Here is a 72,089-nt window from a genome sequence, read left to right as displayed (position 1 = left end):
TTGTTGTTAAACACTAAACACCAAGTTCTTTTCCATTTATCTAATTTGCATACAGTTCTTTGCACAATCTCAATTAATGGATTCTCCTGTAAGCTTCATCTGCCCCTTGTATGTGTTTGGAATGACATGTAATAACACACATTTTCTTTTCACTTTCAGGGTTCAAATATTCATAAAAAGATAACAATAATTTACATGCAGCATTAAACTAGTTGTTTTTCCATGAAATAACCTATCTACACTCTGACATTTTTCCATAAACCACTGCATGCCTGAATTCCATATATGGAATGTTTCAATTCCTGATAGTACAGGGACATGTTTATACTTCTGAGCTTGAGATGTTAACCATTCCATTTTATCTGCTTATATACACAAACACACTCACCCTTTTTAAAAATTATAGTCCCTTAAGAAAAACAAGAGATGAGTAGTGTCTTTTTTCTTTTGCCTTTTGTTCTTTCTTTTGTCCTTGGACTTCCGTCTTCAATATTCAGAATCCGACTTCCAAATATGCCTCATCCAAAGGGAACATCTGCCTGGTTACCTGCAATGGTGGGCTTTTAAAAATAACATGAAGTCTTAGTCCCTTTTACAGCACTATCCTCAGGCCTCCGACCCAATATCCTGTGAGAAAGTCTTACGTGTCCTGGCTACCAGCTTCCTTTGGCAGGGACTATGACCTTGGCAGAAATCTTCACATACATAAAGTCCCGCTTTTACTTTACTGGAAATCCTCCTGGATCCAAAAAACACTTGGAGAACACTGTCCAAATGGTAAATGTCAATCAGCCTCATACAAGCTAGGTCTTTTGTTTTTTTGTTCTCCTTGCTGAACCGCAAGCTGTCAAGAGGTGAGAAACAAAGACAAAAAACTCACTCCTGGTAGAAGGATCGTTAACTGGAGTCAAAGAGTAATATACTTCAGTCAGGTCCGCATTCTTCCCCAAAATGTTCGAAATAGACTTCTCAGCTGTCACGATACTTCAGGAAAGTTGTTTATTTTCTTAAAGTAAAGCAAAACATACATAACAGAACAAAACAGAAAGGTTTCACGCGTCAAAAGGAGAGAGAGAGAGGTGTTACGTGTCTTCAGAGTGTAGGATGTTCTTTTCTCCTTTCTGCTTGATCTGTAGATATAGTTGTCTTTTATACTATATGTAAAGACGATGTCAGTAAAAAGTGTGTCCCAATAAGGTAGTAATTCTTAATATAAAAGTAACACCCACTCTTGCATATATGGTTTGAGTCTATAGTAAGACACATAACTTCACCCAACATACTGACATATGGTTCAAAAATAAATATACATACATAGCAAAATGGCTTCTCTGTCCTTCACAAAGACATATTGAAGTAACCTTCAAAACTAACAAATTAAATTCTAACATTCATATGTATTTCAGAGACTTTTATAATTTAAAATAATATTAAACTCTGAATCTCTAACACTGTACCCTCCTATCAGAAGAGGAGCAACCAGGTACCCATAAGATATATATATATATATATATATATATATATATATATATATATATATATATATATATATGTGGCACAATCTAAAAAGACCAGTAAACAACCTCTTCGCCAGAAGTGAAGCTCTTTGCTGACTTCTTGGTTGAGGACTCTCTTTCTCTCTTCAATTATTTTTTGGACTCCAAGCCGAAACCAAGCAAACCTCTTTGGAGTTATACTCTTGAACTACAGTCTTCTTTCATTCAGCAGACATTTACTTTGAGGCAGGAGGCCAATCTAAACGCAATTCCAGCTCTTTGCTATCAAATGAAGGGGACTATTTAGACTTGCAATGCAGACAAGATTGTCCCATTTGTAGAATTGTTTCCAGCTCTTTGCTATAGCAAATTTGTCCCACTTGTCAGAATTATTCTTTAGGATAGAATTAATATTCTTTATCACAACTTCCATTGCATTGGAAGAGAGGCAATGAAGGTTCCCAGGCTGCAACTGCAGACATATATACCCACTAAGCACAAGACCAACACATAAAGTTACCATCAGAAGACACTACACCCCCCAAGGACACACCCAATCATCATGATTGAGTATACCCCTGAAGGACACAGCATCCTCCAATGGCAACTCCATGCATACGGCTAAGCTCATGAAGGCCACGCCAACCAAATAGGTAGAAGTGCCCTGGTGGGGATTTGAACTGAGCAACCCAGTGCTTCAATGTGCTGACCACTAACATATTTTGCTGCTCTGTCCTTCTGTTTAATTTGCAGCCCTCTTCTAGAATGAGCTTCTAGTCTAAACATCATTAAAAAAGCAACACACTCCTTTGGACATGCTAAAAATACTTGCATTGCAGGTACCTCTGCATATAGATTATCCTCATCCACATCTTCCTTTTAGGAATTGTTTGAAGAGGGTTAAATTGGCCAATTTCCTGCAAGGAGAAAGTTTTGCATTGAGAGTTGAGAATAGATAGGGAGAGTTGTAACAGACTCCTTTAGAGTGTTTGACCATCTGTGGCAACCTCCTGGTTGCTGCCATCTTCTTCACTTTTCTGAACAAAACACAAAATTCATACAGGGTTTTGCTTGCCAAGATACAAGCAGCAAGGGCCCAGTTCATGGTTTGAATAATACATGCAGATCTGGAAAGGCTTAATAGCAAGTGTCCATTAGTTGGCTACCCATACAGCAGCTTTAAGAGGCCTACAGAAGGGAATCCAGGAAACAGTACCAGTAGGGAAGACACTGTCCCGCTCCAGATATAACCTGCACAGAGCAGCCACAGCATAGAGAGGTTAGACTGCCGGCTGCGCAAGGATTTGTCATAGTAGAAATAAATCCCTGCTACACAGAGACACTGCGCAAGGGAGAACTCCACATTGTTAAGAAAAAAATATTATAACATGTACTATTGCTCCTCAAGCCATGTAGTAATTTATAAAATAACTTTCTCAATTCAAACTGTAGCTGCTGAAGTTTTCTAAGCTGTCAAAAAAGACAATGTAACAGTTGTTTCTGTTTTCTAGGTGAGCAAAACCCCAAAGGGGTTAATTACTGCTAAAAGAATACTGACACTACAGCTTCTCACATCAGATCCCCACTCTAGCAGGTGATTAATAAAACAGAAAGCAAGGCTTGCTTAAACAAACAGTTATCTGATCAGGGCAGAAAAAAGACAAAGGTAGGCAACCGCACCAAACTTTGATAAAATGCTACAATGCACATCGATCACCTAGAGCATAGTCATCTCAATATGTTTTCGGTTCGGTTATTTTTCTTTTTAACATTAGGGGAGTTACTACCTAACAGCCCGTTAGAATAAAATTTCGGAAATTATGTTATGTATTTGTATTGTAAATCGTACGATCTGGTATCGTACAAGAAAAACTTTCATGCTTGTACTTTTAGAAAATTTCGGAGGAAAGCTGTGTACTAACGATCAGATTATTATGTATGATATTCTGATGGTGTGTACGGGGCTTAAAGTGGATGTAGACCCCATTCATGAAATTTGACCTGGGCACATATATCTGTAGTGTTTACAAAGTACTTATCTCTCTCCAAAGCCCTAAGTCCCGTGTCTTTCTGCTCCATTCCTCTGTTATCAGCATGATAACTTCTGACAAGTTCTCTCCAACAAAGGAGATAAAAGCCACTGGAAATTTGTGTTGGGTGGGTGCATAGAGATAGATTAGTAGAGAGCTGGTCTATTCACAGCATAGCTCTGCATGTTTTTCCTTCCTCTGCCTATGTGGAGAGGGGGTGTGTGCCTTTCCTCCAATCAGCTGTCACACAGTGTATGCCAAGACTCCACACCCAGTGCCAGAACAGGAAGAATTAATTCAAACACAATGTTAACTTTCTAAACAGTGTAGAAAGCTGAAGACAGCAGATTGTAATGTTCCGGTACCTTTGGTACCCTAAATTACACTTTCCACAAGTGTATGCGCCCTACCATTTACTTTTGGAAAGGTGCGCATACACCTTTAAGACTGGAGCTGTCATCACTCAGCGCCGGACTAGATGGCTATTTAAGGCGTCGGCTCTCACTCACATGTGTTCGTTCAAACACCCTTATCTGGATGCTAACCTTGCTTGAAGCTTCCATGCTTGCAAGCTTACTTCGCTGACGGAACCTCGCTGCGCTGATCCCTGTATCCCGCTACTGGATCATCCGCCTCTCCTGAACCACCCTTCGGCTGTATCGCTAATAGTGCTAAGTACCCCGCAGGGGAATTCTCTATAAACTTATACTAAGCTTACACTATCTAGCTCTGCATAGTAGAGACTGTTTATCACATCTGCATAAACTAGATTGCTAGCTCTTGAGACTACTGCTACTTTTCTGCACTGGGTTGATCTCTTTTGTATGTCCACCTGCTATTCTATCATCTGCTATCATACAACATTGTTAAACCTTCCTGCATCCATCTGCTACTGTCTCACCTTCAAGTGTCTATCACCTACCACCTCCACTCAACCTATCCCTCAAACCTTCATCATTGTGTTACCACATATATAAAGTCACTCTAGGAACCAGCTTGCTAATTGTGTGTATTTACTGGCTGAAATAAGACCTTCCACACATGATGAGTCATTGAGGTTGGGAATGGTATCTCAGCATATCTCTTACATGACAACTGACGTGGAACTATTTCTGCAGCTGAAAATCCACACCATATAAGAAACGCAGGAGCGTTACACAGATACACAAATAAAACTTATTTAGGGAGATTTGTTTAATCTCTGTGTATAATCTGAGGCTGTTCACTTCACTGGGTATATGTGAGGGTTTACATCCACTTTAAGTTTCTGAAAGTGGCTAAAACGGATGTTCATTTTCCACTGTGGGTGGTAGCAACTCTGATGCAACTAGGAGTTGCCAGAGGTTTTTTTACTGGGTTTTGGAAATTACATTACCTGCCCCATAAGAAGATGATATTGGGTCAAAGATTACCAGGGATTGCGTGTCTGCCACGTATGTAAAGGGAATATAGTATGAATTCACACAAGCAAGGTAGATGGAAGACCCCCCATGGAGTATTTTTCCCCCACAAAATAGTTGTAGTTTAATGGTTGGCTGTTGGTGTACAGAACACCCACAGAAATGTAAATCTGCACTATGACACAAGTTCAACTATATACATCCCCTTAAATGCCTCTAAAGAGATGCAGACCCAGAAGCTTTTTTTAACCAGTTCCTTCCCAGCCGGGCAGGATGTTCATCCATTCGGGTGGATGTCATATGATGTCCTCCCAGGTTGCACCACGCTGTGGCGTGATCTGTCACTGGCTGTGTCCATCCGACACGGCGGATGACTGATCAGTGTATTGGCCCTCTGCCGGTAGCATGTAATCACTGTGACCGAATCACAGCAGATCACATCTCAATTCTAAACAATGGAGGGCTTCCTTTAATGTCATCCATTGTGAACAATTGTATTGCTGGCTGTGATTGGTGACAGTGATCACATGGTACAGACAGGGCCAATCACAGCCAATCTGTACCATGTGATTAGGTATGACAAATCACAGCTAATCACATCAAAACACACTGAATAAATCAGTTTCATTCAGTAAAAATGGTTGCTTATACCAGTGAAATTCACTGGTATAAATGATCATCATGTGAAAAAAAAAAAATCTGGATCACTTTCCCAGAGTAGTACACTGTTAACTATGGCAGCACTGTATTGCTCTGGTCAGAGCGTGTAGATAAAAAACAATCATTAAAAAAAGAAAAAAATTATAACATCAGTCAGTATCACTGATCACCACCACACCCGTTATATGATAACGCTGCACTGCATTGTTGACAATATGTATTTTTTTTAACCACTTGCCTACAGGGCACTTTTCCCCCATTCCTGCCCAGGCCAATTGTCAGCTTTCAGCGCTGTCGCACTTTGAACTTTTGCATTTTTTTCCCCACAAATAGAGCTTTCTTTTGGTGGTATTTAGATTTCAATATGCTTATAAATTTTTCGTGAGAAAAGAAAAAATACACAAAGATGCTTACAGTTAACATCTGCAATGAAAGATAACATATAACAATGCTAAACAGTCAACATGGTCCACAGAGGAGCTCATGGCAATGGCATACATCGCTAAAGAACACCACTCCGGTAGTCTCCATGGGCAATGTAATCCGGGTCTGGTCCCAGTCCCCCCCTCCGCCGCCCCCAGGGGAACACACTGTGCACAAGGGGGAAGCGGCCACCCAGCCCCCCAGTCCACCGTACCACCGCTGGCATTGGAAAACCTCACCGTCAGCATTGGTATACCAGAGCCACCCATACATCAAAATAAGGCAAAAGGCCGCTGCAGGCGACAACGAAGGGTCAACAATGACCCTAAGAGAACCACGTCTTCATAAATCCCTTCGCGGTAAAGAGAAGAAGAGAGCATGTAGGAGAGAGAGATGAGGATAGAAAAGAGAGAAGAAGAAATGGATAGGGAGCAAAAAGAATAGAGTAAGGAATAGAAGCAGTAAGAGGTTGGTGTCCAGGTCCGTGAGATAGGGGCCCAGGCGGCTCTTGAAAGCCGTCCGATCCCGGCATATGGAGGGAGCACCCTCCTGTTTACGGGGAGCCCGCCAGGTATCTCACCCAGGGGTCCCAAGTCTTCTCAAAAAGGTGTAATTTATCTTGGAGGATGGCCACCATCCTCTCGTTGACCATGATCCAGGTCAGCTTAGCTTTAAGCAGCTCCATCGGTATCACCGGAGATCTCCAGGAACGGGCTATAGTTATTTTGGCTGCTGTGAAAATAAAATTAACCAAGCGTTTGGTGTGTTTAGAAGCCTTCTCAATAGGTTTACCCAAGAGCGCCTATAGAGGCGACTTGACCAAGCTGATGTGAGTGAGAGAATATCTAAAATTATATATGCGGATCCAGAATTGTCGGACCTTAGGACAGGTCCACCAGACATGCAGAACTGTGCCCGTTTGGCCACAGCCTCTAAAGCACAGTGGAGAGGACTCTCGAACCGCTGCCGCCAGTCTGACCGGGACCATGTACCACCTCAAGAATACTTTATAGTTGGCTTCTATCAGAGATGTCTTAATCAGGGATTTTGAGTTTAGCTGTGCCAACGTATTCCACTCAGCCCTGTCTAGTTCCTCACCCAAATCTGCCTCCCAACATTCCATATAAGGCAATTTAGTGCTGTCATCATTCAGTATGTTATAAATCATAGATATGAAGCCCGTCTGTTTATCAATTGTGTTGCAGAGATGCTCCATGGGAGTCGAGGTTGTTAGATCACAAAGAGTTCACATAATGGGAGATCTGAGTGTAGCGAAAATATTCCTTTACTGGAAGAGAATACTTTCCCTGTAATGTAGCTCTAGGGAGCAGACCCTTCCTATCACAAAGGTCCGCCAAGCATAGAAATCCCTTGTTCGTCCACCATTCAAAAGCAGGAGGACAGAGGCCAGGAGGGAACCATGGAATGCCCAACAAGGGAGCGAATGGAGCGTGGGTTGGACTTGAAGCCATGTCGTTTCGACAATCTGTCCCATATTCGCAAGAACAGGGACAAGGTGGGGCACAGGATCGCCGGACGATCCCTGGGCCACAGCCACATCAAGTGATTAATTGGGCTAGTGGGTAAATGGGTGGCCTCAAGCTGCATCCATATCGGGTGGGATCCCTTGGAGTGGAATCTAATCAGGTGGGTGAGTTGAGCAGCATAGTAATATTTGACTAAATCAGGGACCCCTAGACCCCCTCGTAATTTTGGTGTAAACAGGGTTCGCCTGTTCACTCTAGGCCTCTTGTCCCCCCCATACAAATTGCACAAGCTTATTTTGAAACGCTTTAAGATCTGGCATATTGATTGAGATCGCTAAAGTTCGAAATAGATAGATCAACCGAGGCAAAACATTCATCTTCACCGAGTGCAACCTGCCGAACCACGACGGGGGGCTAACTGTCCATCTTGTGAGATCTGCCCGCAGAATTTTATACAGGGGTGGGTAATTGGACGCGTAGAGCGTGTCCACCGAGGCAGTGAGATGGATACCTAGGTACGTCAGTGACTTGTCTTGCCATTTAAAGGGAAAATTAGTTTTAAGAGCGGACACCGCGGCGTCATCCAGTGTCAAGTTCAGGGCCTGGGATTTGGAGTGGTTAACCCGCAATCCAGAGATTACTGTAAACGACCCCAAGCAAATTAGGGACAGAGACAAATGGGGTAGACAGATACAGTAGGATATACTCAGCGAAGAGAGCGCACTTATGCACTCTGTCTCCACAGGGAATAACCTGGATATTTGGATTCTGGCGTATTTTAATAGCTAATGGTTCCAGAGCTAAGATAAATAAGAGGGGAGACACTGGGCACCCCTGATGCGTTCCTCTACGAATGTCCAGGTACTCTGAGCTATAACCTTTGATAGATAATTTTGCTATAGGTTCCCTGTATAGGGTTTGTAGCAGTGTGAGGAAAGTATTCCCGGAGCCATATCTCTCAAGTGTTTGCCATAAGTATTCCCAGGATAAGGAGTCAAACGACTTATGAAGGTCAAGAGACAACAGCATGCCTCGTCTCTGTCCTCCCCCATGCCAATTCGATTTCAGGGTGGAAATAATGTCAATGGCCCGTCTGGTCTGGTCAGAGGCCTATCTGTAAGGGACAAAGCCCACTTGGTCTGGGTGAATGTAGTCTTCTAAGAAGGAATTCAGTCTTGTGGCCAGGATTTTCGCCATTATTTTCATGTCTAAATTAGATAGAGAGATCCGGCGATAGTTTAAGCAGTCGCCGCGGTCCTTGCCAGGTTTGGGTATTACGTGTATAAAAGCGTTATTTTCATATTTAGGGATGGGAGTGCCTGCTCTAATCGAGTTGAAATATGAGCAGAGGATGGGGGTGAGAGTCTCCTTGAACTTCTTATAGTAATGGCTAGAGAAGCCATCCGGGCCTGGGGCTTTGGTGGAATTTAGGCATTTGATGGCTAATAATATTTCTGATTCAGAGAATTCTCTATCCATAGCAGTGACCTGCTCCGTGGATAGCTGCAGGAGGGGGATGTCTCGGAAGAACGCTTCGAACAGGGGGCGTTGGAGAGGATTCGGTTGGGAGTACAATTTAGTGTAGAAGTGATAAAATGTATTGATTATTAGTTGAGGGTTCTGTGATCTGTTACCGTTTCGTAGCCTCAATTTCGGAAGTGCTGGGCCAGCATTGTGTGTGGCTTATCGCCTAATTCATTGGAACGCATCTCCGCCGGAAGTGGGGAGATGACGTTCATTGGAACGCATCTCCGCCGGAAGTGGGGAAAGTCGGGCGGAAGTGACAGATGCTCACCAGCAACCCGGATGGGGTGGGTCATCGCCGCCCTGTCACATCCGCAAAAGACATCCCCATCAGCGGCAACTCCCTAATGTTTGTAGCGATGGGGACACAGTGCCTGCATATCAAGAGGAGGTTCCTGCATTATATTTCGAAAAAAACAATTACATAGAAAAGACATTGCAGCATATGTCTGCAGATTTACCACTGTAGTCTGCAGGCATACAAATACATGTTATCTATATACTTTGCCTGAACATATACAACAATAATCATTTTATATCTTATATTATTGCAAAAAAAGTAGCAACATTTTACCAATAAACACTCAGATATATGAGTATTTTTGTTTTTTACAGACGGATATCTTCCCCTGGGAAGTAATATAGATGTTTGTGTGCAGAAGAAACAAAGAGAAAGAAAAAGGAGACAATGGGGCAGATGTATATACGTCTCAATGAGAGAGAGGGGAGGGAAGGTTATTTGAATAAGAGGGTTTTGAAGGAGGAGAAAGAGGGTTTTTATACCCTCATATATTCTGTAGGTGTATATTGATGGATTTTATGAGCAACGGGACATACAGGATCTATTTACTTTGCAAGTTCTCCAAACCAGAACAGTCCTAAAATTACTTGATTTCGATTTTTTCTCTATCGGGGGAGGGGCGGGGGGCATTAAAGGGAGCGAACCTCATGATGTTTATTTTGGGTATCAGTGATATATGTTCTCATACCTAGCTCTATACCAGAGGAGTTGATTAAAGAAATAGTACCTCTTTATTGCCTAATTATAAAAGAATGATGGACTCCCGAGTATTTAGTTATGACAGTCTGCTAGAGGAACTGTTTTAAGCTTAAGGCTTCATTTAGGCCTGGACTAAAGGTGGCGCGAAGAGTGTAAATCCAGCATGCTTTGCGTTGGAGTATGATCTTGTCAAACTCGCCGCCTCTGGGATCTTCTAAGATCCGTTCCAGTGCTGCGAATTTGACCACTTTGGTGTCGTTTTTATGGTACAGACCCAAATGTCTGCCAATTGGCGTTGAAAGCAGATTGTTTTTTTCCATAACCTATGTGGTCTTTAATGCAACGTCAAAATTGTCGCTTTGTCTTGCCTAAATAATAGGCACCGCACTCACAAAACATAATGTATACGATACCTATTGTTTGGCAATCTACATAGTACTTAATTGTCCATTTGGTAAATAGAGTGAATGGTTCACGTATATCCACTCACAGAATTTACAACCCCCGCAACGCCAAGTACCTGCTACATCTCCATCCTCCGTGTCCTTTTTATCATCAAAGTGACTTTTAATGATGTTATCTCTAATTGATTTGGCCTTTTTAAAGGTTATTTCTGGGAAATCTTTTAGGTATTTGCTCAATATGTTATCATTTTTGAGTAGATACCAGTGTTGTTGCAAGATGTTTCGAGTGGGATGATGTTGTCTATGATACGGAGTAATAATACGAACACTGTCTTCATGTTTTTTCTCTTTTTTTGTGAAAAAGGATCTCCTCCCTAGTTTTTTGACAGGCCCTATTATATGCTTTGCGTAGCGTCGTTGTTGTATAACCTCTAGCAAGAAGTCGAGTACGTAGATGACTGGCTTCAATGGAAAATTGTTCCTGGTTAGAACAAATGCGTCGCAACCGTAAATATTGCGAATATGGTATGCTTTGGACTAGCGGTTTGGGGTGGAAACTATGTGCGTGAAGCACGGTGTTCCCTGTACCTTTTATCATCAGGCGCTAACTCGGTCCCTGCTGATTCAAGGTGTCATCCGTTGCCCCGCCGCCCTCTATGTGAGACTAATTGGAACCATAGGTAACTATGGAACAAACTATTACCTGGTATATTGCTCTCAATTAGAGTAATGTTTAAAGCTTATACATTACCTCATAACATAGGTGGGTGTTTATTTCCCTCTTTGCTCCCCATTGGCCGATGATCTGCTATGTATGACTTAGTGTATTGCATTACAGGAGGTTGGTCTATGCATTGTTTTTGAAACCTTTAATATCATATTAAGTAAATGAAAGATGTAAAACATATGATAATGTTTATCTGTTATTAATTACATATTTTGTTTATTCTGTTAAGAGAGTACCTAATCGTCTGTGGTCCTGAAGAAGCGTAATGCGAAACGCGTTGACATTTCAAGACCAGTACAACACATGTACCTCTTGTAACAAATCATGCACAATATTTGCATAGCCACTTGGAACCTGTATGGAGGTTTTCCCCATTAAGAGTTCGTTTTTTATTGTATATATGCACACAAGCATTTTTTGCTCCATATTCTGTTTTTTTAAACAATGTGTTAAATAAAATATTAATGTTTTTAATCAAACAAATTTTTGCCTGATCAGTATGTGCCTTTAAAGTCCGCTAATTTCCTGTTGGACAACTAAGTTGTACCAACTTTTTCTTGTTTTTGCTTACAATTAGGATTATGGCACACAAGGGTTAGCTCAATTGTCCCCCTCTATTTTTCTAGTATATATCTACCTTCTTTATATCGAATTATACCACTAGGTGTGAATGGGACCCTCTTAGCTATACATATTGCTACTCCCTTTTTTTATCAGAGCTGTTGGACAGATAACAGGTGGGGTATTTAGCGCTAAGAAATTTAGGTGAGGAGGAATGTGCAAAATGAGTCTCCTGTAATAGGAGAATATCTATGCCCTGCTTAGAATAGTACTGGAAAGCCTTTGTGCGCTTTACAGGATGCACTCGCCTGAATATGTTGGGGGCTACCGCCCGCTTGAACTGTAGACCTGGATAAACATCAACGACTCCATCAAGATCCGGAGGACCTGCACACCAAAGCAGCACTAGAGCAGGGAAGGAAGAAGAAAAAAGAGTGAAAGGAAGATGAGGAGAGAGAGCTCTCACCCCGTCCTTCCCCCCCATCGCAAGCAAGGGGGGGGGGGAGTCATGGAAACTCTCAATATTACATTATGTGTATCTGAACAAGGCTGGTTGTGGAGTCTAGCTCCCCCTAAAGTATTGCAAAGTTGCTCACCGTAATCAGCCATGAGCAAGGTCGCAAAAGAAAAGTGGCATGTGGAAACATCCCGAACCGTTTCGCTCCAAGCCGTTTCAGCAATGCACTGAGTGGAATGAGGCAAGACAGTTCTGGAGGCTCAGAAACCTGCGAGTATATGCAAGGGCTCCCTGAACTAGGCCCCATGAGGGGCATTATAGTCCAAGCAGTATATCCCCTAAAAAAAAAAAGGGGGGGGGGAGTAGGGGGGGACGTTTTTCAGTAGCAAATGTCTCATGGTGGGGACAGGCACAAAGATAATGAAAAGGGCAGTTTCACATGGGGTGTGTGGGCGGGCATGGGCCTTCTGTTGCGGTTGGGACCATAGAGGTGACAGTGGTTGGGCCGAGGCTGTAGGAGACTCCGACTGGGATCTAGGCGGGGGGCCTTCTCTGGTGATGATGCCTAGGCCCAGTAGAACATCTTTGCCATCATGAAAGGTAGAGAAGGAATGTGTTTTCCCTTTGTAGGTGAATGAGAGGCGGAATGGATATGACCATCTGTATTTGATCTGGCGATTGATGAGGTGAGTCAGCAGTGGTTTCGAGGATCTCTTCTTCTGGATAGTCATTTGGGATATGTCAGCAAAAATTTGGATCGGGTGACCAAGATGATGTCTTGCTTGAAGCGAGCCGCCACCATTAGTTTCTCTTTCATCCTGTAGAAATGCGGTTTAACAATGATATCCCTGGGTAGGCCATCTTGCCTTGGAGACGTCAGGGCTCGATGGAAGCGGTCCAGTTCCAGGTGATGGGAAGTGATATCAGGAATGAGGTCTGACATAAGGGTATGAATAGCAGGTTCCAGGTCGGTAATGGACTCAGGGAGCCCCCTGATTCTGAAGTTGTATCGGCGGGACCTATTCTCTAAGTCCTTAATTTTGTCCTGATCCAATTGATCTAGCAGAGAGACAATCAGCTTGTGATTCTGGTTAACTCTTTTCACTGTGCCATCAACTTTAGATTCTATAGAATCCAGCCTGCTACCTATCTCTTGAAAATCTCCTTTCAGATCCGCTGTGATGATTGCACAGTTCTTGTTGTAAAACTGTCCAGTTTGGACAGTTCTTGTTGTAAAAGAGCCGAGAATCTAGCTATTAATACTGAATTCCCTGAATATGGTCCCTGGGGGAGAGGGGGGGGGGGAGTGGATGAGGATGCAGAGCCCCCCTGACTCAGGGCAAGTTCAGCTATGTCCGCCATCTGCCTGTCTAAGGATGACGCTGGTGAGGCTGCCCCCTCTGATGAGGCCTGGTAGGGGGAGAAGTGCAGCGCTTCAGCCTGTGAGGGCTGGGAGTTGTCTGATTCTGATTGGGAGGAGAAGGGATCCCTTACCTCCTCCATGTATGCGGCTGTAGGTACCTGTGACCCCAAGTGGAGAGGTGCTGATTGAGAAGAAGGGGAGCCTTGTGCAGTTGAGCTGCAGGTAGCCGCCATCTTGACTGCCTGTGGCTGTGTCCTGGGAGGAGAGGGGCGCGCCGTTGGAGAAGGCTGGAGAGATGTCTGCTGCTTCTTTTTAGCTGGACCGGACGTCTTAGGGGGCAGCATTGCCTCCCCTCGCTGATGTGGCCCTTCCGAAGTGTCTTTCCTCACGCTTGCCGCTGATTATTGCGATAAAACGGCCGGGATGTGCGGAGCGTGGTCAGAACATGTCTGACGTCGGGGCCGCGCGCATGCACACTTTTTTTTGGTGATATTTATTCACCACTGGGGGTTTTTTTTGCTAGCAAAACAAAAAAAATTCCAAAAAAGTTTGAAAAAAAAAGTTTTTGTCAGAAAATGTTGTAAATAAGTTATTTTCTCCTTTACTGATATGCGCTGATGAGGCTGCACTGATGGGCACTGATAAGGCAGCACTGAAGGGCACTAATGAGGTGGCACTAATGAGGAGACACTAATATACAGCACTGTTAGGCCGCACTGATATGCAGCACTGATGAGCACTGATAGGTGGCACTGATGGGCACTAATAGATGGCATTGATGGGTACTGTTAGGTGGCACTGATGAGCACTGTTAAGCAACACATTTGGTTAATAATAGGTGGCACTGATGGATGGCGCTGATGGGCAATGATGGGCGGCACTGATGAGCACAGATGGGCACTGATGAGCAGGCACAGATGGGCACTGAAAGACAGCACTGACTTGCATCACTGATGGGCACAAATTGACATCACTGTTGGGCACAGATTGGTGTCACTGATGGACACAGACTTGCATCACTGCTTGGCACTGTTGGGGCTGCACTGATAATCAGTGCCCTGATTATCTGTACAGGTCTCCCCTGTTGAAGAGATGCCCCTGATCGGCTCTCCTCTCCTCACACTCTGTCAGTGAGGATCCCACCTGCCGTCATTTGTCTAAATAGCGGGAGGGAGGCGGTTCATTTCTTAATTTTCCCAAAAATTGTGACAAAAAAATTACAACTTCAAAAAACTCACCATGCCTCTTACTAAATACCTTGGACTTTCTACTTTCCAAAAAGGGGTCACTTGGGGGATATTTGTACTGTATTGGTCTTTTCAGGCCTCAAGAAATTAGATAGGCCGTCAGCACATCAGGATTGATTGATTTTCAGATATATACCATAGTTTGTGGACTCTATAACTCTCCTACAGACTAAAAAATATACACTGATTTGGGTTATTTTTGCCCAAAAATTGTAGCAGAATATATTTTGGCTTAAATTTTGCATGGCTGTGCAATTGTCATTCAAAGTGTGATAGCGCATAAAAGCTGATAATTGGCCTGGGCATAAAGGGGGAAAAATTCCTAGTATTGAAGTGGTTAATTAGAACATGAACTGTTCACCAGCTGATTAAAACAAAGCAGTCACTTCCATTCAGAATCAGTATCCAAAGGACATAGTGAAACAAACAGCTTTTTGTTCAGAGCAGAAACTGTGTACTAACGGGGGCCCCCTCTATACTGAACTGCAATAGTCTCCTAAAGAGTGAGGCCTCACTAGTCTTCACTGGTAAGGAATCCCCAGACAATCCAAGGAAAGTAATTGTAATCCAATAAAGGTGATGATGATGAACTGTGATCCCCAAAGTAGTCAATAATTGTAATCCAAAGAAATGAATGTAAAACAGATCTTGATGTGTCTCAACAGACTAAGACTAACAGCCTAGGATTCGACAGAGGGCTTAAGGCCTAGTTCACTCACCTCGCACTGTATATATGACTGCAGTGTCCAGTGGTATATCTACGTATATCTCCGTATGGCCTTTTTTAAGCGAACAGTTTGGCAGTCCTGCCCTGACTCAGCCTAGGTCTGTGATTAGTGCAGATGTAGATACAGGATGTCTCTCACCCAAACCGGGAACTCCGCTCTCCGCTGCAACCAGGCCCCGCTCTGCTCAGCGTCTCCCTCAGCCTGTCAGATGACCTTTCCGCTCGGCCACACTACCAAGACTCCTCCGCGCACTAACACCGCTCGCTTCAGCTCCGGTGTCCGCCATTAGGCATCCGGCCTACTCCTACTCCCTTCTTTACAGCATGCTGTCCTCGAGGCAAGAGAGCGAAAATGGATCCCGCCCCCTTTATAAAGACACTCCCAGCAGGCTCCGCGCGTCACACTGCTCCCTGGGAGAAGGGTCTCTCTACATAGCAGTCTATGATCCATAGGCGTGCGCACAGGGTGTGCCAGGTGTGCCTGGGCACACCCTAATCACCTAGGGCACATAGCATTATCGCTCTGTTTGCCAGTGAGGAGATGGGAAAGATCTCCCTCGGACCTGCTCTGCTCTATTTCACTTTGCCAGCAGGGAGAGTAATGTATCCGGGCCATGTACATGTAGGCAAACACATGCATGTGTATTTAAACTTTGGGGTGCACACCCTAATGCAATAGGCTGCGCACACCTATGCTATGATCCTGGCTCCTCCCGGAACTACATCTCCCATAATTCTAAAGTCACTGTTTTTGCAGAACTTAAATAATAAATAACAGTTTGAATACCAGCCGTGCGATCAGACTACATCATTATTACGTTTATAAGGGATGGTAGCAGGCTGGCAATGAAATTTTTATAAAAAGGTATTCTTTGACTTAGTCCATGAACATGTACTGTAGCTTTTGGTGTGACACTGCATAACCCTTATAGCAGGGTTTCTCAACCAGGGTTACATGGAACCCTAGGGTTCCTCCTGAGGTTGCAAGGGGTTCCTTGAGCAATGGGCAATTTCTGCCTCTCAGATAAGTTTCCAATGACACCATTGTTCCTTTTAGCTATCTGTAAGGGAGCAATTCTTCCCAATGATGACAAGAGTAAGGAGCATTCTTCCCACTGACTGTCACACTAATGTGTCATAAGTTGTAGATTTTTAATTTTTAGCAGGGGTTCCCCGAGACCAGAAATGTATTTCAAGGGTTCCTCTGTGTTGAAAAGGTTGAGAAAGACTGCTTTATAGCATTCTTTCAGAGCTAGAAGCAAATACAAAGGTTGCAAATATAGCTGCTTGTGAGATTGGCAACTCTTCTCTGCATAGGAAGGAGGTTCCTGAGAAAGAGATTGCTTTGCCAAAAGTAACTTTTGTGTCTGATGTTTCCATCAGTGTTAATTTCGTCAAATAAAATTAACACTTTTTTAAAATACAACTAAAAATACTAAAATACGACTAAAACGAAAACAATTCAGATGACTAAAATGCGACTAAAACTAAAAGGACATTTTAGTCAAGACTATGACTGAAACTAAATCGAAATTTGCTGCCAATTTAGAAATAGCCAGGAGAGTAATGTTCATTTTGGCAGCAAATTTCCCCTTCTTGTAAACATGCTCATTCCCATCAAATCCCCTCTCCCAGCACAAACACCCCCCTCCTCAAACCCCATCATAGAAAAAATAATTTCTCATCAATTTACTGCCCAAAAATCTTTATACTTTTCATTTTGTCCCCTTAGTACAGGGGTGTCCAAACTATGGCCCTCCAGCTGTTCAGGAACTACAATTCCCATCATGCCCTAGTCATGTCTGTGAATGTCAGAGTTTTACAATGCCTCATGGGACATGTAGTTCCACAACAGCTGGAGGGCCGTAGTTTGAAGATCCCTGCCTTAGTACAATCAAATGTACAGACCTCAGACCAGCGCTGCTCAATGCAGGGGAAGTTCTTCCTCCCGGGCTCCACCTCATGCTGTGTCAGGAAGGAGCCTAGGGAAAGCTTCCTTCAGCTCTGACTGTATGATTATGATAGGCAACCAGTGGGGAGAAATGCCAGCTGTCATAGAGTGGGCAATCATGGTGTTGAGGACCCGGAGCTAGCGCACCACTGCCAGGTACAGTAGTGGAGCCAAATTGCCGATCCTCAGTACCCGGACATTTTGTTAAAATCCTGGGACAATGACAGAAAATCCAGGATGATTGGGAAGTATGCCAATGGTACCTTGCTGACTGTAGGCGGTGATTCCTGTACCATAGCTCCCAACTGTCCCTGATTTTGAGGGACTGTCCCTGATTTGGAACAAAATCCCTCTGTCCCTCTTTCCTCCTCATTTGTCCCTCATTTTGGACTGATCTATATAGTTGTATATAAAATGCACTATTTGTCTTTCAAAAAGTGTTTCACAGTGTTAAACCTTTCCATTTTTTTAGTTGCTGCATTTTTGATGTTTTGGAAGCCAGTATAAAGGAAAAGTAGTGGTAAAAAAATCACTTGTGGGTTTAACTAATAGTTTTATTTTGTATAATTTCCTTTTAAGAGGTATGGCAGGGGGTGTGTCTTATGCCTTCATACTTACTTTTATAGGTGTCCCTTGTTCCCATCTCAAAAAGTTGGGAGGTATGCTGTACTGCTTCCGCCTCCTGAACCTCCTCCTCTTAGCACCTCTGTAGTTCTGTGTCACATAATTTAACCACTTAAGGACCAAGCCTATATCTGACACATGTTGTTTACAAGTTAAAATCAGTATTTTTTTGCTAGAAAATTATTTAGAATCCCCAAACATTATATGTATTTTTTAGCAGAGACTCTGGAGAATAAAATGGCGGTCGTTGCAATATTTTTTGTTATTTGGTATTTGCGCAGCGGTGTTTCAAACGCAATTTTTGTGAAAAAAATAAATTTCACTGATTTTAAAAATACTTAAAGCGGTTGTATCCCGCTTTTTGATACCTGTAGGTACAAATAATATCTCCTAAACCGGCACGGTTTAGGAGATATTTACAGTGCATGCAGCCGCTCGCGCGAGCGGCTCATGCGCTCTGAAGGTCCGGGGGGACCTTCAATTAACTTGCCGGGAGCTTGCCGGAAAAATCACTCCCGCGCGCATGCGCGGGAGTGACGTCATCGCGGCTCCGGCCAATCAGCGCGCTGGAGCCGTCTCTTCCGGCCAATCAGCGCGCCGGAGCCGCCGAACCCGGAAGAGACGACGAGGGATCATGGCAGCGCCCGCATCGATGTCCGGGGGTCCGTGTCGGGGCTTCGTTTTAAGGTAAGTTAAATATAATGGGCTAGTATGCGATGCATACTAGCTCATTATGCCTTTGTCTTGCAGGTTTTTTTTTTTTTTTTTTTTATATAGGGTTTACAACCGCTTTAACAGAAAAGTTAACCCAATTTTTTTTTTTTATATTGTGAAAGATGATGTCATGCCGAGTAAATAAATATCTAACATATTACGGTTTAAAATTGCGCACACTCGTGGAATGGCGATAAACTACGGTACTTAAAAATCGCCATAGGCGATGCTTTAAACATTTTTAACGTTTACCAGTTTAGAGTTACAGAGAAGGTTTTTTTCTAGAGTTATTGCACTCGCTCTGGTGATTGCAGCGATACCTTACATGTGTGATGTAAACACCATTTTCATTTGCGGGCACGACTTACGTATGCTTTTTCTTTCGTGCCCGAACTCACTGGGAAGGAGGCACTTTACATTTTTTTTTTCCTATTTATTTTATTGACATTTTTATTTTTAAAGCTGTTTTATTTAAAAAAAAAACGAATTCTGATCCCTTTTATTGCTGTCACAAGCAATGTAAACATCCCTTGTGACAGGTACTCTTTATGGAGGGATCGGGGGTCTAAAAGACCCCCGACCCCTCCACTGCACTTCAAAGTATTCAAAATGCCAAAATTGGCATTTTTGATTACTGACATTTTTTAAAATGAGCCCCATTGGCAGCCGAGTAAACTGGAAGTGACAGCGTGACGTGGCTTCCAGGTTACTCCAACCAGCTGGTGGACGTGCTGGCTGGTTGCTCGGGTTTCCCGGTGGGACGGAAGACTCAGGCAGAGCCACAGAAGGGGCGGGAGGGGCTGCGCGTCCCCTCCCACTCGCTGGGATAATGGCCGAGCGGCTGCTGAGCCGCATCGGCGGTTATCTCCTGAAAGAGGAAGTAAACCCCCCCCCAAAAAAAACCCCTGTAAGACAAAGGCATAATGAGCTAGTATGCATCGCATACTTGCTCATTATAAAATACTTACCTTAGAACGAAGCCCCCACAGTGCTGCCCGCTCAGCGACATGTTCAGCCGCCCTGCTTCCTGGTTTGCGTCCTCCGGCCATCTGACTGGCCAGAGGCGCGATTACATAATTTCCCCGCATGCGCAGGAGCCGCCGTTCACAGCACAGGGCTCTGAAGGAATGGCACGGATGGCCATTCCTTCAGAGCGCATACGCCGATAACGTCATCGGCTGCATTAAAAGTAAATATCTCCTAAACGGTGCATGTTTAGGAGATATTTACAGTACCAATAGGTAAGCTTTATTAAAGGCTTACCTATAGGTACAAGTTCTAAGAGAGCGTTTACAACCACTTGAAAGCTGACCGTCGGCTCTAAATAACAGTACAGTAAACCCCCCTCCATTGCGGGGGTTACGTTCCGGACCCAGCCGCGAAAAGTGAAATTCCGCGAAATAGAAAAACCCTATTAAAATGCATTGTAGGCATGTTTTTTTACTGTCACTGTACGTGTAAAAGCATTTTAAGGTCTTTAAACACACTTTTAAAACAATAGAAACTCATTTAAACACATAAAAGATACTAAGAGACATAGCAAGAGTTATGGAAAACACAAAAATATTTCATTTTTAATGATTTATATAGCAAAATAAAATTACAAAAAAAAACGCGAATTACCGGGACCGCAAAAACGGAACCGCGATGTAGCGGGGGATTACTGTACGTCGGTTTGCTGGAAATGGTTTGGAAGTAAACGTGTGAGTTAATATTCATAAAGTAAGTTTACAAACTTCAAGATTGTTCAGATTTGGGATTATTATAGAAGTAATTGAAACACTATGTGGAAATGAAAATATGATTTTACCTTTTCACCATACATATACTTAAAATCATACACAGCTGGAAGGTTTTTTTTTTCAGCAAACACAGTTCCAACAAATCAGCTGCCATATGATAAAAGTTCTCCGGCCAGAAGGTGGCAGCAGCAATCCTGAAGAAGTGAGTTACAGGGTAGATCACATGACCAGTCTCTTGATCGATGACAGCTCAGACTTCCGCCAGTTTCGGGTTGCTTCGCTGCTGAGGGCTTTCGGGTTGTTTCACTGCTGAGTTATCGTTGAGTGATGATTGTATATATTTAACACACATAAAAAAAGGTTCTGGTAGTGGTTATAGATAAACTTGGTCGGTCGATATGTAGCGTATGGATATGAATGTAGCTCTACCCATAACAAAGATGGTGGCGCCAGACTCAGCCGGGAGGCTGTAATGTTTCTTATCACTACTATTAGAATATAGAACTACCTGCTGAATACCTGTTCGGCTGCATCTCACCAGGGAAATGGAGTCTCAGCAAGATGTGCTCACAGACACCACAAAGCTGGCATCTTACACTATGCTTGTGCAGGTACTGTGCCAATCTAGAGACTGTGTGTATATATATATATATATATATATATATATATAGACCATCACATGTAATCTGCTTAGAAATCAGTGTTATTCTATTCATCTTCCAATATTTGATTGTGTATGCTAACAAAGTCTAGAGGACTTTTGGTTTAAAATAGTTAATTGATAAGGAGGTTAAATTTCTCTTTGATGGCTCATTCAGTTGGGTGCAGATGGATCCTTTCCTACATACAGAGCTGGATCTGCATCCACTCAGAGTTGGGTGCAGCAGCCTATAGAAGTGGATGCAGACGCAGTGGTGTGCACAGTGTCTGCGTTTGGATTTGAACACCCGCTCCAGCCACCTGTCACAATTTTGACATGCGACTGTGTCTATGCAGCTGCTGCATGTACATCAACTTCTATAGGCTGCCTGCATGTTATTTCCAGATGAAGGTAAACGCAGCAGGCAACCTGTCTGCATGGGGATGGGACTCAGTGCCTGTCTGAATTAGCCCTAAGGCTCATTTCATAATATCAGCAGTGTTTTTGCCGCCCCCCCCACCGCTTGAAAAGCCATCTGCAGGGAATTGCTTTTCAAAGGATGGGGAGAAGTTTGGGGAAAGGAGGGAAGTTTGCAGCCTCTTGGGAGGTTATACTGCCATCTCCTGATGCCAGTTTTTTTTGATCACCATGCTCCTCCCCTGGCCCGACTCCCGCTGTAATTGAATACAGCGGGAGCAAGCCTCCGGCGGCGCGTGCGTGCCACCCACAAGGGGAGGAGTCCAGCGGCGTAGGTCTACGTCCATGGACGGGAACGAGCCACTTTGCCGCAGTACAGTCAACGTGACTGGTCGGCAAGTGGTTAAAATCACTGCACCATGATAGAAAACATTGTGACTGCAGTAATGTGTAATCATCTGAGTAGCACTATGTCTTGTAGGTGAGTGGTCAGGACGTAGTAAAAACGCAAATCAACTGTCTGCTTTTTTACTGCCCCCTGATTGCTCATGTGAAAGAAGTCTTGATAAAGGGGAGCGCCACCCAAACGGGAAAAGTTCCGCTTTAAGCACTACTCCCCCCTCCTCTGCCACATTTGGCATGTCAATTTTTATTTTGTTGGGGGGGGGGGGGTGGTGGGGAGCGGGTACTTAGTTTTGAAATGTACCCACTTCCATTCCCTGCTCTCCTCCACCACCCCTCCCCTGACTGTAGTCGACTGGGACACGTCACAGGTCCCAGAAGACAACCAGGCTATTCAGCAGGCGCAGAGCAACTCGCGCATGCGCAGTGCACACCTGGCTTTGAAGCCACAAGCTGTCACAGCCGGGTGCCCACAGTTAAAATGCTGGCATCAGGGAGAGGAGAGGGAGAGAAGCGATGGCTCAGATGACCACATTGTTGGATCCTAGGACAAGTGAATGTGTGTTTATTGAAAGTCAGCAGCTACACTTTTGCTAGCTGCTGGCTTTTAATAAACACAAAAATTACTGGAGCTCCTCTTTAAAAAGTTGAAATTGTTAATCCATTCTTTAACAGGGAGCCCATCATTTAGACCAAACTTAGCTGCTTCCTAAAAAAAACATTCATTAGAGATGAGCTTTGGCGTGTTCTCCGCTTCACAGCCACACATTTACAAGGGGGGTGTATATGTGCAGACGCAGGGAATGCCTTTGCCGCCTATGATTGGCAGAGTACAGTGACCGCTTTCTGCCGGGGTCACTTCGGTAAGTTCACACTAGGATCCAACCACATCTGAGCTCATTGCTATTCCTGACCTTTCAGCTATGAGGCTGGAGGAAATCTCAACGGACTACAAGACAATGACTTTACCGCCCATGTGCTCCATTGACTCCATTCACAGCTGTCAATTCAAATTTGTCAGGAGCTGACTGGAGAAAATCTTCATATTGTGTAAGATGGGGTGGGGGGGGGGGGGTCCTGGAACCCTGGACTCTGGCCATTCTTCATGTTACACCCTAAATATAGTCATAAAAGCAGAATTGGCTTTTAAGGGTTAGGATGACAGCCATACAACTAGCATTTTTTCTAAACCGAGTTGTGCAGAAGAAGTTTTTATTGATCCCAGAATCTTCTATCAAACAAGCAACTTAGATATGATATAATGGACTGAGAAAAGTTTAATAGTTGGTAAGGTTGAAAGAAGTCACCAGCCAAGTGTGCTTGTGTTTATGTCAATAGTACATTGTATACCCCTGTATGTTGTGATCGTTAAGATGCCCATCTAATAGTTTTTTGAAACTATTGATGCTCCCTGCTGATAACACTGCTTGTGGAAGAGAATTCCATATCTTTACCACTCTGACAGTAAAGAACCCTCTATACAGTCTAAGGGTAAACTGCTTTTTTTCCAATGTCAGTGAATGGCCAAGTGTCTTTTTAAATTCTCTTTAACTGAAACGTTAGTTAACAGTACGGTTATTGTACATCGCTATCATATCCCATTTCAAGTGTCTCCTCTCCAGAGAGAATAGGTTCAATGGTTGTAGACTTTCCCCATAGCTGAGATCCTCTAGTCCCTTTATTAGTTTTGTTGCCCTTCTCTGGACTCTCCCCAGTTCCAGGACATCCTTCTTGAGGCCTGGTGACCAGAACTGGACGGCATACTCAAGATGCGGCCGGACTAGAGTCTTGTAGAGAGGGAGAATAATTGTTTTATCTCTGGAGTGAATCCCCTTTTAACCACTTAAGCCCCGGAAGATTTTACCCCCTTCCTGACCAGGGCCTATTTTGCGATTCGGCACTGCGTGACTTTAACGGACAATTGCGCGGTCGTGCAACGCTGTACCTAAACTAATTTGACGTCCTTTTTTTTTCCCACAAACAGAGCTTTCTTTTGGTGGTATTTGATCACCTGTGCGATTTTTTTTTTTTTTTTTTTTTTTTTTTTTTTTTTTGTTTTTTTGTTTATAGCGCAAAAAGAAAAAAAAAAAAAAAGAGTGTCAATTTTGCAAAAATAACAATATTTTTCACATTTTTTATATAAAAATTCCCCAAAAAAATGTACAAATCTAAATTTTTTAAAATTTTCGGCCAATTTGTTTTATGCTACATATGTTTGGTAAAAAAAATCGCAAAAATCGTATTTTGATTGGTTTGCACCAACGTTATTGCGTTTACTAACAAAGGGAAAGATTTTTTTTTTTTTAACGCGTAATGGCGGCGATCTGCGATTTTTTTTTTTTTTTTTTTTTTTTTTTTTTTTTTTTTTTTTTTGCGGTACTGCGACATTGCGGCGGACAGATCAGACCCTTGACTGACATTTTTGACACTTTTGGGGTTACCAGTGACAATACTACAGTAATCAGTGCTATACATATGCACTGTTACTGTAAAATGACAATGGCAGTGAAGGAGTTAACTTTTTTTGAGAGGGAGGGGTTATGTGTGTCCCTAGGGGCGTGATTCTAACTGTGATTGGCTGTGGCTTGAGGTGTAGGAACAGTGATCAACGGTCCTACATAGTAGAACCGTATGATCACTATTTATACACAGGGGAGAATGACAGGCGGCTTGTTTACATTAGCTGCCTGCCTTTCTCCCACTCTAACGGACGATCGCGAGTGACCGGCGGACATCGGGTCCGCCGGGCACAACCGCGGGGGGGGGGGGGTCCGTGACCGCGCGGGAGCGTGGCTCCGGCGGCGCATGCTAGCTCCCTAGACCCTCACAGGCTAGCGACGTAGCTGCCGACGTAAATCGTCGTGCGGCGGTCGGCAAGTGGTTAAATGCATGCCAGTATTCTGTTGGCTTTGCTTGCAGCAGCTTGGCATCGCATGCCATTGTTGAGCCTGTCATCTACAAGGACCCCCAGATCATTTTCCATCCTAGATTCCCCCATGGGTTCTCCCCCTAGCAAGTAATTTGTATTTTTAGCACCCAAATGCATTACTTTTACATTTTTCAACATATTAAACCTCATTTGACATGTATTTGCCCCCCCTCATTATTTTATTTAGGTCTTGTAAGTTTTCCACATCCTGCACTAAGTTTATTGTCATGCCTAACTTTATATCATCCCCAAATATTGAGATTGAATGGTTTATCCAATCCTCTATACCTTATATGATTAAATTAAACAAAAACTTGTGGTTTTATGAGTATAGTTTGCAGCATGCATCAAGGTTAAGATGATCTCATTATCTCCACAGGTTCTCTTTCGTCTCCTTACTTTTGCTTTGAATGCATTTACTCTGCGCTATGTTTCAAAGGAAATCCTTGGCATTGTAAATGTGCGGTAAGTACTATATATTTGTAGATTTTGTGAACTTGTAGTTTGATTTGCTAAGAAACCGAATGATAAAGGTTTGTTTAATAAAATCCACTTGGGCTATTTAAATAAATTGGGCCCAAATCGCCTGATAAATGAACTGGGCAACTATGTAATAATGATGTATTATATTTAAGGGACACATACATTTTGCTGAGAAGAGGAAAATCATATTCTCTAGGATTTTCTGGTATACATTATGATTGATCGTTACCTGTTTGTGTTTGAAAAAATCTTTTTATGCCCATTTCACACTTGTGGACCATTCAGATCCGCCTGTCAGTTTTTCAGGCGGATCTGAATGGATGCCTCATGCATCTCTATGGGGCATCAGATGTCAGCGGAGACATGTCCGCTGACATCCGATCCAGTCCTTCAAATCTCGGATCAGATGAAAATGGACAGGCGGTCCGTTCTCATCCGATTCCCCCATAGAGAACAGCGGGGACCTGACAGCTCTGTCTCCGCACACAGCGCTGCCATCTGGAGAGCTGCCATCCGCCTGCTCAGCAGGGGATCGGTGGATCGATCCCCCCCCGCTGAGGAAAAACGGAGTCCGCCGACGGACTCCAAGTGTGAAAGGGGCCTTAGGTTGCCTCACTATGCTTGCTCAGATCATTTAGTTGAGTCTGAAATGGTAGGTTTAGTCTTTCCCATAATCACATGATCTGTCTCAGTGTTGTATAAAGAAACATGGCATTTCCAGCATCCACTTATTTGTGCAACTGCTAAGCCAAATTTTTAAATGTAAGTGTAGTACACCTAAATTAAATTTGAAGCCATTTTTTTAGTTTTGGTTGAGGTTTTATTTTTTTTGGCCAAATTGAAATAGCCAAAAAAACAACAGATCGGTGGCAAAATGACTGATGTGGATTTAGAGACAGTATAGTGAGATCAGCAGAAAAATTTGAGGTCCAACTGAAACATCCAGGGCAACTTCTTGCTCGTCTCAAAACTCTTGGGTCAGCACCTCTGCGAGACTGAGGTATCTCTAAATGAACAGATAAGGAGAGAAGAGGGTGCCGTCTAAGTGCAGTAAATTACTTATTTATTATGGTGAAAGACAATTGGCACCTCACATTAAGTAGTTAAAACACTTGCGCATCAAAATTGTGGGGGCTCCGGTGGAGAAACTCAGCAACACAACACAGCACAGCAGAGTACCATTGTCCAGGCTAGTCTGCTGGATAAACCTGTAGGACCGAGTGGGCATTTGCGGGCGGCAAACTATCAGTGTAAAAGAGCGTTAAGTAAGTACATGTAAATTGGCAACTCGCATAGACAGGAAGAAAATGGTGCTTTGAGTAAAGTTCCAATATGTGGTAGGCTCATGAATGGGGATATGGAGTCCTGTGCAAAAGCTTGCATATGCGATCCATATGTCAGTCTGGGAACCGGCCAGGATACAGGAAGCATATGAGTAGGGTAAACCTTGGCAAATTGTGAATGGGTTGTTTAAACCAATAGGAGTGAGGTTTATTTTTTTGTGAGTCCCATATTTAGGGCAAGGTCAAGAAATATTTTAAATTTGTTTACAGTGATGGACTTCACTCCAAAAAAGTCCTGATTTAGCCACATCTTTTGGTATTGAGTCCCCTTTTGGGGTGTCTGTACGTGTTTACATTTTGAGACAATGCTTTACTGAGCTTCCATTTAAATGGACAGGCATAAAACCAATCAGGATTATTGGCAATGTGCTGCTGAGAATTTTTCGATTACATTAGTCCACAAATAAATGAAGTAAATATTCTGTGAAAAACAAACTAAATTGGTGTAACATTTTTGGTTTCTGCTTGAATGCCTGGTTGCACTGTAAATGATGTGATGATAGGTGCTGCTGAATTTTAGGGAAGCCATAAAGGATTGGAAAGTGCCTCTAGAACACTAGTATGGTCCCAATTTCTTCATGACTGATGACACCCCACTACTTTTACTTGGCCTTTCATCCGGGTATACTGCACTGCTGGTGCTCCCCACTTCACCAGCATGTACTGCTCTGCTGGTGGGTGCCTGCTGATGTTCAGAACATCTGATTGCTTTTGTTGGGACTTTTTCATCTTCTGAATCCATTACTGAACCACTGCTTGCCACAGGTTCAGTTTAGAATCCTCCCCACTCCTCTTATGTCATGCTCAGAATCTGAAAGGTCTCCTCGCTTGTGTACTTTTTTTATGGGACATGGTGTTTAGGTGGTATTGTACTGGTGTGACGGTGATCAGGTACACAGTTGCTGGTGTGCACTACTCTGGCACTGATACTGCTGGCTGAATTTGTGACACCGTACTGGTGTAATGGTGACACTGGTACAGATGTTTATGGCTGCACTGGTAACACTGCAGTGGTGGGACAGGTTTTGCCAGCAGCACTGTTGACAATGGTAAAAGAAAAGGAATTGGTAGCACTCCAGGTTGAGTCAAAATCCAGGTTCATTGACTGGACATCCAAATATGACAATCGTGACAAGGTAGACGCGTTTCACACACTGTGTGCTTAATCAGTCAGTCAGTGTGTGAAACGCGTCTACCTTGTCACGATTGTCATATTTGGATGTCCAGTCAATAAACCTGGATTTTGACTCAACCTGGAGTGCTGCCAATTCCTTTTCTTTTATCAAGTTTTCACGGAGGCGAGCCGGGGCATGCACCTGTGTGAGTCATCAGGCAATCACACCACCTTGAGCAGTGACTCCTTGTCTGTTCAACTGTTGACAATGGGACAGATTTTTGCCAGGAGCACTGGTGACACTGGGATAGATGTAAAGAACAAAAAGAGGGTCCACCGACCTTGTGCATTACCCAAATGGAGTTTATTAAAATAAATTAAGAAGAAATATACTTCCAAACATAAACATTTTAAAAGCATATCAATCCACAATGGACCCAGTGTAGATAGCTACTGTGGTGTGTGTTTCACAGTAAAATGGCACATTTGCCCACTGCAGACACAGATTGACACCCTCCATGTGATAGGAAGGAGAGCCAATGGCTGCGACATGCAGCCTTTTTTGGGGTGTTTGTGATTGCTTACAATGATCACATGGTACAGGGCCCTCGGGGGCATACACGGACAGCTAGAGTGGGAGGATGTACCAGTATGTCCTCCCATACTCCCTTGCTTAGGCTCTAAGCTGATCTAGGCATCTGGGTGGATCCCAACAATATAGTCGGGATCTCGCCAGAGTCTGGACCAGCTGAGTGATATCGGCCAGCAGTGTGCTTTAGCTCAATACGGGTCACAGGAGTGCAGAACAACGCCTGTGATTCCCAGGAGAAGTAGGGCCAAAGAGTTTTGGCCTTACTTCAAATTTTAAGTTTTAAAAGTTTTGATAACCCCCCCCCCCCCCCCCCCGACATAAAAAAGGGAAAGTGGAACTCCGGCCCAGACTTTTTTTTTTTTTCCTTAGTTTTAAAAAGAATGGGGAAGAATGTGAACCTCTTTCAGGTTATTGCCCTTTCACTTTAGGTATAGAAGTACAATACAGTAGTTGTTAAAGCATGTTTTTTATTGATCATTCTCTTCTCTTTTTTTTTTTTTTTTTTTTTTTTTTTTTTAGGCTGACTCTTTTATACACCACAGTAGTGTTCCTTGCCCGAGAAGCCTTTCGAAAAGCTTGCCTGAGCCACTCCGCCCGGCAGAGCTGGACACATACTATACACCTCACCTGGCTTGCGTGAGTATCACCACTGAAATGTCTCCAGGCTGTGATATCAGATCTATGATTCCATTGCTGAAAATGCAAGCATATCCTTGTCATCCAACTCAAGTTATTTTTTGTTGACTTCTATTTACCGACTTAGCTATCTATTGTATTTAGATCAACATAATTTCAGTGATTGTTGAATGACAGAATACATAACTCTGTCTTTTCATGAATGACCTTTCTGTCAGTGCTTGCTCTTGACAGTTGTCTCCTTGGTGTGCTCTATAGAACCTTTTGTTACCAATGTATTATTTTCAATATGCTGACCACAGTCAGGGCAGCCATATTATGGTCACATAATGGAATTAAACCAGTGTGTATTATCCCACGCTTCCTTACCTAATGCGTCTCTCACTTCTAACTTGTGTCTGAGGGCGGCAACCAAATGATTGTGTTAACACAACTGCAAACGACACAAAATCAAAAATGTTGCTGCGTCTATCCTTGTCCAGTCCAATTAATGTTTGTAAACCAAAACCTTTTTTTCAAACCACAAAACTGCTACCATTATTCAGTGACACAATTTCCTGTGTACAATAAAATAAAACAAATGTGACAATCCCAAATGACTATAATTCAATTAGTAGTGCTTTTTCTTCTTTCAGATATTTTCCCTTTTAAATATGCTCATCCTATCCTGCCGGTTTTCCACCTTCACACTTGTGGATTTCAGTTAATTTAGTCATGTGCAATGACTCCCACCACCTTTCACCACTGTACTCCCCTCCAGTTTAGGCATGTTTCTAGGTCTAAAATCACTTTCCCCCGCTGGGGTAATTCCAGGCTCCTCAGCTGTTCAATCTCCTTCCACTCTCCTCACTAAGCTGGCTTTGTATGGACTTCTTTTCTCCACCTCCCCTTAGTATAAAAGATACACTCCCATTGTGTGGTATATAAAGGTTTCACATTTTTTGCATATTATACACTTGCATTAAAATTTGAGACAGTGCTCTTCAAAAAAAAAAAAATCACCTGACAGGGCAGCCGCTCCTGTATGTTCTCATATGTTCCACAAACACAGTCCTCTGTCACCCGACTCCTCCCACGCGTATCGTCACCGTGACGTGACTTCCTCAGGGTTTGAAAGTAAGGTTTTGGTTTAAGAATATTAATTGGATTGCACACAGGCACAAAATAGAATTGCTATTTTTAGTTGACCCTTATTTAATAGAGAATTTAATTTGATCATGGGACACAAAATTACTCAGTACACCATAATGCACTAAGAATTTTATTAGGCAATAATTAAAATGGCTGCATCGAAGAGAATAAGATTATACAGATCGATGCAGGATTTATTATTAGCATAGGTAGCCTTTGCTGATATGCAGAAGAGACAGAGACATCCCCACTATTGTTAGAAATAATCATCTTCTTTAGGGTTATTTATTTAGTTAGCTACATTTGGACAAATAAGAAAATGTGCTTGGAAATAGTTGTAGCAGAAAGTGTGTACCCACGGGCTCGAGTAAGAGAAGTTCAGCCCTTAAGAGCCGGTTCACATAGGCGCGATCCCACTTGCCGGGGCGGCATGTGAAGTCGCGGTGCGCAGCTCGCACCGCGACCTCGGAGCGGCATGCACGGACTTCATATCATTGAAGTCAATGCAGGTCGCTCCAGGTCGCCCCAAAGTAGCTCAGTACCCTTTTTCTAAGTCGGAGCGACTTGTGTCGCTCCTATTAGAACGGGTCCTGTGCTAATCTATGGCAGGCGACCAGGTCGCCTGACAAGTCGCCCCAGTGTGAACCGGCTCTCACAAATCTGCAAGTTACATTGTTACATCCAAATATTTAATGTTTAAGAGGTTTCTTCTACAGTGGTCGAAGTATGTATCCTAATTCTTCTTGTTTAAAATAATAAATGATGCATATTATTAGCAGATGGTTATTGTATGCAATATAATGCCAACTTTCTTGCAATGCTTTAAGTAAAGAGCATGCGTTTCCCATCTGACCATTTGAAAATAATTATAGGACCTCTATAGTCTGACATACTGTGTTGTGCAATGGTTTTAGTGTTCCATTAGGAATCGGCTGGTCGTTCATTCTAGGGTGGATATGGCTTAGAGTCCTGGAAGTCCCGAACCCTGAAATTATCCCACATTATGGCACCGGTGTTTTGGCTTTTGGACTGTCAGCTGTGGTGGAACTTATAGCAGAACCATTTTGGGTACTTGCTCAAGCTCATCTTTTCGTAAGGCTAAAGGTATGTTCACCATACATGCATACATACATAATAAATAAATAAATATATAGTAACATAAAATGGATTTTATGTGACCAAAAGACATTTCGCAAGTATGACTGTGGCCACTGCAGCTATCTCTAAACTGGTCTCTTGTCAACATAGCAAACCTGAAGTGTGTTATACTAAACTAATCCACCTCTATCAGGTCCTTGCTCAGTGCTCTTGGGTACCTAGAATACCTGCATGCTCTAAAATACACTTACTTCCTGGGTTAGGTGGGCTTGGAACCCTGCCTTGTCTCTTCTTGGCTTCTAAGCCTCATTGTTGACCAGCAAGGCAGCCCGTAATAGTAATGGGCAAATATTCTCATTACAGTAAACCCCCACTCCATCGCGGTTCAGTTTTTGCGGTCCCGGTATATTGCGTTTTTTTTTGCAATGTTATTTTACTATATAAAACATTAAAAATGCAATATTTTGGTGTTTTCCATAGCTCTTGCTATGTCTCTCAGTATCTTTTATGTGTTTAAATGAGTTTTATTGTTTTAAAAGTGTGTTTAAAGACCTTTAAAATGCTTTTACACGTACAGTGACAGTAAAAAAAAAACATGCCTACAATGCATTTTAATAGGGTTTTTCTATTTCGCGGATTTTCACTTTTCGCGGCTGGGTCCGGAACGTAACCCCTGTGCAATGGAGGGGGGTTTACTGTATTCCACGTTGTCACAGCTCTTGCTGTGAAGAAGCCTTTCCATATGTGAAGGTTAAATCTCTTTTCCTCCAGACCTAAACAGTGTCCTCTTGTCCTCTGTAATGACTTGAATGTGAATACCTCTACACCAAGCTTCTTTGTATGGACCACTTATGTATTATACATGTTAACCATACCCCCCCCCTAATTTCCTCCTCTCAGGAGAGAATAAATTTAGTTCCTCTAATCTTTCCTCGTAGCTGAGCTCCTCAATGCCTCTTATCAATCTCTCTCTCTATCTCTCTATCTCTCTTCCCAACACTGAACCTTGAGCTACACTACTAAAACCCTAGACCATTCGGAGTATGAATCATTTTCTATCCATTTACAAATTAAACTTTTTTTAAACCTGTAGACTTTAATTTACACATTAGCTGTGTGTGGGGAACTGTGTCAAACGCTTTGGCAAAATCCAAGTATACTACAGCCACTCCTTTTGTGAGTTTTTGCTTACCTCATCATAAAAAAAACAGATTTGTTTGACAAGTTTGCTCTTTCGTGAATCCATACTGGCTATTGCCTAAAATATTGTTTTCTAGCAAAAACTCTTCTATATGGTCTTTTATTTAACCACTTCCCTCAATTTGACATACCTTAAGATTAAGAAGTGGTTGTACCGGGGTGATGCCTGGCAGCTGCAGGCATTAACCCAGTACAGTTTTTATTAGGGTCGGCTTTCCGGTGATAACAACCGATGCAGCTCAGAAGCCGCTTGGCCGTTATCCCAGCGAGCAGGAGGAGACGTGTTTGTCTTTACCCCCCCCCCCCCCCCCGCCGCCTTCCGCCACTCTGCCCGGGTCTCCTGGCTTCAATCGGGTCTCCAATCAAGTCACGACGTCGCTTCCGGTTTACTCGGCTGCTAATGTCTCAGTTTTAAAAAAACTGTCAGTATTCAAAAATGGCAATTTTGGCATTTTGAATACTTTGAAGTGGACCTCAAATTCCTCCATAAAGAGTACCTGTCACTTCCTATTATTGTTACAAGTGATGTTAAAATCATTTTTTTTTTTTTTTTTTATGCTATAAAATTACTATATATATATATATATATATATATATATATATATACCCCCGACAGCCGATGGAATGCTGGGGGGAGTTTACTGGCTGTAGAAAAAAACGTCTGACGCCAAAAAACGCAGCTGTATAAACATTGAGTGTGCATGAGGCCTTACAGTTGATCTAGATGGAAATACAAAAGGACAAACCTGTCTAGTTACAAAGTCATATTGTGCACGATGGATAAGCCAATGACCATTGTATATCTCTTGTCTTCTCTTATTGTATCACCTATTTTGTCAATAAAAATTTACCTGATTTAAAAAAAAAAAAAGAGGAAGAGTCCCAGGACAGCCGAGGGCATTAAGATAAAAAACCTTCCTGACTTTACAACTCTAAGTGGTTAAAGTGACGTTCCAGTTGTTTTTAGGTCAAAAAGTGTAGCTGCTGACTTTTAATAAACACACACTCTCCTGTCCCACAATCCAGCAATGCAGCTGCCCAAAGCCTCGCTCCTCTCTCTCGCCTCTCCCTGGCGACGGCATCACAAGTGTGGGCACCCAGCTGTGATAGCTTGGGGCTTCACAGCCAGGTGCGCACTGTGAATGCGTGAGGAATGCGCTTCCTCAGTGGCCGGGCAACCTTCTGGGACCTGTGACTTATCCCAGAAGATTGCAAGGAGGGAGGGGGAGAGGAGAACTTCCGCTTGTGCTGCCTAGGTACCTGTCAAAACTGGGTACCTGCTCTTGTTTACCATGGTGTTGCATTCCCTCTTCTTTCAGTAACACTCTGTAAGTGTCTGGGAACTGAGGAAACCAGTTACTGGAGTTTTGGAAGAAGACCCTTGTCCCATTCTTGCTCGATATAGGATTCTACCTGCCTAAAAGTCCTGGGTCTTCTTTGTTGTGTTCTTTGTTTCAAGATGCACCGAATATATATTCAATCAGTGAAAGTTCTGGACTGCAGGCAAGCCAGTTAAGCACCCAGAATCTTCTAATATGAAGCCTTACTGTTGTCAAAGATTCTGTATGTGGTTTACTTGTCCTAACCCTTCCCTCATTCCACCCCCTCGTTTAATTATCACGCGGTGGAATCTAGAGCAGTGTTCCTGAACCTTTGTCTAGTCAGGGTGCCCTTGAAAAGTGTTTCCAATCTTGAGGCACTCCAGTCTGAGGCTTGGTTCACATTACTGCTTGTCGTGTATTGCGTGCAAAATTGCATGCATTTCTGACACCCACACTAACACACTGCTCTTTATGAATTAACAGCACCCCTGTGCATCTGCTAAAGGGGAAGTGCAGCCTAATACCTTAAATTCTCCCCTGCAATCAATAATGTAAGCTGAGTTCAGCCTTATGTGTCAAAATGAAAGAAATCTCAGTCTTTCTACCTTTATTTTGCAGTTTTCAGTGCTGTCACATGACTTCAGTTCCTCTTCCTGCAGAATCCAAGAGCAGCAAGTGGGTGTGGTTACTGAAAGCTAGTAACATCACTTCCAGGGAGGGACACTGTTCCTGTGTAGCCAGTGGGCATATATAGACTGGAAGGAGCTGATCACAGGTTCCCGCCCAGTGTTCTCTCATCAGTAAGGATGCATTGTACATCCTAATTCATGAGAAAATGAAGAAATAATTCACACAGGAAACGGGGGGAGGGGGGGGGGGTGCAGTGCACATATACAGTTTAGCTGTGCTGGGCTTTGAATGAAGACTGAGTAATATGTAACTGAGCAGTAGAAAACGTTCTGTATCCTTCTAAAATTACAAAAAATGTTCCTTTTGTATCTTTTTGTCTTTCCAGTATTGCTCTGGACACATGACCCTCCTCAGATAAAGGGAGATAGTGTTGTTGGTGAAGAACAGGAAGAAGTTGATTGCCTAGTTTAGATAAGACTTTCTAAGCTACACAAGCAGCTAGCCAAAAAATAAATAATATCATCAAAGATAAAGATATTTAGCATACTATTAATAGGAAAAATTTAATTTTTGACAGGAATTTCCCTTTAATGGTACCCACACATTGGCAAACAGTGCCGCGGTACCCCAGGTAAGAGAGGCTGATCTAGAGTATCATTAATATCCTTTCCTGGTGGCGCAATCCATGTAGTAACACAGAACTAATATAAGTACAAGGACTTTCAGTATGCTGCCGGGGAAGCATAGGATTTTGTACAAATATCAAAAGATGCTACCAATAAAATGATTTTTTTTTATTGTACAAATGTCCTAAAAAAACTCATAATTGAGATTGTAAATGTATAAAATGACCTATGAAGTATATACAGTTATAGCGTATATGGATGTAGCACCCGGTGTAGTGTCAACACCTCTTTACTTCATCAGGACTGGGATGTACAAATTTTTTCTTTGATCCATCTATTAAGAAACAGCAATATTCTAGTATAATCCACATGACCAACCTTTTTACTCATATAAATCCATTTGCATTAATCAGAAGTACAGTGGGTATAGAAAACAATCACCCCCCCCCCCCCCCCCCCCCCCGATGAAAATAATAACCTTTTTTCTGTTTTCAGCCTAAAATTAAGACCGACACAGTTTTTTTGTTTTTTATCCAACTCCATGCAACTTATAAAATCAAAGTGAAAGATCTAAAATCAACATGTCGGCAAAAAAAAAAAAATCAAAAACGGAATCGCAGAGTTGGAGAAAGGATCACCTCCTCCTAAAAATGACTTGTAAACTCAGTCGGGTTTAGCTAATCACTAATGGCACACAAAGCCATTTGATTTTCAATTGTGATCAGCTGTGGTCATTTTGATTAGATCCGTATGAAATGGGCTTTCCTGAAGCATTTCAGTCCCTGATGCAACTAAAGCAAACAATTAACTGTGGGTGGCAAGGCACTGTCAAAAGATTTGTTTCTGCAAAACAACAGAATGTGATTATTTAGAGAGCTGATTCTTTTCTATGTCCACTATATATGCATTATTTACAGAATTGGAATTGTGTGTCACCTAATTAACAATTTACGGTGCTGTGTGTCTGTCCTACATCCATATAAGCTATAACTGATTGGTCCTTGATGCTATCTGTCTGCCTTTAGGGCTGGTCATCTGCCCCTAGCCACAGGCTTAGCGGCCACAGCTGTTTGCACACCTGTGATTCCGGCAGTAGGAATTTGCTTGACGGCTTTACTGGTAGTTTCAAATGTCCATTATTTTATATATTGCTCTTTTGCCAGGTGGTTGCTGAAAGTCTTGCAGTTATTCTTCGTTGCTCAGTCACTGTAATTCTGGTGCTTCTCTGTCCTCAGTGGGGACTTCTCATATTTTCATTCACTCAGGTAAGGCAAAAGTCTGTAAGTAAGATATTCACAATGCTTTTAAAAATATCTGGAAGTTGTAATTTTTTTTTTTTGTATATTTGTCTTTCCAATTTTCTTTCCAATCAGATTTTGTAAATTAATTTCTTAATTATACATCCAGGATACAGTTCATATTTATGACTAATTTGCTTTGCTTAGGATATCACGTTCAAGTGAATTGACACAGGAATCCAGTGAATTCCCACTTTCATCCCTGTCCAGGCATAACCCCTTCCAGCTCCACTAAGCCTCAGTTTTGTGCTAGTGACTGTAGGTGATGACTTCCTGTGTCTCTCTGAAGATCTTTTAAATGGCTTTGTTCACATTTTTTTTTTGTTCCCTACTCTTAAAATGTTTATTACACCCCTAGCGGGACAGAGGTAGGACTGTCCAAATAGGTTGCTACAGATAATAGACCAAGAGGGACTGTACCCGGACCCTGCCCTCTCAGTAGGAATCTCAGGGTCCAGGGTTTTCTGAAGCACAGAACACCACACTGCACTTCCTGGTGGATGTGGTGTGCACTAACTGTTTTACAACTATTGGAACCCGCTTCCCCTGAGTCACAGGTTTTGGGTCCTGGCAACCACCAAGATTTCCCAAGTCTTCCTAGTCTTTTCCAGTGTGCCATCGCTTGGGTCAACTTGCAGAAGGTGTTTTCACCACCGAATCATTTTGCTCTCAATGGCCCGTGGAGGAGAAATTCTACAAAATTTGGGGTTCTCTGGCTGTTGACCTGACTATTTTATACTAAACCGGACAGTCCTGATGGATGCGGACCTCGTCTTTTAAAGATGCCATGTATAAGCGGTTAGAGGCCCTCTTTAAAGCCTCCTTTCTGGTAGGAGCAGCTCTGCAGACTGCCGGGGAAGCGTATTTTCCATTCCAGGGAATCAAACCTGGAAGATCCGGCAATTGGCAGCTCCTGCTAATTGGCAGCTCCTGGAAGACTTTACAAGCGCCTTAAATTACTCAGTGTATGCCTTGAAAGACTCCTTAACCACTTCTAGATCGGGAGGTTTTACCCCCCTTAATGACCAGGCTATTTTTTGCTATATGTCACTGCATTACTTTAACGAACAATTGCGCGGTTGTGCGATACTGTACCCAAATAAAATTGATGTCCTTTTTCCCACAAATAGAGCTTTCTTTTGGTGGTATTTGATCACCTGTGCAATGTTTATTTTTCTCGCTATAAACAAAAAAAAATTCAATTCTGATTTTCACATTCTGCTTTATAACATTCCCAATAAAAAATGTAAAAATCCAATTTTTTTTATAATTTTAGGCCAATTTGTATTCTGCTACATATTTTTGGTAAAAAAAAATCCCAATAAGCATTTTTTTAATTGGTTTGCACAAAAGTTATCGCGTCTACAAACTAGGGGAAAGATTTGTCATTTTTATTTTTTACAAGTAATGGCGGCGATCTGCAGTTTTTAGCGAAACTGCGGCATTGCAGCGGACAGATTGGACCCCTAACTGACACTTTTGGGGGGACCAGTAACATTACTACAGTAATCGGTGCTAAAAATATGCACTGTTACTGTAATAATGACACTGGCAGGAAAGGGGTTAGCCCAGGGGCGATCAAAGGGTTAAGTGTGAGCCTAGGGGGTGTTTTCTAACTGCGAGGGGGTGGGCTTGTGGAATCAACACAGAGACCTGTTATCCTAAATAGGAAGATCACAGGCGCTCTGTGTTTATTCCAGAGAGAACAACAGTCTGCTGTGTTTACAATGGCAGACCGTCGTTCTTTCTCCACGGGGAGCGATCCCGGGTGTCCAGCGGCAATCCCGGCCGCCGGCCACATGGATCAGCTTCCCCGCTGTCTAATGGGGGCGCGTGCGTCCTCAGGAGTGCTCTTGCGAACTGATATACTTATACGTAATTTCGCGCAGCCGAGCCAGCCTGCCGCAGTATATCTGCTGCGGGAGGTGGGCAAGTGGTTAAGGCAGCTTTCACGCGTAGGCTGTGGAATGGTGGATATCCATGCAGATGCTGGATAGCAAAAAATACTTCCTTCTGATGAATGGGAAGGTCAAGATGACAGATGGACATGTGTTGGGTCAGGGTGGTGTATAGGAGAACCTCTTGGTTCAGTGAACGTAGTCTGAGGAGTGGAAGTTGTCGATCAACATCCTGGAAATTCAGGCGATCCTGTTGATTTTTCTACCTTGGTCTGTTACCTTCAAGGTCTTCCCATCAGAGTGAGTTTCACAGTGCTAAGACTGTGGCATACATCAACTATTGAGAAGAGATAAGAAGTTGTGCTGCTCAGGAAGTAGCAGACCCGATTGTGTCTTGGGCAGAACTTCACGTTCCAGCCCTCTCTGCCATGCATTTTCCCAGGCATGGAAAATTGACAGGTGGATTTTCTCAGCAGCAACAGCTTCCAAGAGAATGGGTCATTCACCCATAAGTGTTCGTAGAGATTTGCCTGTAGTGGGCAACGCTAGATCCGAAGTCTGTTTTGGGTCCAGATCGAATAGCAAACTAGATTTATGTCCCGCACCAGGGATACTCAGGCAGGTGCAATAGATTTTGTTTCTCCTTTGGATTAGTTTCCCCCAGTGTATGCCCTGGCTACACTACAGCTAATTCCTTGCTTGTTTTAGCCTGTTGCGCAGAATAAAGGTGGAGGGCATTCTGGTGATTTTGATAGCACCTGCCTGATTCCATGGTATACACACATCATGAATTTCTTGGCATACAAGCCTTGGGCTCTTCCAGATAGAACAGATTTCCTACTGCAGGGTCCGATCTACCATCCTGCTGTACAGTCACTAGCCTTAACGACATGACTGTTAAAGCCCAAGTCCGGAGGGAGAGGGGTGTTTCTTACTCAGCAATCCCTAGCCTCCACAGTGCAAAAAAAGTCAACCTCCAGGAAGGTGTACCGACATACGTGCAAGGTTTACTTCACCTGGTGTGAGGCTTGTAAGTTTATTTCCTGACAGTATGCTGTGGTACATATATTTTGGCTTTTTTCCAGTGTGAGGTGGCAATGTCTCTAGCCTTAAGTACCATTAAAGGAGGGATCTTGGCGTTACTTACTTCAAGTCTTTCCTTGGTTAAAGCCTTTGTGAAGGTTGCCACAAGGATTGTTGAGTTTTTGTGGCAGCCTTTGTTCCCATAGGGCCTTAACTCGGTCTTGTCTGTTTTGCAGCCTTCTCCCTTTGAACTTGCCTGAGGCCTGAGACGCTCCCTACGCATACGGTGGTATTTTTGGTTGCCCTTGCCACAGCTTGCAGGGTCTCATAGTTGGCTGCACTTTCCTGCAAGGAACTCTTCCTGGTTACTTCAGGAGTATAAAGTGAATCGGGACATTGTGTTTCCATCTTTTTGTCCTAGTCCTAAGCATCCTAAGAAGAAGGTTCTTTACTCTAGATACCGTTAGAGCTGTTTGTGTTTATTTTATGTCTTTAACTTTGTTTCCACAGTCTAATTATCCATGTGTTCTTCCTGAGGAGAATCCTTGCAAGGGTCAGGCTGCTTTTCGATCCACTATTTCCGAGTGGATTCATCCGGCTTATTTCTTAGGCCTATGGTGTCAAGAGCAAGGTTCCTTCTGTCCTAGGCAAGGCCAATTCCACCAGGAGTGTCAGTGCTTCCTGAACTACTCAGTATCAAGCTTCTTGTTTTTCAAGTTTGTAAGGCTGCTACCTGGTCTTTTTCTTCATGTTTACCAAGTTTTGCCAGCTAGATGTTTATGCCTCTGCAGATGCCAGTTTTAGTCAAAAGTTCTAGAACAGGGGTCTCCAAACGTTCTAAACACAGGGCCAGTTTCATTGGTGTAAGTGGTAGGAATTTTTATTATTATTAATATAATACAGGATTTATATAGCGTCAACATTTTGCGTAGTGCTTTACAATGTGAACATCCCCACTTTGGTGTCATTGGGAGAAACTGTGCCCCATCATTGGTGTAATTGGGAGGAATTGTGCCCCATCGTTGGTGTCATTGGGAGAAATTGTGCCCCATCGTTGGTGTCCGTGGGGAGATTTTTGCCAGTTCATTGTCAGGGTGGAGCATTATGCCCTAATTATTGGTATCAGTGGATGAAATAGTACCTCAACGGCCGGATAGAAGCAAGCAAAGGGCCACATCTGATCCTTAGCCATAGATTGGAGACCAATGGTCTAGAAGGGGGCTTTGAAGTGCGGTTCCCGCCAGTTCTGCTTCTGGGTTTTGGGCATGTTGACTTATTTGCTGTGTTTCCCTTCCTTCATGTTCAGTGCTTTGGGACATCCTATGTTGGTATGAATATGTACTCCTCTGTATCCTGTGATGCACGATTAAGAAATTATTATTTTTTTTTTTATGTACTTGTTTCAAAGATCTCCCTCCACTCTTGGCAGTTTCTCATTGCTTGCTACAAAACTGAAGCTTAGTGGGGCTTAGAGAGGTTAAGCCTGGGTGGGGGTTCCTACCTTTTTTGGCCAGTGTCCATTCACCTGAAGATGGCAGGATAACCCAGGTATTCATAAAATGAACTGCTGCTGGGATGTACTCCAAGAAAAGGTTTGTACAGGTAAACCAGAAATATATATACTGTATATGTGTGTGTGCGAGCAAACACATTTCAGTGGTTCTAAGGGGGCTTCCTTCATCAGGGCTTTAAAATACACATCCAAACAAAAATTTGACAATTACAATTTATAAAAATAATCAATACTGTCCGCAGGCATTATAGTAAGTTTTAAACTGTAGTGCTGGATCGTGTTCTTACTATGATTTCATTTGATGAATATTTAACCTGTCTAAATGGGAAATATCCTTGAATGACAGACACAAAAAAAGTGTTTTGTTTATAGCCACCTTTCTCAACCAGGGTGCCACATCTGGGTTCATTAGCGGTGCTATGAATAATGAAGTAAATTGGAAAATATGTCTACAAATCAGCTAGGAGACCATGAGTGATATCCCTGGTTGCTAAGACATAGGTGGCTAGCCTACACAGCATCCTTGGTTGCTCTGTTTAAAGGGTACTATGACTGAAGAAAGGTTGAGGAATGCTGGTTTATATTGTATTAAACATGTTCTTGTTATACTTTTACAAATGTTAATCACAAAAGAAGTAAAACGTAAGAAAGTTCTAGAAATAATTTATGATATTACGTCTTCTTTGTATATAAATTTCATCAAGTGACATTAGGACCCATAATCTCTTTACTGGTTCTGAATTATTGACCTAAATAATATGTTACCCAAACATTTCCTATTACTAATATATGTCTGTTAAACCATATACTGTACTCGTGTTAAAGTATCCTGTTATCTTTGTATTGCTTACTTTGTGTGAAATACCTGGTGACCCTGCCAGTCCCCCAGCGTTTATTTTTCAAACTGACCACACTAGGCATGGAAGCACTTCCATCCCAGAGTGGTCAGTTTTATATCTGTGCTGGGAGAACAGCCTGCCTGTCCTCCAATGATCAGACTTGACACTGACACTCTGCCCTGCACAGCCATATACTGGGAAGTTCGGTGTATTGCTGTTTCTCCACCCCCACCTTTCCAAGCCTCTTATGAAGGAAGCTGAGAACAGAGATTATGTAATCACTTATAATCACAAAAGTGAGTACACCCCTCATATTTTTGTAAATATTTTATTATATCTTTTCATGTGACAACATTGAAGAAATTATACTTTGCTACAATGTAAAGTAGTGAGTGTACAGCTTGTATAACTGTGTACATTTTCTGTCCCCTCAAAATAACTCAACACACATCCATTAATGTCTAAACCACTGGCAACAAAAATGAGTAAATCCCTAAGTGACAATGTTCAAATTAGGCCCAAAGTGTCAATATTTTGTGTGGCCACCATTATTTTCCAGCACTGCCTTAACCCTCTTGGGCATGGAGTCACCAGAGCTTCACAGGCTGCCGCTGGATTCCTCTTCCACTCCTCCATGACGACATCACGGAGCTGGTGGATGTTAGAGACCTTGCACTCCTCCACCTTCCATTTAAGGATGCCCCACAAATGCTCAATGGGGTTTAGGTTTGGAGACATGCTTGGCCAGTCCATCACCTTTACCCTCAGCTTCTTTAGCAAGGTAGTGGTTGTCTTAGAGGTGTGTTTGGGGTTGGTCTTATGTTGAAATACTGCCCTGCGGCCCAGTCCCAGAAGGGAGGGGATCATGCTCTTCTTCAGTATGTCACAGCACATGTTGGCATTCATAATTCCCTCAATGAACTGTAGCTCCCCAGTGCACTCATGCAGTTCCAGAGCATGCCACTCCCACCACAATGCTTGACTGTAGGCAAGACACACTTGTCTTTGCACTCCTCACCTGGTTGCTGCCACACACGATTGACACCATCTAAACCAAATCATTTTATCTTGGTCTCATCAGACCACAGGACATGGCTCCAGTAATCCAGTAATCCATGTCCTTAGTCTGCTTGTCTGAGCAAACTGTTTCCAGGCTTTCTTGTGCCTCATCTTTAAAAGAGGCTTCCTTCTGGGAGGACAGCCATGCAGACCAACTTGATGTGGTGTGCAGCGTGTGGTCTGAGCACTGACAGGCTGACCCCCCCCCCTTCAACCTCTACAGCAATGCTGGCAACACATATACGTCTATTTCCCAAAGACAACCTCTGGAAGTGACGCCGAGCACGTTCCCTAAACTGCTTTGGTCGACCATGGCGAGGCCTGGTCTAAGTAGAACCTGTCCTGTTACACCCCTGTATGGTCTTGGCCACTGTGCTGTAGCTCGGTTTCAGGGTCTTGGCAATCTTCCTTTTAGCCTATGCCAACTTTATGTAGAGCAACAATTCTTTTTTTCAGATCCTCAGAGAGTTCTTCGCCATGAGGGCCATGTTGAACTTCCAGTGACCAGTATGAGAGAGTAAGAGCGATAACATCCAATTTAACACACCTGCTCCCCATTCACACCTGAGACCTTGTTACACTTATGAGTCACATAACACTGGGGAGGGAAAATGGCTAATTGGGCCCAATTTGGACATTGTCACTTGGGGGTGTACTCACTTTTGTTGCCAGCGGTTTGACATTAACCACTTCCCGCCCTCCCTATAGGCGATTGACGGCGGGAAAATGGTTGCATTATCCTGACCGGACGTCATATGACGGCGGCAGGATCATGCGCTCTGCGCGCCCCCCGGGGGCGCGCAGAGCAGCGATCGGTTATGCGGCGTGTCACACTGACACACCGCATCTCCGATCTCGGTAAAGAGCCTACTGACGTAGGCTCTTTACCATGTGATCAGCTGTGTCCAATCACGACTGGTCCTATAGTACACAGGAAGAGCCGGCTTTCCTCAGTACGTGCCTGACAGGCATGAGTAAAGGAGAGCCGACCTGTGGCTCTCCTGACAGGGGAGGGGTCTGCACTGGTAATCAGATCATTGATTACCAGTGCAGACCCTCGGGGGGGGGGGGGGGGGGTGCCACTAGAACCACCAGGGATGCCCACCCATGACCCCAGGGATGCCCACTATGGCCACCAGGTATGGCAATCAGGGCTCAGGGAGCCCGCCAGTGCCCTCTCCATCAGTGCTGCCCACCAGTGCCAATCATTGCCATCTATCAGTGCCACCCACCAGTGCCCATAATTGGCCACCAGTGCTGCCTATTAGTGCCCATCAGTGCTGCCCGTCAGTGCCGCCTATGAGATGCTGCCTATCAGTGCCCAGCAGTGCCGACCAATGCTGCATATCAGTGCCTCCTCATCAGTGCCTGTCAGTGCAGCCTCATCAGTGCAGGAAAAAACGTATTTATTTACAAAATTTTATAACATAAACAAAAAAATTTTTTTTTTTTTTTTTTTTCAAACTTTTCGTTTTTTTTTTAATTGTTTTAGCAAAAAAGAAAAAGCCTTGCAGTGATCAAATACCACCAAACGAAAGCTCTATTTGTGGGGAGAAAATGACATAAATTTGGTGTCCGTACAGTGTTGCATGATCACGCAATTGTCATTCAAAATGCAACAGCGCTAAAAGCTGAAAATTGGCCTGGGCGGGAAGGGGGTGAAAGTGCCCTGTATTGAAGTGGTTAATGGCTGTGTGTTGAGTTATTTTGAGGGGACATCAAATAATACTGTTATTCAAGCTGTACACTCACTACTTTACATTGTAGCAAAGTGTAATTTCTTCAGTGTTGTCTCATGAAAAGATATAATATATTTACAAAAATGTGAGGGGCGTACTCACTTCTGTGAGATTGTATGTATGTGTGCAGATATGTGTGTGTGTGTGTGTGTATGTATGTGTGTATATATATATATATATATATATATATATATATATATATATATATATATATATATATATATATATATATAAATAGTGTGTGTTTTTTCTTTTACTTCTATTTTTAAATTGAGTGAATGGGTTGTGATGAGTGATGCCATGTGATTATGATGACAGGCAGGAAACTATTATTTTCAGAAGGAAACTTTAGCTATGGCAGCTTCCGTACTTTCTCACTACTGGTTTAGTTTCATGTGTAATAATTGTTTATTAGCTTAGTCTTCAGTTGTGGATTTGGTACCTGCTTTCTCTGAAAAGTCCTTTTGTGTTGCAGATCCTGTACACAAGTCTGCTGGCTTTGTGTTACATATTGTACTTTGCAAAGTTCCTAGGCTCTGAGGAGGCAGAGAAAAAGCAATTCCCATTGCACAGTATGAAGGAATTCTTACCTAGATACTGTGCTAGCCAGGTAAGTGTTGTCTGACTAGGTCACAGTTAGTTCTGTTTGTTTCCATATGCAGAAAAAAACTGGAAAACCCACATGTAGAACAGTGAAAAGGCAACCCTAAAGCTGTTTTTTAGTGAAATAAAAAATCAGCACAAAAGATGATACCTGCACATGCAAAGTGTCCCTTGTGCTTCTGGCTGGTCTGTTAATTGAAATAAGCCCCCTGCCCCCTCACATAACTCCACAGTTGTATACTTTTGGCAATGCAGGGATTATTACAAGTGCTGGACCTGTAACAGGCACTTGTCAAAACTAAAAAGTCAATAAATCTATCACACAGTTTGTGACGCTATAACGTTTGCGAAAACCAATCATAACACACTTATTAGGATTTTTATTACCAAAAATATGAAGCAGAATACATATGGGCCTAAATTGATGTAGAAATTCGATTTTTTTAATTTTTTTTATTGGGTATGTTTTATAGCAGAAAAAAATATATATTATTTATTTATTGTTTTCAAAATTGTGGTTCTTTTTTTGTTTAAAGTGCAAAAAATAAAAATCACAGAGGTGAGCAAATACCACCAAAAGAAAGCTTTATTTGTGGGAAAAAAAGACATCAAATTTATTTGGGCACAGCGCTGCACGACCGTGCAATTGGTAATTAAAAAAACGCAGTGCCGTATCACAAAAATGGCCTGGTCAGGAAGAGGGTAAAAACTTCCGGAGCTGAAGTGGTTAAATTATACCCTTTTTAGCTAACCTAAGTTACCAAAGATGCAAGTTTTGGGACCCGTTCCTACCTCAAGCATTCTACAATTTTTCTGGAAGATTCCATCTTTAATGGGTTAGCCAATAAAGAGTATCGCTCAAACAACAAACTTTCTATGTATAAATAACAAAATAAATATTCTTCTAAAGAAAAACCCTTAAGAGGAGAGACCAGAGGGAAGATAAAGGATAAGGTGGCTAGATCATGCAGATGAGATGATAGGACCATAAAGCTAGGATTTAAATACCTACTGAAACATTTGTAGACCCCTCTATAAACTTGGCCACACAGGAAGGAAGCAAAGATGTTACCGATGTTCATTTTACCGATTTATATTTACTAAACAGGACTTCATAGACTGGAAACAGACCTGGCTAGCCTGGAGTTTCTTCAAGCAATCATTTTTAAAGCAGATTCTAACAGAAGGTGAGTCCCTTTTTAACACCGTGTCATGATCATTTTGGTGATTTTTGTCTGTAGATGTGAATGGGGTCATGAACTTTCACAGATGGATAAAGTGAACCTTTAAAGATTCTATTTGCAACTTTAACCACTTGCCTTCTGTGCACTTAAACGCCCTTCCCATCCAGGCCAATTTTCAGCTTTCAGCGCTGTTACACTTTGAATGACAATTGCGCGGTCATGCTACACTGTACCCATATGAAATTTTTATCATTTGTTTCACACAAATAGAGCTTTCTTTTGTTGGTATTTAATCACCTCTGGGTTTTTTATTTTTTACAAAAAAAAAGAAAAAAGACAGAAAATTTTGAAAAAAAAAAAAAAGTTTTTCTTATTTTCTGCGAGTAAATTTTGAAAATAATTTTTTTTCCTTCACTGATGTGCGCTGATGAGGCGGCACTGATGGGCACTGATAGGCTGCACTGATGGGCACTGATGAGGTGGCACTTATGGGCACTGATGAGGTGGCACTTATGGGCACTGATGAGGAGGTACTAATATGCCGCACTGATGAGCACTGATAGGCGGCACTGATAGGCGGCACTGATGAGCACTGATAGGCGGCACTGATGAGCACTGAGAGGTGGCACTGCTGGGCACTGAGAGGTGGCACTGCTGGGCACTGAGAGGTGGCACTGCTGGGCACTGAGAGGTGGCACTGACGGGCGGCACTGATGGGCACTGATAGGCGGCACTGATGGGCACTGGCGGATGGCACTGGACACTGACGGGTGGCACTGATGAGCGGCACTGATGGGAAGCACCATAGCCCATAGTGCTGCCAGTCAGTGCTCATCAGTGCTTAGATGAGCAGGCACTGATGGGCACTGACTAGCAGCACTATGGGCACTGATTGTGGGCATTGATGGGGGGCACTGATGGCGGGCACTGATGGGGGGGCACTGTGTGTGTGTTTTTACCTTTAGTAATCAGGGCACTGGTGATCAGTGCCCTGATTACATTCTTCTGTGTCCCCGGCGCTGTGAGGCTCCCCCTCCTTCCTCACACTGCAGGCTCCGTGTGAGGAAGGAGCGCCGGCGATGAGAGATGATCTCATATGTTTACATATGAGATCATCGCTCATTGGACGGCCCGATCACGTGGTGAATGGCCGCTGTGATTGGCCATTCACCACGATCTGTGATCGGCCGTGTCCAAGGGACACGGCCGACACAGATTTCCCCCGCAGCGCGCTCGCGGGAGCGCGCGGGGGGCGTGTCACTGGGAGGCCGTTTAAAAACGGCCTCCCGAAAATTCGAGTCCGCGCTGCAGCCGTATATAGGCTGTAGCGCGGATGGGGGAAGGTTAAAAGATAAAGTGCAGCTGGCCGACCCTATGACTTACATGTAGGGCAAAACCTAGTACATGATCCGAAGCGCTCAGACAGGGGGCACGCACCCCGGCCTGGCTGTTCTGTGATTTATCACAGTACATGTTGATCACCGGGTCCTGACCAATGATTGACCACCAGCACCCGGTGATCGGCTGTGAGCTTCACTGAACACAGCTTTGTGAATAGAAACAACACAGAGCTGTGTTCAGTGACAGAGGACCTCATTGTTTGTTCATTCCTGACCATTTTCCCAGACTTTAGGGCTAAGTTTGCCAACTGCTGCCGCCTACAGTTAGAATGCTGCTTCTGCCACTGGGGCAATTTGTGCGGTGAAATTGTAATTGACAGAATTTAGCTCTTAAGTCTGGGAAAGTCATGTCCCAATAACAAGCTGAAACTTAATTAAAGAGGAGCTAACAAAGGTATTTGCTGCTAGTCAAGACATGGTCTTGAAATTCGTCTTGAAAGGTCTTAAAATTTGTCCCAGTCAAAGAATACATAAAATTATAGACATGTATCAAAAATCTGCACATTTTTGGGTAATCCCACCAGAAATGATTAAACGTGCCTTCTTGGCCACAACCTTTAAAGAAAAGAGAGGAAGCCCCTGGAACATAAGAGGCTAGTCTTAATGGCATTATATACCATATGAGTAATACTTTACAATTAGCCTCTAAAATGGAGGTATTGATATTAGCTTTGGATGCACAGCCTACCATTTTGTGCCATTCAGCTAAATCCAGTTCCATGTTTAGATCACACCTCTCTCATTTTGTCATATTTGGGAGCTTCACAAATTTCAAAGATTATAGAATAACGCTGTGCAATGTTACCGGAATGTTTATCAGTAGCTTTGCATAAAGATTCAAAGGCAGTAAGTCCAGACATATCTAATTTTCACAGTAAGGAGTTAAATGTTCTATCTGAGTGTTTCAAAAAAGTTCCACATCTGATGTTTGCAAAGGAGTTGCACAGAGAACCTTTCCTCCTTTGCACGCATCCTTAATATGTAAAAGCCCATTATTGGTCCACCAATTGAATACAGAGAGTGTGAGGCCCGAGATGAACTAGGGGTTGTGAACCAGGAGAGCCAGGGGACTGTATGGAGATTTAGGACTATAAAATGCACACAGCTTGTCCCATTGGCTCAGTTAGAATGATAACTTGGTGTATTGCCTAACCAACAGGACACAAAACAAAGTAACTTGGAAACAAATGATTTATTAATTTTTTTATCTATACTTAAGGCCAGCCAGAGACAGTTTGAATCTCCTTTAAATGCAATCAATTAGGCAGTATTACATATGGTTAATAAAGCAATACTACATATAATCAGCAAGGCAATACGTAAGGTAGAAAACAATACATCACCAAGAAAGTTACAAACCGCATCCATGCCCTACTTCGACTGGGGAGCCCCGTTACAGCCTAGGCCGTTGGAGTCTCGATCAGGAACAAAGAGTCCTGTGCGGTGCGTTTACTGGTCCACTATGGCTGCCTTAACAGAATTCTCAGCCTTTATAGTCTGCCAATACTTTTGATAAGCAGAAACCAGCAGCAGTTAACTGGATCAGGAAAGTTAGCTCTGCACAAACTGAACGCTAGCCAGTAGTGATCGACCAATATAGTTTTTTTAATGCCGACACCGATACCAATATTTTGGTCATCGGATATCGGTATCAGCCGATATTTTCGGACATGTAAAAACATTTATTTTTATTTTTTTTCTTCAGGTACTCCTTGTGGAGGGATCTGGGGGTCTAAAAGACCCCAAACCCCTCGTCGGCACTGAAAAGCATTCAAAATGCCAAGTTTGGCTGTTTTTGAATGCGGTCAGTTTTTTTAATTCGGCGCCGAGTACCCGGAAGTGATGTCATGACATCACTTCCAGGTTTTTTACATGGAGACCGGTGCATGCACACTTGTGGCAGAGATAACAGCTTTCATGGGGACACATCTTCATGCTACACCGGGTCTTCTCTTTAGCGTCGGCGGTGGAGGTAGGATGCCCGGGTCTCCCCGGGCTTCTGAGCCGCTTCGGTAGTCATTACAAGTCAGCCGACCATCGGCTATGGACACCGGTACATGCACTTTCCCTAAATATCAGCAATATCGGTAACCTCAGGGGCCGATTCTGATATATCAAGGAAAGTGCATATTGCCCCCCGATATATCGGTGTTGCCGATAATCGTTTGATCTCTATTAGCCAGGCGCCAAAGATTGCTCATGAAAGCCACGTTGTACTGAAGCCATTATTTTGGGGCAAATAAATATAGCATCGTCTCTGAACATTTATTTTTAAACAAAAGTTTCAATTTAGACTTAATTAGCCCTTTCTAACTGCTGGCACATTATCAGTACTCAACTTTAGCCCATTTGCACTGCACGTGGGACACAAAATAGGGGGTCTTTCCTTTGCAGTTACCCACATTAAATGACCAATAGGTCTTGGGCATTAAGGCGTAGATTCCATAGACCTCCAGGGTAAAAAAGGTTGTTGTGTATGATACCGAGCTGGCTGTGCTAATTAAAGAGGTTGTAAACCTCAGAATTTTTTTTTTTTTTTTTTTTTTTTAAAGTACACCTGAAAGACAAACCCATATTGAGCTAGTATGCATCGCATACTAGCTCATTATGATATACTTACCTTAGAACGAAGCCCCGGCGCGCCAACCGCTCACCTCTCCCATGGGTGACATGTTCTGTCACTCTTCTTCCGAGTTCGCGGCATCCGGCCATCTGATTGGCTGGACCCGCGATTACGTCACTCCCGCGCGCGTGCCGACTGTAACGGCATGGGGCTCTGAAGGAACGGCACCAGCGGCCGTTCCTTCAGAGCGCATGCACCAGTGATGTCACTGGCTGCTTTTAAGGTAAATATCTCCTAAACGGTACATGTTTATGAGATATTTACAATACCTATAGGTAAGCCTTATCATAGGCTTACCTATAGGTACAACTTGCAGAGGAGGGTTTGCTTCCTCTTTAAGCAGCCTTGTAATATTTAGTGAGATCAGGGGCCCCCAGTCATTTTTGTTATTTCTAGTAGAATTTTCTGTTATCGCAGTGATGTGGTAAGCTGTTCTTTCCCCCCTACATCAAAAGTAAAGCTGTGACAAAAAATATACAGTGCATCTGGAAAATATTCACAGCACTTCACTTTTTCCACATTTTGTGATGTTAGCCTTATTTCAAAATTGATTAAATTCGTTATTTTCCTGAAAATTCTACAGACAATACCCCATAATGACAACATGAAAGAAGCTTGTTTGAAATCTTTGCAAAGTTATTAAAAATAAAAAAACAAAAAAAATCTCATGTACACAAGTATTCACAGCCTTTGCTTAGTACTTTGTTGACGTACCTTTGACACCAGTTGCAGCCTCGAGGCTTTTTGAGTTTGATGCTACAAGCTTAGCACACCTATTTTTGGGCAGTTTCTCCAATTTATTTTTTGCATGACCTCTCAAGCTCCATCAGGTTTGATGGGGAGCAATGGTGCACAACCATTTTCAGATCTCTCTAGAGATGTTCAGTCGGGTTCAAGTCTGGGCTCTGGCTGGGCCACTCAGGGACATTCAGAGTTGTCCCATAGCCACTCCTTTGTTATCTTGGCTGTGTGCTTCGGGTCGTTGTCCTGTTGGAAGATGAACTTTCAACCCAGTCTGAGGTCCAGAGCGCTCTGGAGCAGGTTTTCTTCAAGCATGTCTCTGTACATTGCTGTATTCATCTGTTCTCGTTCTCTACTAGTCTCCCAGGTCCTGTTGCTGAAAAAAATCCCCACAGCATGACGCTACCATTACCATGCTTTACTGTAGGAATGGTAATAGCTAGGTGATGATCGGTGCCTGGTTTCCTCCAGACATGAAGCTTGCCATTCAGGCCAAAGTGTTCAATCTTTGTTTCATCAGACCAGAGAATTTTTGTTTCTCAAGGTCTGAGAGTGCCTTTTTGCAAACTCCAGGATGCCTGTCATGTGCCATTTACTGATAAGTGGCTTCCGTCTGGCCACTCTACCATACAGACCTGATTGATGGAGTACTCCAGAGATGGTTGTTCTTCTGGAAGGTTCTCCTCATTCCACAGAGAAATGCTGGAGCTCTTTCAGAGTGACCATTGGGTTCTTGGTCATGTCCTTGACTTAAGGCCCATCCCCCCGATCACTCATTTTAGCCAGACGGCCCACTCTAGGAAGAGTCCTGGTGGTTCCAAACTTCTTCCATTTACGAATGATGGAGGCCACTGTGCTCATTGGGATCCTCAATGCTGCAGACATTTTCCTGCACCCTTCCCCAGATCTGTGCCTCGATACAATCCTGTCTCCGAGGTCTACAGACAATTCTTTGGACTTCATGGCTTGGTTTGTGCTCTGACGTGCACTGTTAACTGTGGGACCTTAAATAAGCAGGTGTGTGCCTTTTAAAAAAAATCATGTCCAATCAACTAAACGTCCAATCAAGTTGTAGAAACATCTCAAGGATGATCAGTGGAAACAGGATGCACCGGAGCTCAATTTTGAGTGTCATGGCAAAGGCTATAAAAAAATTATGTACATGTGATTTTTTTTTTTTTTTAATAAATTTGCAAAGATTTCAAACAAACTTTTCACGTTGTCATTATGAGGTATTGTTTGTATAACTTTGAGAAAAATAATGAAATTAGTCCATTTTGGAATAAGGTTGTAACCTAACAAAATGTGGAAAAAGTGAAGCACTGTGAACTCTTTCCAGATGCACTGTACTTGGACATGATGGTGTTAAAAGAGAAAACGAAACACTGTTGTAAATCATTTAATGTGGGAAATGCCTACAATTTCCTTTCATGGGAACACTTGAGAACGAAACGTTTAATTTTGTCCTTTATTTCCATTCAGGTGAACGCTATGTAATGACATTTCTGAATGTATTGTCATTTGGTGATCAGGGTAAGTTTACACTACACATCTTCTGTTTTATTGCTTCAGATTGGTTTTTAAAGTGGGCCTTGATTGAAAATGATATCCTATCAGTTTAATCAGCTTGACAAAGCAAGTAAATTAAGGAATCCTTACATTTTATCATCTATAATTTTATAATTTTAGCACACAAAGACCAACCCTGCTAATTCTATGCTGCAGTGTACTTTGACATGTCATTTGCATCCTTGGCTACTGCAGGAAATGCTGGGACTAGACATGGATAGATCTAAGGATACTAAAGCCATATACAGGTGGTTGGTGGGGGCAGAAGCTAACCACTTTGGCTCTGTCCCTGAGATACAGGAGGAGCTGGGGCTCCCAACGCGTCCCCCTCAACACTGCACCCAGGGCTGGTGCCCCTTTGGCCCCCAACTCCTCCTTGGCCTTGGTATATGGGTATTTAGTACTCCTAATTTTTATTTTATAGAGCATGTATTACAAATATATGTACAAGCAATACAGTTTACAGTAGCACATAGCATTTTTAAACATCACAACCTTTTGTATAAGCTAGATGAAATAATCTCTCTATTTTTTCTTCTCTTTAGGAGTGTATGACATAGTGAACAATTTGGGTTCGCTTGTAGCACGATTTATTTTCTTGCCTATAGAGGAGAGCTTCTATGTGTATTTCTCAAAGGTGCTGGAAAGAGGAAAAGATGTTAGGAGTCAGGGGAAGGTGAGTCAGTGTGCCAAAAGTTTCTCACTAGACCCAGCAATTTCTAATTTTAGCCACAGATTTCAGAGGGAATAGTAGGAAATCTGGCTATCCTTAATCACACCTTTGCTCCACTTGGATCCCATAGTGGTGTTCTCCCTGACTTCTTTGACAGCTAGGTTGGGCATACTTATAGTTCCCATCTTCATAAAAAAAAAAAAAAAATCAACATTTTCTTACATGGAGCTTTTTGGGGAGTTGGGAAACTTTGCTGTGAAGTAAACAGCTGTTGTGCGGTCAGAGAGGCTTATTATAACCCATCTAGGGAACCCCTAAGTAGTTAGGATGTCACAAGCATTTAGTCTGTAACTGGAACATTGGGAGTGGGTATTTGCTACCTTTGGGAATATCAGTAACTTGGGCATTTAGGAAGTCCTTAGAAAGGTCATGCCCTTCTGTAATTGCACTGTACGCTGTCAGGGAGGTGCCAAAACAGAGATAAAAGTTTTTAAAATGGCACTGAGAGGACTTGGGGGCTAATGCTATATTATTTTGGGAACTTGGTATTGCTTGATGTATCGTAAAGCAGTATTAATCTAAAAATGTAATATATTGCTGCTTACCAATCATTAGATGTGGTGGTTGCATTTATTTTATTTTTTTAGGCTGTTTTCGCATGGTGATTCTGCCAGTAACACACCTCCTGTTAAAAAGTACGTATTCTCTGGATGAAGAAGTACAGGAGGCTCATTTGGACAGCACTATTGCCAGTCTGGGGGAACGGGAGTGTTAGATGCACTACCAGATTTAAAGTAGGAGTATAGTCAACTGTTTTGGCTGTACTTCTCCTATGGATCACAGGAGTGCAGTTTGTTCTGCACTCCTGTGACCCGTTTTCAGTCAACACCGGGCGAAAGCCCGCTGTCAGCTGACACCACAGAGCCGGTCCAGGCTCTGAAAAGATCCCACCATATGGTTAGGATCCACCCAGATGCCTTGACCGGCTGCTGGCTCAGCCTATCAGCAGGTCGCTGCGAGGCTGAGCCAGCCCCCCACAGCCTAGCGTTCAGTGAGCACTGGAAAGGCAGAGCAAAGAGACAGTGACTGACAGTCACCAGCTCTCTGCTGGTTAAAGTCAGAGAACTGAGTGATCATTGGACTATGATCGCTCAGTTCTCTCCTAGAGGTGCGGGGGACAGCTCCAGCTGGGATTGGCGCAGATTGTTAGTGTATTTAAAAGAAGAGAAGTATGGCTTTAAAAACAAACTCCAGGTAACCCTTTATAAGCAGTTACAGTAAACATTTTTTTTTTCTTTTGGGATAAAGGATTTACGTAAATAAAAGCTGATCTTTTTTTCCAGATGGAAGCTGCTGGGCACAGTTTGGTATTAAACATATGGTTCTGAAATCATTAATGAGCATATTTAAGTCATTTCATCTTCTGCAGCTAGAATTTGGGGTTCCCAACCATTTTCGTATATTCAATTGTGGCATGCATGTGGCGGCACAGTTTGGGTTGAGGGAGGTTTCCTTACACCCGTCTAAATTGGAGGCCCTTTTAAGTCAGAAAGACCACTCTAAATTGATCTCTAGATATTAAGTTCAGCTACTTTGGGTCTCCTATACTAGAATGGAAAGAATTGCTAAACAATGGCAGGGGGATATTCCAGAGCTTACTGAAGAGTCCCGGAAGGATATTGTGGACACGCAGCTCTTCATGGTCATCTTAGCCACAGACAAATTAATAAAAAAAATATATTTTCTCTGTTTATTATACCTCTGTCAGATTATTTAAAATGGGAAAATTGGACTCTCCAGAGTGTCCACGGTACCATTGGGACTTAGGGGATTTTTTCCATGTGGCCTGGGCATGTCCACATGTCAGAATTTTTGGTCAGCCAATCTTTGCTTTGATTTGGTTGGTATTTTGAGACTAAGTTAGTGATCTAGCTGGGGGCCAGGTTGTGGATGACTTTGTAACGTATTGTTTGTATTTTGAATTTATTAGTTGGGTGACTGGCAGCCTATGGAGGGATTGGCAGAGAGGGGTAGCAGATGCTGAGCGGTTTGTAAGGTGGATGAGTCTGGCAGTAGCATTCATGATGGACGGAATAGGGGATGGCCTATGTAAAGGTAAGCAAATGAGGAGAGAGTTGCAGTTGTCGAGGCAAGACATAAACAGGAAGTGGATTTACAGCTTTTTAGTGTCATTAGTTAGGAAGAGGTGTATTTTGAAGATGTTGTGGAGGTTGAGGTGGCAAGCTTTGGAAAGTGATTGGATGTGGGGCCAAAAGGAGAGTTTAGTATCCAGGACTACACCTAGTGCCCTGACATGTATGGATGGTTTGATAGTTGTACCATTGATCTTGACAGAGAAGTCTGGGGAAGGGGCATGTGGGGGAGGAAATATTATGAGCCCGGTTTTGTATAAATTCAGTTTGAGGAAGTGGTGTGACGTCAAGGCTGATATGTCTGTTAGTAAATTAGTGATGTGTGAGGAGACTGATGGAGTGAACTGAATGATAGAGAGATAGATTTGGGTGTTGTCAGCATAGAAATTATATTGAAAGCCATGGGAGGCTATTTGCTTACCCAGGTAGGAGGTGTAGATTGATAATAGGAGAAGTCCAAGAACAGAACCTTTAGGAACCCTTATGGAGAAAGGAAGGGAAGAGGAGGAAGTAGAATTGTAAGTGACACTGAAGATGCCATGGGATAGGTAGGATGGGAGCCAACGAGGGCACAGTCACAGAGACCAAATGAGTAAAGTTTTTTGAGGAGAAGGGGGTGGTCAACCAAAAGCAGCCAAAAGGTCTAGAATTAAGAGTACAGAATAGTGTCCATTGGTTTTTGCTGTTAGTAAATCGTTTGTGAGTTTTAGTAGATCAGTTTCTGTGGAGTGTTGAGGGCAAAATCCAGACTGCAGAGGATCAACTAGGTTATTCTTAATGAAGTGTTCACTCGGTTGTAGACCAGGCGTTTAAGGAGTTTGGAGGAAATGGGGAGCAAGGATATGGGGTGTAGGTTGTTAAGATTGCTGGGGACCAAGGAAGGTTTTTTAAGTATAGGGTGACTAGTGCATGTTTTAGAGAGTTGGAGAAGATGCCAGAGGGAGAGATTGAAGATGTGGGTTAGAGAGTGTAGGATAGGGTCAGTGGGTGACTGCAGTATTTGAGAGGGAACAGGGTCCAGGGGACAGGTGGTTAGGTGGGCTTTTTATACGTTTTAACCATCCCCTCTATAGCATCAGGATTGAATAGGGGAAGTGTTAATTGTACCTAGGGACGTGAGGTGCTGAGTAGGGGGAATATCTGAAAAGTGGAGATTTCCTCACAAATTGAATCAGTGTTATTTTTGTAGCGATTGGCGATATCCTGGCCAGTGAGTGAGTTAGTGGGTGGAGGCAGTGGAGGAAGAGCATGAAGTAGAGAGTTAACGGTAGAGAGAAGTTGATGGGGACTGGATGAGAATGTGTTAGTGAGAGGCAGATTTTTATTGGTTGATGTATTTTTGAGATTTGGTCTTATGCCACAGACACTTAAGAGCACTGCTACATTTTTGAGACTTCTGGTGTCATCTGTTTGCCAGGGTTGTAGGGGTTGGGACCTGATTCTGTGTGTAGTGAGGGAAACAAGCTCATCCAGGGCAGAAAACAGGGATCCATTGTAGACAGAAGTGACTAGATTTGGGCGAGACATGGGGTGAGATCCAGCTGAGAGATGAATGTAAACAAAACCAGGGACAGCTGCCGCTATCCACCAGTGGTACAGGAGCATTCAATAACTTGCATAGATGGTAAGGTGCACACTGCCAGGTCGAATGGATGGATAACACAGCCTCTGGATCTCCTAAAGGGTCTTAACAAGGGACTGAGCCAGTTATAGTCGGGAGTCCCGAAGGAGACACACGGGCCAGAGGAGACCTGCACAGACTCAGAAGGGGACGTCAAATGCTGGTCAGTGCTCCGTAAAAGATGCACATAGTAAGGGCACCGGAAAGTTGGAGTCCATGCAGCCAGAAAAAAAAGCTGTTAGACACAGGATGACTATAATCCAAACTGGGAGGATACTGACTAAGTCCAGGACCACATGTCTCAGTGTTTAACCCCTTCTTCAGGTCACATGGTAATGTAGTCCTTGACTGAGTAGGCATCCTCCCAGTTTGCATTATAGTTATTCTGTGTCTTAACTGCCTTGTTTTCTGGTTGCACGGTCTCCAGCTTTCCGGTGCCCTCACTGTGTATATAATTTGTGGAGCACTTCCGCCAGCATCTGCTGGCATCTGACATCCCCCCCCCCCCCCCCCCCCCCGAGTCTGTGCAGTTCTTCTCAGGCCTGTAAGCGGGTCTTCTTCAGGTCTCCGTCTGTAACCGGCTCTGTACTTAGGACGGAGAATAGGAGGATCAGAGCTGCTCCCCTGCCCAGAACAGGGGAGTATAAGAAGTTTATTTTTATTGTATTTTTTAAAAATGATTTAACCTTTAATATCACTTTTAATACTGCTACAAACTCAGACAGGGAGAATTCCAATTTAAGGTGATGTGTAGGCTACATTATTTTACTTTCTGCTGCTTTCTCTTTTTTTTTTTTTTTTCTTTTCTTTTTTTTCTTCCTTCCTTCCTTCCTTCCTTCCTTCCTTCCTTCCTTCCTTCCTTCCTTCCTTCCTTCCTTCCTTCCTTCCTTCCTTCCTTCCTTCCTTCCTTCCTTCCTTCCTTCCTTCCTTCCTCTGGGACCCATGCTTTAAGAACAGGTTTCTGATGAAGTATTTATAACCTTCCTCTTTTCATGTATTAAATGTTTATTTCTATAAATAGTACATTAGTATGCATGTTTGTTTTTCTTGGGACCAGCATCTGAAGTAACATGTGTGTCCTCATCTAAGAGGAGTGTTATGTAGTAGGTATTTTGTTCTAATAGTTTACTACTTTTCTTTTTTCTTTTTTTTTCTTTTCTTTTTTCCTTTCTAGGAAGAAATTGCTGCAGCATCTGCAGTCCTGGAGTCCCTTCTGAAACTAGTGACCCTGATTGGCCTTATTATCGTTGCATTTGGATATGCCTATTCCCAGCTAGCTCTTGATATTTATGGAGGATCTATGCTGAGTGGAGGCTCTGGTATGTCAAATCAGAGCCAAGCTTATGTCAAATAGAAAAAAGAAACCATACACTAAATAAGTATCCATGTGTTTGTATTAAACAAATCTCTGGTATAGAGATGCATGGGGGGACTGTTCAGATTAGCCCAAAAAAAAAACGGACAGGCGGATCTGAATGGTCCGCCTGTGTGAAAGGGGCCTTCAACCTATTCCTTGCTTCACTACAAATCAAACAGGTGCAGCATTCACCAAACGATCTCTCCTAAAGAGCGCATCACCTGAATAATAACGTAGTGAGAAAATACCTGTCATTCAGAACCTATCCCTTTTGGCCAGTACAACAAATCTATTACAAATTAGCAGTACCTTAGAAGTAAACAGTGTTCTAAATAGGCGGCTGCAATGATGGCACAATTTCATTAAAAAAGCAGATATTCTGAATATATTAGTAAAGTACTGTCAATTGAATCCGTGTGTATTTTTTTCCAGGTCCTGTTCTTCTGCGCTGCTACTGTCTGTATGTTCTTCTGTTGGCTATTAATGGCGTTACTGAATGTTTTACCTTTGCTTCAATGAGTAAGGAGGAAGTAGACAGGTGAGTGTATTCTTTTACAGTATTGTACGGATCAGCATGCCACGTTAACAAACAATGGAATAAATTATAATTTTCATGTTTAAAAGATAAGCGTGGGATTAGAAAAAAACAAACCTTCATACTCCTCTAAGTGTTCCCTGCCACCACTAAGACAGAGAACTGAATGATCAAAGACTAATGATCGGTCAGTTTTTGGTCTTAACTGAGCAGAGAGCTTGTTGCTGTCAGTCACCAGCTCCCTGCTGTGCCCTTCAGCTCTCACTGGAGTGCTGGGCTGTGGAGGGGTGGGAACTGCTGGCTTAGGCTCTCGGCAGCACGCTGAGAGACAGAGCCAGTTGTCAGTCCAGGCATCTGGTTGGATCCCAGTATTAAAGTCCGGATCTCTCCAGAGCGTTGACCGTCTGAATACAGGTCACAGGAGTGCGGAGTGAAGTGCACTCCTGTGATCCTCAGGAGGAGGAGGACCAAAAGAGCTTTGGCCCTTCTTCCTTCTCCTTTAAGTATTACTATTGCACTTGTTGAACAAGAACTAAAAAATCATACCATTATGCAAACTTGTATGACAGGAGTGATGGTTAGGTTGAAGCGTTATGTCATGTGTAAACAGAGTTCATTAAATGCCCATGACACTTCAGTCTCACTACACAGCCAATGTGCTGCTTGAATATGTATGTACTGTATAACCAACAATTTTTTTTCTTGTTTTTGTTAAGTAGGGAAGAGTAAAAACTGAGTTTCCCCTCAACACTTATTCTAGCAACAATTCTAAAATTTTAGATTTCCTATCACTTTCTGTCTTAGTGACAGATCATCAAGATAAAAAAATTGTGTACATTTCTTTAGCAGGTACACACAGCAATGGCAATAGTTCTAATCCATCGTTACTCTATCCAAAACTAAGAAACGAAAGGTTTGCTTTTACAACTACTTTAAATTGTATTTTCACATCTGTACAGGTTTGCTCTTTTGTATTTTTGTTATTATTAAATGATGGGGACCTATAGATAAGATACTAGACGCAGGGTCGTTTTCCTACTATGATGACCCTGCCTGACTGTTAGAAAAAGAGTTCAGCTGTATGGAGAGTGTATTGTTTTCGAACTATTGGCTGAATTATAGATTTGCATTGTAGTATAAAGTAGCAGTGCAGTAAAGCACAACCCCGGTGTAGTAGATCATTAGGATTATATAGAGAAACCAAAATTTTAACACATTACCACATATTAAGATTATTTATATCCAGCTTATCTTTTACATGTGCATTTAAAAACAAATGGAAAATTCCATACTTTCTTTTAAACGTTAATGCAGCCACAAATTGTGCTAGAAGTCTCTTACCTTCTTATCTTCTATATACCAATTAAATAATGATACAGTATATATAGAACAGACAAGCTTGCAAAACGAAAGAGAAAATATAAAAAAAAAAAAATACCCGGGTGTTTAAAGTACAAATGAAATTTGAGTAATTGATAATGTTAAATTTTTCTTTTGCAAAAAACACCTTTTCTTTTTCCTGTATTAATATACAAAATACCCAGTATTGTTTATTGCAGTTACCTCTGCGTGATCCTTTATCTCCATGTCCTCTCTGAACACTAGCATAGAAGAGAAAGTGGAAAAATTTGCATAAGTCATGGTTAATAAAAACCCTGATAATATATTTAGTTTTATGAATTATTTCCAGTTTACTGAAAATGTATTTGAGAGGAATATGGGGAGCATGATGCTGCTTGCTAAAGTGGCCTTTAGAGTGAGACTGCTTATGACTTTGGTAAAGACATTACATTATATTGTAGTTCCTTTTGGGGCAGATGCGGATGTGAATGGGTGATGTATTTTTTGATTTATTGCTGCTTTTTGTAAACTTTTAATAACAGGCAAAGCCATTCAATCCATGTATGTCCTAATTAAATAAACTCTCACTAGGAGACATATAGGGGCTGGTATTGTTGACTCACTTCTGAATATGCCAGTTGTTTGACCAGAACAAGCATGCTGCAAATAAAGTCAGGGATGAGTGGGACCTGCATTGTTCTAGAGCAGGGATCCTCAAACTACGGCCCTCCAGCTGCTGCGGAACTACACATCCCATAAGACATTGTAAAACTGACATTCATAGGCATGATGGGAATTGTAGTTCCTTAACAGCTGGAGGGCCATAGTTTGAGGATCCCTGTTCTAGAGTCTTTGACTCAAACAATATTGAAGTATTTGGATTAACTATGCAAATGGACATCTAGCTTCTTCAGTAAAATAAGTCATCGATGGATTCCTGCATTATCCCTTAGTGGAGGTTTTTCACATGAAAAAAAGCCTCTTGTAATTCACTGTGTAGCAGCCATCAGCTTGGGGAGAGGAGGCAGCACTCCAAGCCCATTGGAGTTCTATTACTTCAAATAATGTGGTCAACTTCAACATGCCTAGAGGAAAAGAGAAAGGAGGCATGACCTCAGAATTGAGCTGCTTTTCCCTGTGTTGGGTCCTGGACATTGTTTCCTTGTTCATTCGTAATTTAGTCTGCAGGGTGGTCTAGCACTGAACAGGTAAAATGGTTTACTTGTATGTATTTCAAGTGTAATTTTTTTTTTTTTTTTTAATCCCTCTTGATTAATGCTTATTTTTTCAGTACTTTTCAGTAAAGTAACACCTAAAAGTTGAGCAATGTGCTTCATCCTACAGTGTTGTATTTCTGTTTACAATTTAAGTTTCTGCCTTCTATTTTTCTAGGTACAATTATGTCATGCTGGGCCTTTCCCTCAGTTTCCTCTGCCTCTCCTACTACATGACTCTTTGGTTAGGAAGTGTGGGATTTATACTGGCAAACTGTTTTAACATGGGCTTACGCATCACTCACAGCTTACTCTACATTAGGAGATATTTCAGGAAGAGCCTCTACCAGCCCCTTGCCGGGCTTCATCCATCCGCTGCTGTCATTGGTGTTCTTTGTCTCTGCGCTGCAGTAACCGGTTATTCAGAGGTAACTCCTTGTTCACTTTTTCCATTCAGGTTTAAAAATAAGAGAATGGAAATCTATACAACAACCAGTCAGCATAGTATTCTTACTAAAAATATATATAACCCCCGATCTACACTGATATATGACAATAAAATAAGCTGAAAAACACAGTGATTAACCTGAAAAAAAAAAATAAAAAATACTGCTAAACACTAATATGTGTAATCCCTTCACATAGATCATAAAATGAACCAGAACGTATGGTGCAGCGCTCCCTTTAAGCAATATATGAGAAAACGTATAACCAAACATGACATAATACCGTACTGTGCATTTTAAAACCATATACAGAAAGTGATAAGTGAATCAGTACAATCTTTCAATATTTAAACAAAGAAAGTCCCATTCATTAAAAAAAAAAAAATCCCTCCAAAGCAGAAAAAGTTCCAAAAAAAAAGATAATTGTGACTCTATCTTTAATTAGTTATCCACTGTGCCTTGTGTAATCTTCATGTTTGTGAAACCCCACCATCGTGCCACAACAGATGTACGCTCACCTTTTGAGGTGGACCCCACTACTCCTATTAATAGGTCAAACAGTGCTTTTTGATCATTTACCCTTTGGACAGTCTGCAGACTCTTCAGCAGTCCTTCAAACAAGAGTTGCAATGGCTCCCACCTCTCTCTCTCTTTACATGACACCAATGCTGGCCATTCTATAGGTAAAGAGAAAACTCCATAGTGTAAAACAATAAAAAAAAAAAAAAAAATGTTATTCAAGCTAAAATGCACTACCAATGTGATAGGAGATCAAGGGCATTCAATAACACAGATTTCTGAACAAACAAGATGGTGCCATCTTGTAATAGATTAAATAGAGTAATGGGGTCCACAGGTATAAAATTATTTCTAAAAAGATCGAATTACTCTATAATATAAAAATTGCCTTACTAAAGCAAATTAACAAATCCCAGGTGCCATGTAGTTAATGCCCCCTAGGGCTGGTTTCTGAATCAAAATGCATGCACCCTCCACAGGGATTTACCTCTATTTAAAATGCATGTACTGTAGAGTACATTTTAGATTAGTCTTTTGTGAATTTTATTGGTAGTAGTTACTTTCTATGGCAAATGTTTTTTGTCAAAATAACTTCTAAAAAAAAAATCAGCTAGATGAAGATGTAGAGAAGAGAACAGTGCCACGGACTACAATAGCACAGATCTCATTGTGGATCTTCTGTGCAGTTTCACATACACCTCACTGCAGCAAGATTGCACAAGTGTGGACAGGGCCTAAACCACTGTCAGCCTGCACCTTTTTTGTTGTCCTCTACTGGTAATTAGTGTTGGGCGAGCGATTCAGACTGAGCAAATGTTTGGCCCAAACATCGTTTGGCGAACACCCGAATTTGTGCACTGCACAGTGCAAACTTTTGCCCAATCAGCTGGTCATTAAGGAGTGGGTCGGAAAGCCGACTGCTGCATCCTTAACAACGGATGAGTCATCAGCTGTCAATGGGCTTCTCCGCTGACAGCTGAATGAAAAAAAAAAAAAAAAGCATTGCCGGCAATAGAAAATGTGAAAAAAAAAAAAAATACGGACCCTTTTGGGTCTTGTATGGATTTTAAGAGAAACCCCACTCTAAAATGTAAAAAAAAAAAAACTATGTGGGGCCCCCCCCCAAAACCATACTAGACCCTTATCTGCGAATGCAGCCTGGCAGACCAGGAAAGGGGGGGGGCAAGGGAGCACCCCCCCATCCTGGACCATACCGGGCCACATGTCCTCAACATGGGCTCCCCCCACCCCAAATCACCTTGTCCTCATGTTGTGGGGGGTCTGCAGGCAGTGGGCTTATCGAAATCTGGAAGCCCCCTTTTAACAAGAGGGCTCCCAGATCCCGGCCCCCACCTACATGAATGAGTATGTACTCATTCATAAAAAAAAAATAGTAAAAAAAAATAAAAACGCACATCGTTTTTGACAATTCCTTTATAAAAATAAAAAAACATGGCTGCTCCAGTATCTGACCGTTTTTTAAATGGGTAAGGGACGGAGCCACCTGTCATCCATGTTATGTCACCAACCCAGCATGCACTGATCAATTAAGTCACAAGGGGCGGGGCCACTAGATGGCAGAGCAGGCAAATGGTGGTTAGCCTTCGTTGCGGGCAGAGCTTTTTTTTATTTGTGGCGGCTGGGGTCATGACCATAGGTTTAAATCGGAGAAACGTGTTTTTTTTTTTTTTTACACTTTTTTGGTGCCAGGCTGCATGCTCGGATAAGGGTCTGGTATGGATTTTGGGGGGACCCCCCACACCATTTATTTTTAATTTATTTATTTTTTTTAATTTTAGCGTGAGGTTTCTCTACGCCTTTTTTTTTTTTTTTTTTTTTTTTCTTTTTAAACATTTTTTTTTATTACCAGAAATGGTATTATATTGCCAGCTATTTGAATGTCATTTGTTTTCTTTTTATATGTCGGTTTTGCTGCAGCAGGTTCTATACGTGGTACCGATGCGCCACTTTACTGGCAGACTAACGGGACCCCCTAGGCACTATATTCAAAGGAATCTTTCATTTTTATTGTTTAACTAAGCATCATTAAAATCACATACTTTTTTACACATACTGTATTACATGTTCCACTTGTTTTAAGCAGGTGCCCCATTCACCCCCCCCCCCCCCCCCTCTCACATGGCACCAGTGATCTGCTGATCGCTGGTGCAATGCTTACCAGGCTAATAAATACACATTTTTTTACCTGTAAAGACAGTGCATTTTATTGTTTTCTTTTCTAAAAAGTAAACTTATCCTTTCAGTATTTCTGGTTGTCCTGCCTTGTACACTTGTTCTAGGTCAGTAAACCAGAATGCTTTCAATCCAGAGGATCACCATAACACCCAGACAACTATCATTTTTAGTCAGTTTCAAATTCTCCTTAATTCACAAATAATTATTCTAGGCAAAGCAGATAAGAGCTGTTTGGCTGAATATTTGTTTGTTGATTTCTTCTTTTCATTTAAAACAGTCGTAGATTGAACCACTTGTTTGGTGTACAATTATGGAAGTATTGTGCTTTAATTGAATCAGTTCTTATATCAACAAATAATTTTGTCATATGTGCATGGCCTGCAGTAGGTTGGACTGACTGGCTACTGAAAAAAGTGAGAGTATGTGAAAAAAGTAGGATTACACTGGATGATTATTTTATTTTAGTTCCTGCCTCCATTGGTTTATTCTTTTTTTTTTTCTTTGACAGATGAATCTGTGCTGTGACATAGGCTGGCCATATCGCCTTGCACACATCTTTGTTGGAGCTCTATGTCTGGCTGCCACACTGGCTGCTCTTGTCCTTTCAGAAAGCAAACTGATTAATTTCATACGTAGCCATTTTCTGTCAAAAAAGCCAAAGAAGAAAATTTAGCAAAGGTTCTGGACGGATGGTTGGTTATCTGTAAAAGAGAGTAAACCTCAGGATGTTATGCCATTCCTTCTTATTTTTGGTGGAGGCGAGAGACAGAAGGATGAATAACATATAATAGACCAATACAGATGGAAAAGGACATGGTTCATGAATTATTCCAAAGACAACAAAAAACCATGAAGTATTTATTTTTTTGACCTGGATATCTTGCATTAATGGGGGTTACCAGTTTATTTTCAATGGAATTCGAGATTATGATATGTGATATATGATATGTACAGTAAGTTTAATTTTAATGTCCCACTTTTCAAATGAATGATTGAACAACATTCATGGGAATTTTAATATTACCTATTATAAGGTGACTTCACAGTATGAAAACAATTTAGTTCATTTTTAGCTTTACAAAAAGAACAATTGTCTGCAATAACCAATGACAACCAATTATAAATCATCTTTCAGCTGCTTAAGGCCTCATGCACACTGCTGCTGTTAAACTCACTTTTTTGTGAGTTTAGGAGTTTTTTCTCTATTGTACATTGACAGACTCGGCTCTTATGCTTCTTAATCATTGGGTTATGCGCCATCTACAGGAGTAGTACTAGGTAGTGAAAAAAATTCACTGACACACCTACAGGGGCTGTCCCTTCCAGCATAACCCCCACACAAACTCTGCCACAAGCCAGTTTCTTGCTACCTAGTGAAGGAGCCGGCTCTCTCTGCAGTTCATATTCCGGGAGTGTAAAATTGGCAGGCAGATTACCTGAGTTGTCAGGTTCTGTATCAAGGGGAATGGTCCCTTCATCCGGATGGGTTTAGTTTCCTGTGTGTCCGTTGGGGCACCCTGGAGGTCAACTTGTTTGCATCTTGTCTCAAAAAGAAGGTGCAAAGGTTCATGGCCAGGGCTCAGGACCCTCTGGCTGACACCGCAGATGCGTTGGTGGCTCCGTGGAGCCAGTATCAGCTGATTTATGTCTTTTCTCTGATACAGCTGTTGTCAGGATTTCTCTGCAGGCTGGCAGTGGAAACCGTTCCAGTGATTCTGGTGGCCTCATCGGTCTTGGTACACAGACCTGGTAAAGTTGGTCGTCGAGCCTCCCTGTCGGCTGCCTCTAAGGGAGGACCTGTTGTCCTAGGGGCCGGTCTTCCATCCTGCTTTACGGTTGCTGGCTTTAACAGCTTGGCTGTTAAAAGCCAGGTGCTGAGAGACGGAGGTCTCTCGGAGTCTGTGATTCCTACCCTGTTGAGGGCTAGAAAAGCAACTTCCAGGAAGATTTATCGTACATGGAAATCATACATTTTATGGTGTGAATCCCAATCTTTGCACCCTTGCTTGTTTTCAGTTTCGAGGGTCTTGGCTTTCTTGCATAAAGGAGTTGAGCAACGGTTGGCCTTGGGCATGATAAATGGCCAGGCGTCGGCCTTGGCGATATTTTTCCAATGTCTGTTGGCTGTTAATACCTTAATTGCACCTTTATTCAAGGGGTGCCTCATCTGGCTCCTCCGAAAAGATCCCCATTGCCTCTGTGGGATCTTAATTTGGTTTTGTCTGTATTTTCAAAAGCCTCCTTTTGAGAATATTAGAGACATTTCTCTACTTTCGTTGCCTCAGAAGGTTGCCTTTTTGGTAGCTGTTACTTCTGCTCGCAAAGTGTCTGTCTGAGTTGGGGGTGCTTTCCTGTCCGCCCTATTTGGTCGTCCACAGAGCTACAGTGGTTCTCCGATCGAATACGTCTTTTCTTCCTAAGGTGGTGTCTGATTTCCATTTGAATGAAGACATTGTTTTGCCTTCGCTCTGTCCTCAGCCGAAGCATTCCACGGAAATTGCATTGCATTCTCTAGATGTGTTACGGGCGATCAGGGTTTACCTGTCGGTCATGGAGTCCTTTCGGAAATCAGATTCTCTTTTTTGTCCTTATTTAGGGATCTCGTAAGGGTTTGGCTGCGTCTGCTACGACTATATCCAGATGGATTAGGCGAACAGTCGTTCACGCTTATTCATTAAAGGATCAGGTTCCTCCTTTCCCTGTAAAAGGGCATTCTACTAGAGCGCTGAGTGCCTCTTGCGCTTTTCGCCATCAGGCCTGTTATTCAAGTATGTAAGGCGGTGACCTGGTCATCTGTGCATACGTTTACAAAATTCTACAAGGTAGATTTATTGGCATCTTCAGATGTATCCTTTGGCCACAAGGTTTTGCAGGCTGCTGTTTTAAGAGACTTGTTTTCTCTTTCAGGGGTACATTTTTTCTTTTTGGGTAAGGTCCTGTTGTTCCTGGTTGAGCTTGTTACCCAGTTGGCTAAGTTTTTGCCTTTTTGGAAATACGTTAACTGTTTTTTGGTTGCACTCTTCCCACCCTTCATGCCTACACTGCTTTCTAACATCCCAATGGTTAAGAAGCATAAGAGCTGCTTCTGTCATTGGACGATAGAGAAAACTGGATTTTTGTAAGAACTTACCGTAAAATCCTTTTTCTCTGAAGCACCTGCCCCTCTGTTTGGGGATGGTGTGTGTCGTCTTTTTTTTTTTTTTTTTTTCACTGCTTGCTACGAAACTGGCTTGTGGCAGTTTTTTTTTTTTTTTTTTCTTTTACTACCTAGTACTACTCCTGTAGATGGCGCATAACCCAATGGTTAAGAAGCATAAGATTTTACAGTTTTTCTTTTCTCTAAATCCTAAACTTCCTGTTATCTTGTGTCCATGCACACGTGGACATTTTTGCAGTTTAGCAGCAGGGGAGTTTAGAGGATTTTTCTGAACGCCCCCAAAATCGTGTTCAGGAGAGGCAATTTTAACCACAAAAAACCCTGGTAAATGCACATAAACTCACCTAAATTCTAGGCACGTTAGCACTTGTTTTTTTATTTTTTTATTTAGGAGGCTAGAATAAATAAAAATGTTGGCCAATGACATAAACACCCAAACTAAAACCTCTGTCAAACTCCGAAACTTACCTAAGCTGCATTTTTTCCAAACAGTTTAAGTAAGTTTAAAATGCTGATTTTCTCATGTCAGGATAAAAAGCGTTTACAAAAAACCAGTGTGCATGAGGCCTTATGTGGGGAGACTAATGCAAGCTAAAGTGTGATTGGCTTCTTCAGGTCACAGCATACCATCGATGATTGTTTGCATCTCTCTGGTCAAGCCACTAAGTATACAATTCAAATGCATATACATTTGTACATCTGTCAAAAACTATGTAGTCTTGATTGGACACAAATTGAATGCAAGGCAATAAATAACTTAACTGGTAAATGTAAGTAGACTGTAAATTTCAGATGTTAATGTGTGGCTAGCTTTAAAACAACATGCTCCAATGCTCTGTTTGTCTAGCACAGGGGTCTCCAAAGTATGGCTCTCCAGTTGTTCAGGAACTACAGCTCCCATCATGCCTTATGGGATGTGTAGTTCTGCAACAGCTGGAGGGCTGTAGTTTGGAGATTCCCGGTCTAGTATTATTAACTGCCTTTATTGACTTATATTTACTGTGTCAGCACTTATACCGTTATAACTGTTGCTCAAATACTGCTATTACCAGTACCAGGGGAATTGGCAGAATTGTGAAAGACTTGGGGCACACTGGGAAAAGGAATTTGGTAGCCTGGTCATGTCAAACAGTGGGAGTGGCTTAAAGGGAACACTGAACACAGAACACACATTAGGATGGAGGGAACTCTCCTTATGACATTAATTAGACATATCGTTTAGATCACAGAAAAGCATTGCATTATTGGTTATGTTTTGTAACCGAAAGTAAAAAATATATATATATATATATTTTTTTTTTTTTTCAAAAGTGTGGGTCTTTTTTTGTTTATATAATAAAAAAAATAAAAAAAAAACCCAGTGATGATCAAATACCACAAATCGAAATCTATGTGTGTGTAAAAAATTATATAAACTTAATTTGTGTGCAGTGCTGCATGACCACATAATTGCCAGGTAAAGTAGGGCAGTGCCAAATAGCAAAAAATGGCCTGGTCATGAAAGGGGTAAAATTTTCTGGAGCTCAAGTGGTAATATGTCTACAGTTTTCTTTCTGAAGAATCTGCCAAGAAAGCAAAAGACATGCCTGCAGTGCAGAATTTGGGGGCCATCAGGTATCGCTGTGCAAACAAGAGAAGTTAATTTATTTCCGCCATTGTTTCACACTGTACTGGCAGAATGCAATTTTTGCATAAATAACATTGATGCTGTTATACTGGCAACACACATGGCAATTATTAAGCAACTTTAATCACTTCCATGCAACTTGTAACCACAAATACAAACAAACCGTTCAGGGCAACTGTTTAGGAGAAGCTGTTTTGATAGATTGCATAATAGAATCAACTTTTGTTTTTGGCCAGTAAAACAGAGTGTCTAGTCGCAGAAGCCTGGTGGCATTAGCCATGCCATTAACACATTTTTATATAATGTTCTTAAAGGTTTAGCTTCAAAGAAATGAGTCCGTTCACTCGTTTGATTTTCTGGGTTTCCCACTTTAATTTGAATTATATGTAAGTAAAGAAATCCGCGCTTAGGATATTTTAGATTCACTACTGGTGATGGCTGCAGCCCACCTTTAAACTATATTCCGAAGATATATAGTGAAAATAGAGAATGAGAGAAGGTGTATGGCGCTGCCAATATACTCTTAATATTCCATACTCATCTCCAAAGTTTTCAAAGTGCAAAACGTGTAATAAAACTTTTAAAATACAGTGTATGTCTTCTTAATTGATATTGGAATAATTGGAATAAGGTAATGAATAAGTGACAGGTGACTGATTAATGAACGCTTATAAAGTGCCTAGTGCAACAATAGTGTATTCTAATAATTGATAAAATTGGTGATTAAATAAAATCAATAAATATGTGAAATCAATAATGAGTGACCAAGTGCAGCAAACATGTGCACTGGAATATTATGGAAAAAAAAAGATACAAACTTAGACTGGTGATCACAATGGCAGGTGTGTGGTAATACCACAACCTGTCCTAAAAGAGTGATGAAAAAAATGCAATGAATAACTCAAATCAATAGTGACGTGTTATCTAAAAGGTGAACAACTGTGTCTATCCTTGGGTGTGTTGAATACACTAGCAGTATGGTATAGCAGCAGGGAACTGTGTACAAAACCTTACAGCAGGTATATGGAAATATATAAATAAATGAGGCAACCGTGAATAAATATAGCAGCAGTATTCAGAACTTCAGAGAAATAAATAGTCCATAAATAGCCTTAAAAATGGATGATCCCGCAATTAAAAATAGTCCATAAATCATTGGTGCAACAAATCTCAAAAAAGGTGACTTCAGTGCAGGTGCTTCTAAATATTTCTTTAAGGGTGCCCGAACTCCAGTGATCACTCTGTGCTCCCCGCACCCCCAGGACCGCACTCACCAGAGTTAGTCACCCCTACAGGGGTACCAAGCCTTGGGTATATAATCTCTGAGTCCCCCTTAGGTCTCCCTGGATGGTCCTATGGATAAGAGTGCCGTCCTCCCTGATAATGCACTAGAGTGTAGCACAATGACACAGTGTCTATGGCTTATCTGGAATAAAGGTGATGGATAAAGTTGCTGCTGTTTCCAAAGGCCACCATAGCCCCGAAATACACCGGCCTGGAAAGGCAGTATCGCTACACAGAGGACGGATCACACCAGAGAGGGTAATGTACTACTAGACCCCAAGTGTATGTCCTGCACTTGCCAAAGGCAGTAGTGCAAACCCTTTTGCTGATCTGCCATACACGTTTTTTCCGTGGTGACAGACTTATACATACGGTGTCTTTGGCTACCCACACGGCATAAGCCGGTTGGAGTTCCCCTGTGAAAAATCATTCCTGGCATCCGGATGATACTTTTTTGTTTCTTGCTCCTGTCTTTTGTGTGTCCAGGTCTGTTGTTGTTGTTCTTCTTCGTTCATGGCAAGCTTTGCATCTCGCGCACATGTGAGTTTGGTTTACTCTATCTGGGTTTACCTTTAATGTTTACACTTGTCACTGGTACATATTTCATTGTGAACCTTTGGTACATTTTTTTTTAACTCTTTTTATTGAAAATTGTACAATTAAAACAAGTATTATTTGACTTTAGTTGCAGGGTTATCAGAAAAGAAAGAAAACATGTAATGTACAGAACAGTATTATCTCCAAACTTCGGAGATCTTTCCAAATTAACCGAATCTGGTGTGGCGAAACATACAGATTGTATAGACAGTGCGTCATATATTTTCCAAATTGGTGCAAGACCTATGCCATCTTCAATTGTGAGTTGCAGCGCGATCTGGTATTGCCCTTTACCTCGTCAGGGTGGAGTGGTCCCAGTCATCCCAAATTTTATGATATTTCTGCGGGCACCCCCTATGTGCACACAGTATTTTTTCATATGGGAGAACCTGGTTGACAGCCCGTATCCAGCTCTAAAAGGGGTAGAAGAAGAAAAGCAGCGCCACCTCAGTGTAGATTAAAAGGTTATTTATTACATAAAAACAATGTAGTAACTCACACAGAGGAAATCCTTGATCAGCAAATGGTGATGGTTCATCTGCAACACTGCAGGGATGTTAAGGAAGTACACTGTGGCGGCCGTGGTCCTGGCTGTGCCGGTGGAGTCCGACACTTCCTGTGGTTCTGGCAGCGTTCAGTATCCAGGCTTACATCCAATAGTGGCAGGGGGGTGCTCGCGTTCGGAGCATGCGTGATCCTTCCTCAGGCGATTGGCTGTGTGTTGGGTTATTTTGAGGGGACAGCAAATTTACACTGTTATACAAGTTGGACACTTACTAC

The 72,089-nt window shown here is 42.4% G+C and overlaps 1 protein-coding gene across 1 annotated transcript; it reads left to right on the top strand.

The window, feature by feature from the left end:
* The first annotated feature begins 21,037 nt into the window (after positions 1–21,037).
* On the top strand, positions 21,038–65,337 carry RFT1 (RFT1 glycolipid translocator homolog). The gene is made up of 13 exons (XM_082264953.1): positions 21,038–21,148; positions 25,305–25,390; positions 28,977–29,093; positions 31,139–31,328; positions 36,264–36,365; positions 44,945–45,079; positions 46,181–46,259; positions 52,503–52,553; positions 53,135–53,265; positions 58,211–58,355; positions 58,826–58,931; positions 61,662–61,911; positions 65,153–65,337. The coding sequence occupies exons 1-13, from the start codon at positions 21,083–21,085 to the stop codon at positions 65,315–65,317; spliced, it is 1,623 nt and encodes a 540-aa protein (XP_082121079.1). The 5' UTR covers positions 21,038–21,082; the 3' UTR covers positions 65,318–65,337.
* The last annotated feature ends 6,752 nt before the right edge of the window (positions 65,338–72,089 follow it).

The sequence above is a fragment of the Pelophylax lessonae genome (assembly GCF_965119305.1).
Source record: "Pelophylax lessonae genome assembly, chromosome: 8".
Classification (NCBI taxonomy): domain Eukaryota; kingdom Metazoa; phylum Chordata; class Amphibia; order Anura; family Ranidae; genus Pelophylax; species Pelophylax lessonae.
This window is presented reverse-complemented; position numbering and strand designations above follow the sequence as displayed.

Coding starts and splice junctions, on each gene's coding strand:
- RFT1 (XM_082264953.1), top strand. CDS start 21,083: ATGGAGTCTCAGCAAGATGTGCTCACAGACACCACAAAGCTGGCATCT. Junction 21,149..25,304: donor CTTACACTATGCTTGTGCAG/GTACTGTGCCAA, acceptor TTATCTCCACAG/GTTCTCTTTCGTCTCCTTAC. Junction 53,266..58,210: donor ATGTTAGGAGTCAGGGGAAG/GTGAGTCAGTGT, acceptor TTTCCTTTCTAG/GAAGAAATTGCTGCAGCATC.